The 62,411-nt window shown below is 34.5% G+C and overlaps 7 protein-coding genes, 1 non-coding gene and 1 pseudogene across 8 annotated transcripts; 3 read left to right on the top strand and 6 right to left on the bottom strand.

Moving 5' to 3' along the window:
• Positions 1-717: 717 nt before the first annotated feature.
• Positions 718-4,311, bottom strand: LOC116016074. The gene is made up of 2 exons (XM_031256237.1): positions 4,291-4,311; positions 718-1,260 (listed from the first exon to the last, which is right to left on the bottom strand). Exons 1-2 carry the CDS (start codon positions 4,309-4,311, stop codon positions 718-720), a joined length of 564 nt encoding a protein of 187 aa, XP_031112097.1.
• A 6,050-nt stretch (positions 4,312-10,361) lies between these two features.
• LOC116016073 lies at positions 10,362-12,637 on the bottom strand. The gene is made up of 5 exons (XM_031256236.1): positions 12,484-12,637; positions 12,260-12,401; positions 11,716-12,158; positions 11,389-11,530; positions 10,362-10,560 (listed from the first exon to the last, which is right to left on the bottom strand). The coding sequence occupies exons 1-5, from the start codon at positions 12,635-12,637 to the stop codon at positions 10,362-10,364; spliced, it is 1,080 nt and encodes a 359-aa protein (XP_031112096.1).
• An 850-nt stretch (positions 12,638-13,487) lies between these two features.
• On the top strand, positions 13,488-17,753 carry LOC116017794. Its single transcript, XM_031258431.1, has 4 exons — positions 13,488-14,124; positions 15,535-16,151; positions 16,260-16,775; positions 17,514-17,753. Exons 1-4 carry the CDS (start codon positions 13,875-13,877, stop codon positions 17,679-17,681), a joined length of 1,551 nt encoding a protein of 516 aa, XP_031114291.1. The 5' UTR covers positions 13,488-13,874; the 3' UTR covers positions 17,682-17,753.
• Positions 17,754-21,600: 3,847 nt separating this feature from the next.
• On the bottom strand, positions 21,601-24,439 carry LOC116017273 (elongation factor 1-gamma 2-like). The gene is made up of 7 exons (XM_031257820.1): positions 24,305-24,439; positions 23,376-23,525; positions 23,230-23,290; positions 23,088-23,140; positions 22,889-22,990; positions 22,270-22,774; positions 21,601-22,179 (listed from the first exon to the last, which is right to left on the bottom strand). Exons 1-7 carry the CDS (start codon positions 24,311-24,313, stop codon positions 21,800-21,802), a joined length of 1,260 nt encoding a protein of 419 aa, XP_031113680.1. The 5' UTR covers positions 24,314-24,439; the 3' UTR covers positions 21,601-21,799.
• Positions 24,440-24,714: 275 nt separating this feature from the next.
• On the bottom strand, positions 24,715-26,487 carry LOC116016071 (annotated as a pseudogene).
• A 54-nt stretch (positions 26,488-26,541) lies between these two features.
• On the bottom strand, positions 26,542-27,978 carry LOC116016070. The gene is made up of 3 exons (XM_031256235.1): positions 27,771-27,978; positions 27,330-27,684; positions 26,542-27,214 (listed from the first exon to the last, which is right to left on the bottom strand). Exons 1-3 carry the CDS (start codon positions 27,976-27,978, stop codon positions 26,542-26,544), a joined length of 1,236 nt encoding a protein of 411 aa, XP_031112095.1.
• A 3,497-nt stretch (positions 27,979-31,475) lies between these two features.
• LOC116016069 (zinc finger BED domain-containing protein DAYSLEEPER-like) lies at positions 31,476-32,452 on the top strand. The gene is made up of 3 exons (XM_031256234.1): positions 31,476-31,891; positions 31,965-32,400; positions 32,442-32,452. The coding sequence occupies exons 1-3, from the start codon at positions 31,529-31,531 to the stop codon at positions 32,450-32,452; spliced, it is 810 nt and encodes a 269-aa protein (XP_031112094.1). The 5' UTR covers positions 31,476-31,528.
• Positions 32,453-32,491: 39 nt separating this feature from the next.
• Positions 32,492-34,343, top strand: LOC116017667 (zinc finger BED domain-containing protein RICESLEEPER 2-like). The gene is made up of 5 exons (XM_031258293.1): positions 32,492-32,937; positions 33,019-33,360; positions 33,441-33,838; positions 33,929-34,042; positions 34,092-34,343. The coding sequence occupies exons 1-4, from the start codon at positions 32,514-32,516 to the stop codon at positions 33,974-33,976; spliced, it is 1,212 nt and encodes a 403-aa protein (XP_031114153.1). The 5' UTR covers positions 32,492-32,513; the 3' UTR covers positions 33,977-34,042; positions 34,092-34,343.
• A 16,454-nt stretch (positions 34,344-50,797) lies between these two features.
• Positions 50,798-50,871, bottom strand: TRNAI-UAU. The gene has a single exon. It is a non-coding gene; the product is annotated as a tRNA-Ile (tRNA).
• Positions 50,872-62,411: the final 11,540 nt, after the last annotated feature.

Genomic DNA, 62,411 nt, shown 5'->3' with positions numbered 1-62,411 from the left:
TATATATATATATATATATATATATATATATATATATATATATATATATATATATATATATATATATATATATATATATATATATAATAATTAAATAAATTTAAACTCTAATTTCGTTCAATCATCAACTTACACTCCCAACTCCACTCCATAAATTGCTCTCCAGACATAAGATTGTGCATCCTAGGTAAGCAGACATGTTTATAGTGGGGCAGAGCACAACCTAGTCACCAATGGCAGCTGATTCTTTCATGTGCAAACCAACTATTGATCTGATCTTGAATAGCCAATAGTCAACAAGCCTTTTTAAAACCACCTTTTCCCTCTTCCAATGGCCTTCACACATCCATACTTTGCCCTCCTTTTCACCTAGCTAGCTAGTAGTATATGTAATTTTATATTAGGGTTTCCATGTTCTTCTTTATGCCGGGCGTTCATGTTTCAAAAAGTACTCTTTTCATCTTTAATTTGGGGGTTTTAAAAAACATATCTCATCCTCGTATTGTCAAGTCAGAAGAAAGAATAAAGAATGGTGCGTGCCAATCAAGCTTTTCTTCAATCTCACCTCCAATTAGTATTATATTTTTTATCAATCAATATCAATATTAATATTAATACTATCAAGTATAATTATTTATATTATTTTTTTTATTTTTTTTTTGGAAAATACAAAAGGGAGGGGGGAACCCCAGGCTGATAGAAAAGAACCAACACAGCCTACTCCGTCTCCAACAAGAGACGTTCACTCACAACTCTCATTTGATCATTACAAACAAGAGTATCACAACCAGGGGGTGGGGAAACAAAGATAATGCAAGGTTCCCTCCTGTTCGCAGCAAGCGTAGCCAAAAAGTCAGCAACAAAGTTCTGTTCACGGAAGATATGAACAACTGCGGTGCACCCACTTCTACGAATTAATTCTCTGCAACGGGATTTCAGGGCTCCCCGCTGATAATTACTTTCGTTGGCATCATTAAGGGCCTTTACCATCTCTTTGCAATCTGTCTGAATCTCCATGTTGAAGATTCTTTTAGACTCCGTCCACCGCAGGGCCAACTCTAACGCTCTCAATTCAGTTTCCAGAGGGTTACTAGCTTGGAAAGAGAAAGAGCTACCCTCAATCCATCTGCCGTTTTTGTCTCTAAGGACAACGCCTCCTCCTGCAAGTGTGCCCTCCCCTCTAAAGGATCCATCGACATTAAGAATCAAAGGAGAGTCAGTTTGTCTCTTCCAACAAACTTGTCTTCTCTCGTAAACCCCCTGGGAATTTCCCGGCCAATTTATATTATTTTTGTATCAATTATATTAATACTATCAAGTATAATTGTTTATATTATTTTTTGTATCAAATAATATCAATACTGTTATTAATAGCATCCAATAGAATAAACTATGTTTCGTATTGTACATATATAAGTGTACTCAATACTATGAATATCAATGTCAATTGACACTATAGAAAAATCTTACATAATATATTTAATATTGTGACATGCTTACCTTGTTAATTAAGCTTTTTTCCCCAATTATTCATTATATCTATATTTTGTTTAGACTTTAATGATTCTATTTAGGATAAATATCTTTTAATTAAAAAAATCATTTATAAAATCCTCTCTTATATCATAATAGTATTTAATTATAATCAAACCAAAGATATATCAAAGAAAAATCATCCACTTGTATTTGTTGTTTAAACTTTAATTAAAAGAATATAACAAAGATTAATATAGAATAATAAGTATTATAATTAAGAATATAAAAAGTATATAAAAGTCGTAAAATGGAGTGGGTGGCGAAAGGGTTAGGGCCCCAACCATCCACTTCTTGCACGAAAAAGAGAGAGTACGACCAGGAAGGAGACATGGAGTTATAGGAAGAGTCCTTCGCAACGTAAAAAACAAGTCATCCACTAAGAAATAGATGATCCACAATAGGATTTATGTAATATTATTTGATCATGGTCCGTCAAGATTAATTTTTTAATCTAGAAATTAAAAAAAAAATGTCACTTTATTTTAATTCATAGTTGGCGCTCGGCCTCAACCAAGTTTCAAGTCTTATCAAATTAAAATGGTCGATGTCCTGCCTCGACCACTCTCATAAAAAAAAAAAAAAAGTTCATCATGCCCTAAGGATGTGGGAGGTCAGACCTCACCCACCTAACGGGTGTAGTGGTCCGTTAGCTACAAGAACCTGAATGTGTTGGCTAAGGGATCGCTATTGCCCACAACTCTAAAGGGACCACGGGGTATGACCCCTATGACACTCAACCAGTAGTAGATTCTATTGACAAATACTTGGTGATTTGCTCAATGGCATCCTTGACGCACCTATATATACCTGAGTTCAAACCATGATGATTCGAATTAGAATTTCGTGATTTACCCCGGTTACTACGTAGAAAAAAAAACAAAGTAATTAAATAAATAACTTTTAAAAACAATGGTGGGATCGGAGGCCGAGGTCAGCCCTCGACTAACAAGACCTCTCCTCGACCAAGGATGATTGAGGTGAGCCCTTGGCTAAGGATGGTCGAGCTGGATGGTTGAGTAAAGTATTTTGAAAACTTTGAAGTATTAGATGGTTTTGAATAGATTGTTTTGAGAACTTAGCTAGATTTGAAGTGTTAGTAACTTAGCTTTGAATTGTTGAGAAATATTTAGATTTGAAGTGTTGTTTATTGTTGAAGTTTTGAAAACTTTGGAGTAACTAGTCCATGGCATATGCGTCCGAAGTATTCCGGACGCAAATGCCCTTTTTTGTACTAGTGCATGCTTGTCTTCAGTAGCCGAGATCAGTCCTTGACCATCAACCTAAGTCGTGCTTTGGCTGGAAAAAATTAAATTAAATAATTAAAAATTATTTATTGTTAAAATAAAAATATAAGATAAAATTATTATTGCTCTATAGCCAACTCGTCTACATTTGTAGCCTGCAAGTAGGGTGGTGGTGGTGGTGGTGGCGGTGGCGGTGGCGGGATATTCGATAAGTCCAACACTGTTATTACTCCCTAACTGACTTTGCTGCACTCGCAACTCGTGAGTAAGGGATTGATGACAGGATAATTGGACAAGGTACTGGACCTAACCTGGAATGCTCTTGGTCGGAAGGAGTCAAAGTAATTAACGCGGTCAAATAGTAACGGTTAGAGTCATGTAGAGAGTTGGTGGAATATAATAGTGCACTAATGCGGAGCCCAATGTACTTATTAGAATACTGTCTCATTAAAGAGCATGAGTTATGGAGGAGGGGGTACAAATATTACTAAGGAGTCACGACATTCATTGATGGGATTCATTGCTTTTATTAGAAGGCAGTTGTGGGAATCATTGTATATTGTTATTATTGTAAGGTATAAATGTTGAGCCCATGTAACAACAAGGGGAACACGCTCTAAAATTTGTACTCGAGCTATAGCAATACAATTTGTCCGTGTTTACATATACACAAATATTCTACGATAAAATTATGGATTAATATTTGATGCACCGCCGATGTATATATGCTATACATCAGCGGTGAAGGAGAAGATGCCACATCATTAAAAAAAAAGTCAATATTGATCGAACCCTTTTTTACAAAATATTTAAGACTTATATTTTATAAGGAAACTCTTTATTTCTAGTTAACAAAATATATTTACTTTCCTAAACATATTTATTACTTAATTATTTTCTATCTAGTTTCTATTTTTATTAGATACTTTATTAATTAAATTGACAAATGGTGATTATTTAATTATATATATATATATATATATATATATATATGACAAGTAAATTGAAAACAATAGAGTATATAATTAGTATGACAACTGACAAGTATGACAAGTAAATTGAGAACATTGGAGTATATAATTTGTATACAACATATAGTGGTGAGGACTTCAACGGTCTGTAAATAAGCAATTCTCTAAATTTGAAAAATCAAAAACATAATTAATTGAGAACATTGGAGTATATAATTTGTATACAACATATAGTGGTGAGGACTTCAACGGTCTGTAAATAAGCAATTCTCTAAATTTGAAAAATTAAAAACATAATTAATTTAGAAGAAAAAAAAACTTCGTATTAGATTCAACGGTCTGACTTCTAACTATGAACTTTAACTCCACCCCTTTTTCATTCATGATGTAACTAAGCTACTACTAATTTGATTCTCTAATGAATCTAGTTTAGTTTTTGAGTAAATACCTAAAATGGTCCCTCGACTATAGCGAAATTCACAAATTAGTCCTCAACTATTTATTGAATCCAATTAAGTCCTTAACTTTTCAATTTTTACCCAATTAAGTCCTCCGTCCATTTGACCGTAATCTTTGAGGATATATATGTAATTTCATGCGCAAAGCTCCAAATCTTTGAGGATATATATGTAATTTCATGCGCAAAGCTCCAAAGTAAAGTATTATGAAAAAAAGAAAAATATTTATTCGATTACAGAGAGAGAGAGATGGCAGCAGAGAGTTGAAGCTTGATGGTGAAACCGTACGATCCTCCAAGAGTTGGAGCTTGATGGAGTCAACCACCGTGTTCTGCGCCGTCGAAACGGCGTTCCGCTGCCTGTCGTGCGCTGCCAAGATTCACGCCGCCAGCAAGCTCGCGTCATGCGACGCACGCGTCTGGGTCTGCAAGTGCGAGGTTTGCAAGCAGATCCAGGTTAGCTTCACCTGCAAGTGCGAGGTTTGCAAGCAGATCCAGGTTAGCTTCACCTGCAAGGACGAGGTTTGCAAGCAGATCCAGGTTAGCTTCACCTGCAAGGAGGACGTTTGCAAGCAGATCCAGGTTAGCTTCACCTGCAAGGAGGACATCGCCACCCTCTGCGTCACCTGGGATCGCAACATCCACTCCGCAAACCCAGTGGTGCGCCGCCACGAGCGACTTCCCGTGGTGCCGTTTTACGACTCGCGCCGCCACGAGCGACTTCCCGTGGTGCCGTTTTACGACTCCACCGTCGTCGCAACTAAATCCCACGGCTCCGACTTCGCCTCCACCGTCGTCGCAACTAAATCCCACGGCTCCGACTTCGCTTCCCCAGGCGTCGCAACTAAATCCCACGGCTCCGACTTCGCTTCCCCAGGCAATGAAAGTACTTTAGTAACGAGCCCGATAACTAGAACCCGAAAGAAGCAGAGGACGAAGCAAAGGCGGCGTCGTAGATGCTCCCTACTCCGGTCTCCAGCACTGTATTACAAACAGAAAACTGTAAATATCTTTCCTTATCCATAGAAACCCATACTATAAATCATCCTAGTTAGGATACTCATAAATGTTATTGAATGGGTTCCCAAATCTGACATATGTTATATGTAATTATCAGTTCTCTATTCACCCCGCCGATGGCCAAATTACTCCAAACTCCATCCTAGAGGATCCATTAGACTACAAGAACTCGTCATCTTGCACCAATAATGACATGAGCATTTTTGAGATTTCGCACGCCTCGGAGACGAAGAATAGGAAGAAAAAGGGCGGCGGTTTCCTCCTCGGTATCATGCTCTCCCTGAGCAACCGGCGAAAGGGAGCCCCTTCTAGGTCTCCGCTGTCTTGAATTAAAGCGTTGGTTCTTACCCAGAGCATGAAATTACATATATATCCTCAAAGATCACGGTCAACAAACAGTCAAATAGAAGGAGGACTTAATTGGGTAAAAATTGAAAAGTTGAGGACTTAATTGGATTCAATCAATAGTTGAGGACTAATTTGTGAATTTCGCTATAGTTGAGGGACCATTTTGGGTATTTACTCTTAGTTTTTTAACATATAAATTTTTTACTTAAAATGAATTATTTTTAAATTATAAATTGGAAAATAAAAGATATTACTGTGAACAAACCAAAAAATACTACTATTTTTCTACCCCGTTATGTACCTCTATACCCGGTTTAATTATGATAGACCCGATCTCAATAAAATCATTATATATATATATATATATATATATATATACACACACACATATAATGAAGGGTTATTTTTATGGGTACATACCAAACCCTATATATTTGAATTTTGAATTATGCCCTCTGACGTCATCAAAATATAACTCAGATTAATAATAATAAAAATAATTATATGTCTAAAGTATAAAGTATAATCGGATAGAATCTTGTCAAATCAATAGAAAACTCACAAGAGATCTTTGATTTCACATCTCAATATAATTGGCATCATAGAGAATGGATATAACATTGACACGTAGGTGGATAATATAATTTTTTTGCAATGATGCCAAGTGGATGAATCCGGTGTGATTTAAACTTTAAAGTAGTCTCTCATTTATTTTTTAATAATAATAACAATATATATTGACACGTTCGGTTAACACGACACAAAATTGGAGACAAAAATAGCATGTTACTGTTTAGCCCTAACATGCATGTCCCCGAGTTGTTAACAGGTTGACCTTTTAAGGACCTGTTATATTTCGTGTCTTAACTAGTGAATCCGTTAAAACTATTAAGAACACATTTAACCCATTAATATTATCATGTTAACCCGTTTGTAATATACCCTGCTAAGACCACATTCTTATTTAATATAAAAGGAACGTTAAAAACTAATGATGAATTTACAACATCAAGCCAAGACACTACACCAATTATTGTGTTCAATTTTATTCTAAAAAACTATTATATACTTTTTAATTATGATTTTTAGATGTAAATTGTATTGAATTGTAGGGGTTTTTATCATATAATTTTACTTCAAATTTTATTTTATTTTTAAAAATATATTAATAGGTTTAGCGGGTTTAAACGACATTACAAGAATGAAGACTTTAGCGGCAAATCTTTTGTGACACTTCGTAATTTAGTCACAAATAATACCCTTTTTGTGATCAAAAAAATAATTTGACACTATTGTGTGGGATAATTGTGATAATTTTTTTTGTCATGGATAATACGGTAATTGTGATAAGTAAGTATTTGTTACGAATAAGTTGTCACTATTAGTAGAATAATAGTGTCGTAACATACATTGTCACTATTTGTTGTCACTAAATGTATGTGCATTTTGACGACATTATAATTATAGCGGGAACGAGTGAAATTGTGACAAAATATAATGCGGACACAAATTTTTGTACTTTTTCTAACAAATTGTTGTTGGTCACTGTTGTTTATAATATTTGTAACAACCTTTTTTGTCAATAAAAATACAATTAGTTAGTACCAATAGAAATGAGAAACAATTGTGGGAAAAAAATACTATTGTCACTAATATTATCATTTTTTGTAAAAAAAATTGTTACAAATATTTGTGACGCTTTATAATTCTTAACAAAAATTACTAAATTGTGACAATATTTGTGTTGATTTAAAGTTTTGTCACTAATTTATGATAATTGTGACGAGTAATTAGTTGTTACAATGACTTTGTTCACTATCACTTATTTACTAATTTGCTACATCAATTTTTTGGAAATAATAATATATATGTAGTACCAACAATATATTTCAAAAAGATTTATTAAAATTAACCATTCAAACTCAAAATATGAAAAGTAAGGAATTAAAAAGTTATAAATAAAAAATGCATATAATACTCAATCATCATCATCATCATCACCAGCTTCATCATCATCATCATTAAGGAGATCATAGAAATCACGAGACTTTGTCTTGACAACAACTTGTCAATTAGACTCCTTAATATTATTTACATAGTAAACTTGCTCAGCTTGAGAAGCTAAAATATATGGTTCATCGATTTTCAGCTTTCGTGTAATAATAACCATAGGAAACTCAGATTTGCCAACTTTGAACTCAATGACTACCATAAGTTTGATTAAAAAGTGATCGAATTAATTTATCAAAAACATTTAATTTTGACAGGATTTTGAAATAAATAATTTTATATTGTGTGCATTTACATTATATTTTCCCTCCCTACTCGTTAGAAGATGGATTTAGAGATATTATATAATATTTACAATTGTAACTTATGGAATTTAGTTCTATTTTTATTGTATTTTTTTTATATTTAATTTGTATCTTTGTGATAACTTTTTGCCTTTGTATAATTATAGTGAGATTTATAATATAGATTGATTTGTGACTCGTATCAAATTTTGAATATAAATTCTATACTATTATTGCGGTATCTTAAAGAGCCAATACTGGCACCTCCCATATGAGAGTGCAACTTGGTGCCACTAGACCACAAGGTGAACTTTAATTTATAGTGAGTTATGTATATGTAATACATATTTTGTGATGATTTAGTTATGAAAAATGTTTTAAAAGATAGTTTTTTTTTTTTGAATTATCTAGTCAATTTAGTTTAGAAGTTCTATTGTGTGTCATCGTATTCAAATTAATCTAGAAAAAACTTGAAATTGATCTAACTAAAAGAAAAAATATTTATAAATTTGATATCAATAGAGAAGATGAGAGATGTAAAATGTGTTTTATATTCAAACTATTTTATCAAATTAATTATATTTCATATTTTGTTATAAACATATTTTATCATGTTTTAAACTGTTCTAATTTATTGCTTTCAATAATGAATATTTCATGCTATGCTGTTATTTATAAGTTTTGTTTTATAATTTTTTATTAATAATTACTTTATTATTTATTATAATAACAATGTGATTGTGTATAAGTTTGTATGTTTCAATTAATAGGAGAGAATTACGTCATCTAAAAGACTTGTACTTGCCAAGTCAAGGCATTATTAATTGTCCCACTCTATCGCAAACTATTTTGCGTACAATGGTCCACAATGCGTTGTGGACCATGGTCATGACTGATACTGTAGCTGTGTTGAATTGATACTGCAGTTGTGTTGAACTGATACTGCAGTTGTGTTGAAAGGGAACTGCAGTTGCGCTGAACAGAGGTCGTTTCATCAGTTCAACACAACTGCAGTCCAGATGGATGAAACGGCCTCTGTTCCGCGCAACTGTAGTTTTCTTTCAACACAACTGCAATATCAGTTCAACACAACTGCAGTATCAGTTCAACACAACTGTAGTATAGTATCAGCTACGATGCATGGTACACGGTATAACGACTGCCACTCTATATGATCTTTGTTGTGCTAAAAGTCAACACGTGCCTTAAGTAGCCGGGTTTTATTTGTTTCTTCATGGGTCTAGTTATCATTTTTGGGCTTCCTTAGCATAAGGGTTGTTATACGGTGGACCATGGTTCACAATGCATTGTGGACCATGGTCACAAAATTATAAGGGTCGTTATACGGTGGACCATGGTTCACAATGCATTGTGGACCATGGTCACAAAATGATGTTGTTTCAGTAAGTAGGGGAAACGGCTGTCGTAAGTCGTAACGGAGCTCTGTAACTGATACTACAGTTCACCTCAAAAGATACTGCTTCACATTTGTTTTTATATTATCGAATGAAACTGTAGTTATATCGAAATGAAATTGTAGTTGTGTTGAAATGAAACTGAATAACAGTTTCACATTTTTTAGTGTATATTGTCCAATGAAACTGTAGTTATATCGAAATGATATTGTAGTTGTGTTGAAAGGAAACTGAATAACAGTTTCACATATTTGAGTGTATAATGCCAAATGAAAGTGCAGTTATATAAAAAAGGAACTACAGTTGTGTTGAAATTTAACTGCAGTGTATATAAACTGAAAGTGAACAGTGTGGAACGGAGGCCGTTTCAGCCGTTTGTTTTCATTAATCAAAACGACGTCGTTTTGATGTGCGGTCCACGGTAAAATTTGCGCTTAGCATAACAAAACGGTTAATAATATATAGACTACTAGACTTATTACTCTATTATAATCCAATCTTTATACCATGGACCAAGGTTCATAGTACACTGTGGATCCTAATGTATATGTTTATGTGTCATTTAAAAAAAAAACATGTGTATGTGCCTTATGTTTTGATTTTTATGTTGTGTTATAAAATTTTCTACCGTATAAATTTTGTACTTGAAACAAATTAGTAATTGCCTTATGTATGATATGAATTTTTGTGTTTTGTGTTGTGAAATTATGTGTCAATGAACACAAATTATATACCTAAATCAGATTTGAAAAATAAGTAAATACGAGTATATAACATATGTATGTGTTTTGTGTTGTGATTTTTCGTATCTTATGTTATGAAATTATGTACCTTACGAATATGAATTTTGTACCTCGTCACTTCAATCCATGGTCCATAATGCTATATAGATCCTGATTCATAATATAAATTGCCATTATAATCGAAACACCTCAATTTCATTATATTTATGATTGAAATATAATATTTTTCTAAACTAAATTTAACACAATTTCCGATTACATTAATTAGGATCTGAAGTCATACATATTTCTTGAAGTTTACTTTTTTTTTTTTTTTTTTTTTAAGAAAACATATTAATTCATTAAATCAGCCGAAAGACAATCAACCAGAAAAGGGGGTGGACAATCAAACCATTCCCCGCAACCTGACTCAAAAACGGCCTCCCTAGCAACAGCATAGGCAACCCGATTCGCAGATCGCTTAGCAAAATATAAGTCAACATCACTAATCGTGAATGCTACCTCTTTCACATCGTCAATAATAAAACCAAAACTAGAAGTAAACGAGTCTCAACGTAAAGCAATGAAGTTTACTTTTAAAAATCTCATTAATTTCAGTGTTAAGATTAGTGTGAGATTTAAGACTACGTAACCTTAACCCATAATATGATTGAAATGTCCCATCTTTTGTACTATCAATTTTGAAAATATTTTAATTTGTTTGGAATATATAAATATCTTTGTGCACTATCAATTTTGAAAATATTTTTATCATAGATTATTTTCTTATCAACTATTAGATAGATAAGTATTAAATTTTAGTATTTTAAATTTATATTTAAATGGTATTTTGGGTAATAGAAATAATAAATATTGTTGTATTTATGAAAAATTGAATATTTTTAATATCTCAATATAGTAAGATGATAATTATTTGCCATTGACCTTGTGGTCTAGTGGCATCCGGTAGTGGCATTTGGTTGCACCCAATGTTGGAGGGGGCAGGTTTGAGCCTCAAAGCTTCAGTAGCTTGAGAAAGCAAAAAAAAAGATTGATAATTATTTACAAATAAAATAAATTTTTTTAAAAATTGATGTTGTCATGTGCCAATTTTTTTTTAAGAATATTAACAAGTATTTGCCTAGGGATCAGGCTTTGCCCTAAAACCCTTTTTTTTTTAAATTGAAAATTAAAAATGTATATATTTTGTGTATATATATGCACAAAATCATTAATATATGAAGAAGTGTGAATAAAAGATGTAGTGACATTTTTTAGAAGTGTAAAAAAATTTCGATCCAGACTTTTTTTGAGAAGAAAAGCTTAATTCATTGAATCGGAAACAAGACAATCAACAAGGAAAATATGAGAAGTGTCAAACCACTCCCCGCAACCTGACTCAAAAAATGCCTCCCTAGCAACAGTGTGGGCGGCACAATTCGCAGACCGCTTCACAAACGCAAATTCGAGATCATTTATCAAGGATGCCAAATCTTTAATATCATCCACAATCAAACCAAAAACTGAATGAAAAGAACTACAAGATTAAGCATTAAATAAAATCTGAGAGTCAGTTTCCACATCCACACTACCCATGCCGGTATCCTTCAACCAGCTAAGCGCCTCTCGCATGCTAACCGCCTCCCCCACTTTTACGTCAAACAAACCCGACAGCTGGATATTCAGTTCTTTGCCGCAAGGAACCTACCGTCCTCATCTCTCAACACCCAACCCAGCCCAATCACATTACTACTATGACTTAGGCTCGCGTCCGTGTTCAACTTTATTCTGCCACGCATGGGTTTATTCCATTTCGCGTCATGCTGCCGTCTACTCTCCCCATGAGTTTCCACTTGAGGTTGCTCATTCGCACTTCTCCAGTTAGCCAAGAATGATGCTGCACGATTAACAACCAACTCAAGGTCAAAAGGGATCCCATTCCAAATACATTCATTCCTACTATTCCACAACCCCCAGCAAGACATTACCAGTCTATCAAGTTTCTCATCACTCAAGCACCGTAAACACTCAAAAAACCAGCTGGAAATATTAGAACTTTGAGTAGCACCTACAATCACCCCCAATCTTGACCAAAACTTTCTCGCTTCTCCACAGGCAACAAACAAATGCATCGCATTCTCCTCCGTAGCCCTACACATGTGACAGATAATCGAGCAGTTAACATGCCTGGCCAACAAAGCATCACGTGTAGGGAGGTAAAGGGAGGCTAACTACCAACAGAAGAACTTGACCTTGGGAGGTACATGCAACGCCCATAGCCTATTCCAAGGGCGATTATCCACAATTTGACGTGAAAGACGGCGGTAACAAGACTTAACCGTATACACACCTTTGTGAACCCAATGCCAAACCCAACCATCAGAAGGTTTACGCCTGCTAATAGGAATATTATAAATTAAATTAGCATCGCGAGGTTCAAATATGTCATTAACACATTCCATGTCCCAACACGTACCGTGAGTATCCATGAGCGACGCAACCGGGGCATAGAAGATAGACTCATGCAGCACTGACTGAACATACGGATTATCGTCATCTGGTAACCAAGCATCACTACCAATAACCGTATTCCGTCCATCCCCGATACAACGACGACACCCATCCCGCATAACATCCTGGACTTTTATACACTACTAATGGCTGCCTTGTTCTCTGTCAATGTAAATTATTTATATAAAAAAAAAAAAACCAACAACAACAAAAACAAAAATTAAGGGGTGTATTCAATCATGACTTTTGTAAATTTTTAAAGGCTTTTTAAATGGTAGAATTTAGGTATGAAGAAAATATAGGATAATTATTAAAAAATAATTTATTGAATTTAGGTATAAGGTATATAAAGTTTAAATAGAGAGAAAACCAACATATAAAAAGAAAATTTTGAAATCTTGGGGTTGAAGGTTGGATTTCAACTATTTATATTTGAGAATGAAAAGTCTATAAAAGTCTTAAAATTAAAAAGTCTACACAAATTAACGTTTTGAATATCACATGACTTTTAAAGACTTTTTAAAAGTATTAATCGAATAGTGCGAATACCACTCAATTTTTATAGACTTTTTAAAAATCTTGATTGAATTCCGCCTAACTTAGACTTCTTAAAAATTTGAATTGAATATTTCCAAACTTTTAAAGTTTATAAAAGTTTTAAAAGTCTAAAAGTCATGATTGAATGTCCCTAAGCTAAAATTGAAAAATTTAATGACTCGATCTGAATCTCTTTGTGACAAATTTTACCACTAGCCTAAATTAAAAAATGAGACTCAATTTACTCTCGTATGACAAATTGTAATTATGTGACTAATTGAGCTACTCATGTTCGGTCTAAAATCCTCTCTTATATATACGCAGTACTGATTTCGTGCTTTTCTGGCGGGTGGTTGGATCTTTCATTCTTATGTTGTCGGTACTTGACTACTAAGTACTAGGTAGTGAGATGAATTGACTTCATAACTAATCAACCAATAACATTCATACCAGTTGATTACTCTTTGTCTCTGTCGTTCTTGCCCATTCTTGCACACTACCCTTTCCCCGTGTCGACTAGCCGGCAGAAATTTTTTGTTTTTCCCTTCTCCGGAAGCATCAAGAAAGCGATTTCTTCCCTTCAAAAAAAACCCCAAAGAGATGTTTTCTGATGTTTTTATATTTAAGACAAAAAAGTTGCTGATTTTGTTTTGCATGTTTAATATTTAAATGATTTTGTCTTGACAGTCGGCCCCAAAGATTCCTCCTTTATATACTTCATGCCAATTCTTCACCGCACCGTACTGGTTCTGGCGGTGATGTATAAATATGGCGGTGGTTCATGAGAGCTAGTGGGTTCTTTCTCTCTCTTCATTTGCCATGGAAGTTGTGCTTGTTATTCTGGTTTTGCAGCTTGTGTTTGTTGACCAAGGGGTCCATGGAAGGGGGTTTTCAAGTAAAGATTCGTATGTGTCTGCAATTGGGGACCCAGGAATGAATAACCCAAATTCCAGATTTGGATTGGAGGCTTGGAACTTTTGCAATGAAGTGGGAGAAGAAGCTCCAAACATGGGTAGCCCCAGGCTGGCTGACTGTGCTGATCTTTATTGCCCTGCTCATATGCATCTAGGTTCAGTTCAGTTCTACCCTCTTGTTCTTTGGCCATCAGTTTTTTAAATTTTTTATTTTAAATGCTACTGTTTGTTTATGGTGGAAGTAGAATTATATATATTTGCATTCTCCCCTCTGTTTTGGAATATATCATTTAGTGATTAATGCATCTGATAATTTGATGGACCTAATTGTTATGATTATTTGGTGTTTATATCACTTGGATTCATCTCAAGGAAAAAAAAAAACTGATTTGGAGGAATTGGAATGAGGATGTTAGGTGATTGCAGTGTTTTAGGGGTTTAATATGGTTGGTATATGAAGAATTATCTCACACACTTAGAAAGATTGCAGTGTTTTAGGGGTTTAATATGGTTGGTATATGAAGAATTATCTCACACGTTTAGAAAGATTGTTGTGTGGAGACCAGTAAAGGGCCAAGTCTAGCAATTGGTGGTTAGAGGATTGTTAGGCAGACGCCGGTGAAGGATCAAGTCTAGCATCTTGCCTTTTGAAAATGTGGTGGTATAAGGAAATAAAGTTGCGCCTTCGCTACGAGTTATAAATTTTGGCGTGAAGGCTTGATTCACTGTGCAGTTAAGACTAGCAGGGGCTAGAAGGGGGAATTGTTCGGCGGAGGCCTGCATGCACTTTACCGGGAAAAAAATGAACTGATGGGTCACTTATCTTTTAAGGAAATGTTGTTGAACTATTTGCGGGAATTAAACGATTTTCAAATGTAATTTACTCTTTTTTTGCTGAAAATGCTATTCTGTTTGATATCTTTGTAGTGTGAAATATGCTTGACTGATAATATTGTTTTGACTAAATTATCTTTGAGAAAAAATCATAAAGAATGAGCATTAAGCTAGCTAGAATTTACCTTTTGTCAGTGGAAAGTATTTTTCATTCCCCAAGTCAAGCATAATTTATTCAGGTATGAGAAATATTGTAGAAAATTTTCCTGTCCAGACTGGAATATTCATTCCAAGAAGAAAACACGATTCTCACTTTACGAAACAGTAACTTGTTATCTGGGATAAACCAAACTGTAACTGATATCGTAAGGAATAGACTCTTGGATTCAGGTGTTTTTGGATGGAATATAATGGTTTCTCTTGTGAATTCTAACAATGTGAAATTTGGAGTTCTCCTTTTGTCTGTTATTTGTTTATTAGTGCTGCAGATAAAGCTTAGTTTCCATATTCACAAGGCCAAAAGCCCAAAACCCTTAGGTATGTCTTGATAATACTAGCTAGGCTCTTTTCTAGTTCGATCATTTACTTCCATCAACATTTCAAGATGATCATGGCTTCTCTGTAGTGTCTACCAATCACGCACAATTCTGTTGAGTGTGATGTAGTGTGTAAAGTAAAATCTTATAAATCCATTTTGGTTTATGCTGCAATGAACAAGATAATTTCGACAGGTAAGTTTCTCAAGAACGAATGCAAATGTGGTGTATATCATAACGTGAATGAATTAGACAATTTGTTAAGCGTTGGGAATGACTTTCCGGGAGATGGTTTCATTTCATACATGGACCCTGATCTTTATGCGGTGGAAAAGGAGAAGTACCTTGGATCTCTTTGTGAAGTGAAAACTTCTGATGAACCCTGGCAATTTTGGATGATTATGCTGAAAAACGGAAACTTTGACAAGACCACAACTCTTTGCCCCGAAAATGGAAGGAAAGTGGAAAAAATCGTGACAGACAGAAATTTCCCGTGTTTTGGTAAGGGCTGCATGAATCAACCGCTTGTCTTCCATAACTACTCAAGGAAAGTTTGCTCTGAGCACCATGCATCATTGACGGGCGGGTTTTACGGAACATATGACCTCGATGCCAATTTAAGCGCAGGGATACAGGGAAACTCTTTCTTTGCAGTTTCGTGGAGTAAGAACGTAAGCACGGGTAGTTGGATTCTCTCGCACAAATTGACAACATCTTCCAAGTACCCTTGGCTTATGTTGTACCTAAGATCTGATGCAACAAAAGGTTTCAACGGAGGATATCACTATAGCAGCCGTGGAATCATGCGAAAGGTCTGTCTGTACATCAAATCTTAAATTCTTATGTTGTTTAAAGGCTAACCACAATAAGATTGCTGAACTGTATGATTGATTGTATTTACTATTTACTATTTACTGCAGTTGCCCGAGTCGCCAAACTTTAAGGTGAAATTGACACTTGACATTAAACAAGGAGGAGGGCCGAATAGCCAATTTTATCTTCTCGACATAGGCAGCTGCTGGAAAAATAATGGAGATCCATGTGATGGAGATGTCATAACAGACGTGACGCGATACAGTGAGATGATCATCAACCCAGCTACCACAAGTTGGTGCCGTGCAGACAACCTTAAATCGTGTCCGCCCTATCACACTAGTGCTACTGGGGAGATAATATACAGAAATGATACATCTCGGTTCCCTTACTCAGCATACCATCTCTATTGCGCTCCAGGAAACGCACAGTACTTGGAGAAGCCATACGATATTTGCGACCCATATAGCAACCCACAGGCGCAAGAACTGGTGCAAATTCTACCTCACCCGGAGTGGGCGGTCCATGGCTATCCTGAAAAACAAGGAGATGGGTGGGTTGGCGATACAAGAACTTGGGAGCTTGATGCAGGAGCCCTGTCTAGTCGGCTATACTTTTACCAGGTAACTTCCGCTGAACTTGGGGTTGTTTGGTTAGCATGAATTGTAATTCATTTGCAATGAAATTCAGTAGAGGTGAAAACTACATTGTTTGGTTGGAGGGAATTAGAATTCATATCCCCTATATGAACCAATTCAGCATAGAAAGGAAAGGAAAGGAAAAAAAAAAAAAATGACCTTTTTGCCCTTGATTATTATTGCAATGAAATTCAAAATGACCTTTTTGCCCTTGATTATTATTGCAATGAAATTCAGTAGAGGTGAAAACTACTTGATTATTATTGCAATGAAATTCAGTAGAGGTGAAAACTACATTGTTTGGTTGGAGGGAATTGCAATTCCCTCAATTCAATGAATTAGAATTCATACCCCCTATATGAACCAATTCAGCATAGAAAGGAAAGGAAAGGAAAAAAAAAAAAAACAAAATGACCTTTTTGCCCTTGATTATTATTGCAATGAAATTCAGTAGAGGTGAAAACTACATTGTTTGGTTGGAGGGAATTGCAATTCCCTCAATTCAATGAATTAGAATTCATTCCCCCCTATATGAACCAATTCAGCATAGAAAGGAAAGGAAAAAAAAGAAAAAGAAAATGACCTTTTTGCCCTTGATGATTATTATTATTATTACACAAAGGTATTTTAGTCTTTATATCACCCCTTCGTTTCACATTCTCAATAATTATATTCCTTCCTACCGAGTTTATGCTGAAAGGTTGAATTGTATACTTGAAACAGGATCCGGGAACGAAACCGGCAAGGCGCATATGGTTTTCCCTTAATGTTGGTACAGAAATATATGTTACTGGAAAAGGGGCTGCAGCTGCTACTGCTGAATGGTCTGTTAGTGATTTTGATGTGTTAATTCCTGATGAAAACAGCCATCACAGTATAGCCTCATTGTAAATTTGTAATGTCTTAATAAAATGCTTGTATTTATTATTGTTTGAAAAGAACTCTCTCTTACACTTTCATATTGATTAGTTGTGCCATGCACTTATTGGGATCACAATGGATCTCAATTCTCAACCCCCATCCAAGCCCCCACAAAAATGTTTAAAACTCAAACATCTTTCAATTCAACTACAAGTGGACTGATTTCATGAAAAAATATGCTAAGAAATGGAAAGGGGGGTTTCCAAAAGAATGATGATAACAAGATGCCAGAATATTTTAGTGTTTCATGGTAAGAATATCAAGGCTGAATTTTAATAAATGTACCATACTAGAGGTCGGTTACATGTAGATTCCTTATTAATCGGTTACATGTAGATTCTTTATTAATTTAAGTTGGCAGTTGAGAATTTTCACTATTAATCTATAAAAATAAATAATTTTTTAATAAGAAAGTGATAATTGTAGGGGCACATTAGAATAAGATTGTTACACCATAGATCATAGTTTACTTTGCAAATTGAATTGTAAGGTGAACCACGTTAAATTCTTGTTTTTATCAACTTAATTTTTTGCTGTACAAATAAAATTAATATATAAAAATTAAAAAAAAAAGTATATATATATATATATATATCATTAAATTTCAAATGACACCATATTGATATTTTTTTTTTAAAGTTAACATACGATTTTATATTAAGTCACTATGTCTAATGTCGCCAACTACTATACAGTGTGATGGCGCCTCTGTTATCATTCCAAATAGGTGGTCATAGGATTGAATCCCGATGGTAGGGACATGGGTTGAAAAAGTACCTAATTTTAATAAAGTATAGAATAGATATTACCTTCATTGTGTTGAAAAAAAGTACCTAACTTTCGAAAATTATTAAGTCACTACGTCAAGTTCATTTTCAAAATACAATTAATGGCATGTTTGGTTGGATGTAGTTTGGGGGGAATTGCAATTCATTGAATTGCAATTCAGTGAATTTCCAAATTACAGTGTTTGGTTGGAGGGAATTGCAATTCTGCAGAATTGCAATTCCCTCCAAATGAGGAATTGCAATTCATGGGGTACCCCCCATGAATTGCAATTCGGTGGAGAGGAGGGGCAATTTGTTGGTGTAAAGACAATTTTGCCCCTCCTCCCATACCCTTTGTTTTTTTTTTTAATTTGAAAGAATTATTATTATTATTATTATTATTTTGAAAGGATTATTATTATTATTATTATTATTATTATTATTATTATTTGAATGAATTATTATTATTACTCATTATTATTATTTGAAAGAATTATTATTATTATTATTGTTGTTGTTGTTGTTGTTGTTATTATTATTATTATTATTATTATTATTACTACTACTACTACAATTACTACAACATCTACCACAACATAAGGGCATTTTAATCATTTTGTCGTTTATTACTTTTCAATTCCTTGTACTCCTATTTCTGCATACCAAACACTGTAATTTCAATTCCTACTTTATTCATTGAATTGCAATTCCACCGAATTACAATTCTTTTCCCCCCTAATTCCCTCCTCCCAACCAAACGCCCTGATAATGGCTAAAGTGTCATTCCGCACCATGAACTATATTGGATTATTCATGCCGCACCTTGAACTTTCATAACATCCGTTTCGATACACAAACCATTAATTTTTTTTTTCATCTAGCATTTTTCACAGGTTACCAGGTTACTATGATGACATGGCACAGGTAATTAGCTTATGTGGATCTTCTTTTTAAGTCAACCCAAAATTTTTAAGTAAACCCCAAAAATCAACGCCTCACGCTGCCCCTCACCTATGCCTTCACCCGGACCCGTGCTCACTAGACCAAATTAACACAGCCCTTCCACAATCCAATGCTCCTCCCCTCCCTTGCAGCAGTGTGCGCCGAGCCCATCGACGACTTGCCTAGGGGTGACCGCTGTTCGGAACCGCTGGTTCACGGTTCCAAGGTTACACAAACCAGAACCGGAACCTTATATAAAGGTTCCGGTTCCGATTCAATCGGAATTTTTTTTTCTTTTAGTATATATAATTATATATAATATGTTTTGTTATTATAAAAACATATTATAAATTTTTTTAATTATTATTTTGGCTACTGCCTACTGGCAGTAGCTAAATATAATTTTTTTTATATATAATTTAGCTACTGCCAGTAGCTAAATGCTTAAATATAAGAAATTTTTTATTATTATTATTATTTTACGATTCTGGTACCGGTTATTGGCCTGGAAAAGGTTCAGAAGAAAACAAAAAAAGAAGAAAAAAAAAAGAAGAAAAAAAAAAGTCCAAGTCAGCATAGATTACCTATAACTTGTAGGTAACCTGTAAAAATTGCTAGATGAAAAAAAAATTAATGGTTTGTGTATCGAAATGGACGTTATGAAAGTTTAAGGTGCGCCATGAATAATCCAATATAGTTAATGGTGCGAGATGACACTTTAGCATTTTATAATTGTAATGCAACTACGTTATCTCAAATATATCCATTAATGTAGCATTGCAGGTTCATTTTTATAATATTGAAAGTTCATATTTACAATAAAAATACAACTACAATATAAACAAATGAACCTAAAATATGTTCGTTAAATACTAGAGATTCATTTTTAAAATACAAAAGGTTTATTTTTACAATATTGCAAATCCATCAATAAACATCTAAGATCAAAATATATTAATGAGTATCATTCAAAAGATATAAGTAGGATATTTTAATAATATATATTTTAACATTGATTAATACAAAAGAGAAAAAAAGAAATAATGTGTAAATTATGGTAAGTAAATTAATATCATTTTAATAAATCTACAGTATTATTATAATAAACCATTATCAGTGATACTTTATAATCAAATTACAATATTATAGTAATGAATCATGGTCCATAATACAAGATGAACCATGTTCAATGATATCATTTGACCTTAGAGTTAAACTAATCTTATAAAGCAAATACTCAATAATAAATACACTAGGTTAAAGTAGGACTCAAGTAAAATTGAATTCAAACTACTTCCATTCATATGAGATATACCCAGAAGACTGAAAAGAGTCATGCTACATTCTTTTATAAATCACTACATTACAAAGTGAATACAATATTATTTAGTAATTTTAGTTAAAAAGAGTAGCATTTTTCTACCCAAATATACTAACTCAAAGATAGTTAATGCTGAAATGCCCTTTAACAACTTCAATAATCTCTTTGAGAAGGCGAAGAGGGGAAATGCCCTTTAACAACTTCAATAATCTCTTTGAGAAGGCGAATAGGGGAAATGCCCTTTAACAACTTCTATAATCTCTTTGAGAAGACGAATAGGGAAAATGCCCTTTAACAACTTCTATAATCTCTTTGAGAAGGCGAATAGGAGAAAGTTATCCCATAAGTGTCCGGACTCCCCAGCAATCTCCTACTGATCAGGATTCATGGCCAAGCTGTTGCCCCAAAGACCGGGTATCCTTAACAGATTTCAACTTTCATGACTACCATCCTATTGTCTTAATTGACCAACACCCTTTGTGGGATCTAAATTAACACAATGTTAGACACTGTAACCCGTGACTACCATCCTATTGTCTTAATTGACCAACACCCTTTGTGGGATCTAAATTAACACAATGTTAGACACTGTAACCCGACTTCCGATTCATCCCGCATCGCCAATTCTGAATACCAAAAATGACCAACTTAGAGCCTTCATGCAAAAGAGAGCCACCACCATAAAGATTCTAAACATGATGCAAAACTTCTGAATTGACATTTTCTTGAAAATAAATCATTCTACCAATTCAAGAACTGCATCCTACTTTTATTTTCCACATAACATATATACCTCCTTCAGAAATCCAAGAATGCAGTGAATCAGAAAAGTAAAGTTAAAATGCAGTGAATCTAAGTGTTGAACACAAAAAAAAAAAATTGTTTACTATTTCAAGTGAATATTAACTGAACATTGTCTACCACAAGCACCTTCAAAAATACTTTTAGATATAGGAAACCATGGTTCTGAACACAGGTATACAATTGCATGACGAAATTCAAGGAAGCAACTGACTTAGAGCTATGGGAACCCTCAGTTCATAGGCAATTCAACGTGTTCACTTGAAGCATTTTGCATCCAAAAGCTCCTCCCCCTCAAAAGGCTCATGATCCTCAATCATCTGGTTAACCCGCTCCTTCTGAGCTTCATCACTGATGTCAGCTTCCTTCCAGTCATAGAGCTCCATGTCATAGACTTCATCCATAACGAACTTGGGAATTTCTTTCCCTCGGAAAAGCCACAGCCCCTTCACTTTGAATGGGGGTTGTGAACCAATCACCAACATCTTACCAAAAGCATACTTGCGTGCTAAATCCATTCTCTGCAGAAAACCACCGACCTTGTTCAAAGTCACAAAGGAAACAGTGTTCTCATCATTGTACTTGTAATCACAAAACCAGAGAGAGTATCCCTCAGGATCATACATATCCCAAAAACCTGTTTACCAATCAGAAAGGTAAAGTTAAGTAAACAAAATTGTGTTGTAACAAATTACACTCATTTGCAAAGATGATGATGAAAGCACACCTTTAATAGCAACCTCACGGAAGTTGGTTTTAGTGTTAGAGTAGAGTCTCTTCCACTCATCCAGAATCATTTTGCTTGGAGGCAAAAGATCAAGAGGATTCTTTGGCTTTGGTTTGGGTGCCTCCTCTTCCTCCACTTCTTCCTTAGGTTTTGCCTCTTCCTTCTTAGCCTCTTTCTTTGGTTCCTCTTTCTTGGGTTTTGCAGATTCTTTTGGCTGTGCAGGCTTCTTTGACGGAGGAGGTGGAACCGATTCTGCTTGTTTAACCTCACCCAATATTTTGCAGAAATTTGGCTGCTTCACCATAGTCCAGAAATATCTCTCCACATGGGGGAATTCCTTGGTAAAGGCCTTAGTCATGATCATCTTAAATCCAATACTAAGGTTGCAAGTCATAACGATGTCAGCAAGTGTGACAGAGTGTCCAACCAAATAAGTGTTAGAGGCAAGGTGGGTGTTCAAGGCCTCTAGTGCTCTCTTCAGTGCAGCAACTGCAGCCTCCTCAGCCTATATAGACAATAACAAATAGAAGATTTTTGAGATTACTGCAATTGCAGAAAGTTCCTGTGAATTGGCAATTGCTGAAGGGCATAAGGAATGGAGAGAAGCAGCCTTTCATACCAGAGGCAAATGTACACTATAACCAAGTCGGGGGTACAGCCACCGGCCAATACTTCCATCAATCTCAGTAGCTGAAAAATCACTCCATTGCTCAATATGGGCCTATCCAAGAATGATCAATAAACAAAGCAAGTCATGGAAAGGCCCATTTATTAGAGTGATCAAACAACCAATGCACTGCAGTCAACTAAGAACTTACATATTCGATCAATGAAGATCCAAAAAGAGGATTGTCAGGCTTCAACTTAGCAACTACAAGTAGGTGGTGACAGAACATCAGAATATGGATTCGATGGTAACTCCAGGATATCAAAACAAATCACTAAGAAAACAACACTCACCATAACGTGCAATGGCATTGCTCTCAAATACTGGTCCTTCAGGTGTTTCAAGCACAGGAACCTTAAAATGGAAAACAAAGAAAAATATTAAACAAATGATACAAAATAGATGTAAATTTGGTTTTCCTTATAGATTAATATACTACCTTTCCAATTGGATTCATCTTAAGAAACTCAGGAGTCTTGTTTGATACACCCATCTGGAAGTCCTTCACCAATTCTACTTTAACACCAGTGTATTCTGCAGCGATGAGTGCCTTGAATGCATTTTTGTTTGTATTGGATGAATGCAGAATCTATAAAATAGAACAATGAAAAAGTTACTTAGCAATATGTAAAAATAACATACTATCAACACTTTCAAAATAGGGGACGAAGTATAATCACAAAATAATCAGCAAATAGCAGATCATTGCAACTAGACTTAAAAGTATGTGCCAACACAGAAATACATAGAGTACTCAAAAATCATGTATTTCCATTTGGTAATCTAAAATTCAAAAATTGGTACCAAAGGGCAATACTCTGTGTCCCAGTTAAAATCAATGTGCACAGATTTCAACCTAATGAGTTTATAAAGAACCATAAATGATAAAGGACATTAGATAACTTCCAAGTTTAAAGATGGTAATAGCAACTTCAACCAAACAGAGCAATCTCAATCGAAGGAATTTAACATGAAAATCTATGCAGGTAACTTATGATACAGGCCTTATAATCTTATGTAGCTCTTTCTCAGTTCCCCAGTAAGTATAGTTAATGAAAGGTGCTACTTTTACCCTAGAATAAATAGTAAATACCACAAACACAGCATTTCTTGCAGCATTCCATGAAATGGTATAAATTCAAGGCATCATACCAAAAAATAAACATAAAGCACCACCAACTTAAGCTTATTAACAGAAAGAGAAATCAGTACAGTATTGCATTTATCAACTATATGCAAAATTTAGGGGGAAAAAGCGACAATTTTGAATGGAAGAATCTAAGTAAAAAAGAATTAACTATCAGATCACGCCCCAGATCTAAGTAAAAACAATAACCCAGCACAAAAACAGAGAAATAAGCAACTCACCAGAGCCATGGCTTCAGATTAGAGAGAGGCCGCTGTGGATTCAGAAGGCCTCTACCGTTATAAGGGGCGGAGTGTTAGGGTTTCTTTAGAGGGACTTGTGATGGTGTTGCTATCACAGTTATAAAGTGTGTGCTTGGGAGAGTATTTTTTGGGTACCGAAAATGTAGGGGAATATGCCGGGCAGGGGCTTTGTGAGGAAGGGCGATTTCGGAATAGTCAAGTTACTTAGGTTTTTTTTATATAGGCTCATTTAGGAGCTTATAGTTTACTAGTATTGTACCCGTGCGATGCACGGATGATATTAATACAACTATATAATAAAAGCCTGAAACACCTTAATATAATTTGAGGATGCATCAAAGTTGATAGAATAATGATTCATCAGCACCTTGATTAACATAAAAAATATGTTACAAATTATTGAATACTTCATGATACACCACATTGGTAGTGTAATTACAATTCTCTCCGTCTTCATTGCCTATTAAAATTTTTAAACCTTTTGGGTTACTAACTCTTGATGCAGCAACATAAAGCTGGCCGTGGACAAACACTAGCTTCTTTAAAAGCAACCCCACATGTGACAATGTTTGACCTTGACTTTTGTTTATAGTCATTGCATATGACAACATCAAAGGGAATTGTCTTCTTTGAAATTTGAACGGCAATCGTATATCAGTAGGTGTCATGGACATTCTTGGAATGAGTACTATTTCACCAGCATTGTTCCCAGAAACGATCTTTGCTTCAACTACATGATCTGATAACCTTGTAATGACCAGCCTTGTTCCATTACATAGTCCAAGTGAATGATCTATGTTCCTCAAAAGCATTACAGGAGATCCCACCTTTAAAGTCAACGTATGGTTAGGTATTCCTGAAGCTTTAAGACCATTGAGAAATTCCGAAGTGTGCATGTCAGCTAACATCCCATTACCTGAATCAGAGCTACAAACTGTGTCGCAACTTAGGTAAGTCTTGCTCTCGGCAATATGCAGGTCACTCATATATTCATTAATTGAATGGACTACATCAAGCGTGGGCTCCAGAATTGCTCGACTTTTCATGTATTCATTGTGACACGATAATTCCTTAAACATGGGAAAGATATTGTCAACAATTGTTGCTATATTGTCACCACGGGATGACAATAACATCTCCGAAGGGATTTCGACGTCTGAATACCCATCATTGGGTCTTCCCAATTGACCATCACCAATTTTCGCTAACCAAGTTGCGAACTCTTGAACTTGTTGCATATTCACTCCAGGTTCCCGTGTATTAAGACGGAGATTCTTTGTTAACCTCAATACTTTGCATGATTCCCACAAGTAAGAAGAGTTTATTGTTGCTTGAACAATATCTTGCCTTGACCCTTTTGGGATCACTGAAGAATCTGTCTGAAATCACCCCCAAATACAACTGTCTTACCTCCAAATGTTTTACTGTGACTGAGCGCATCTTTAAACCTCATGATATCGCGCATTGTTCTATCAAGAGCTTCGAAGCAGTGTTTGTGCATCATGGGTGCTTCATCCCATATAATTAGCTTTGCCATGGTAATAAGTTCAGCAAGATGGCTTCCTTGAGTAATGTTGCACGTAGAATCTTCATTCAAAACAATGGGAATTGCAAACCGCGAGTGGGCTGTTCTTCCACCTGGTAATAGCAATGAGGCGATACCACTTGATGCAACATTTAATACAATGTCTCCCTTTGATCTGATCTTTGCCGAAATTGCCTTCCACACAAATGTTTTCCCTGTACCGCCATATCCATACACAAAATACATACCACCATGTTGTTGCAAGACATCTTTTATGATTGTATCATAAACAACTTTTTGTTCATCAGTTAATTGCTTTTCCATTTGTTGGCTTTCATGGTGTAATGCATTGCGATCATACGACAGTTCATCGAATAGCAGGCGATTGTCAGCCAGAAATGCGTCTTGAAAGTTTGGAAGTGGCATCTGAGGAAAGTCTTTTAAAGACTTATTGTAGGTTTGTAACAATCGCTCTATTTCAATCAATGCGAAATTCTTCTTTTCTTCCTCAGATAAGCACAAACCTGTGTGTGAACATTTTTAAAATCAGCGGTCAGCAAATGTTGTCATACATAGGAAGAAATTTTAAGTTCCAAATAAAAAAGAAAGTATTTTTATCCGTACCTTCATCCTGCATTGCTAACCACTTGTTATACTGTGCATCCTCAGCTAAGTAGTGCCATACTTCATTCTACACATTTTCCGGCTTATTGACCATTTTGGATGTAAGTAAAATGACAAAGAGTTTACGCATTGATTTGGCAGTGGACCAGTGACTTGCTTCAGTAATTGCGTCAATGTATTCTTTATCATCGTCTAACAACCCCCTTGCATAACATGCATCTCGAAAACTTGTGTATGTGACACCCTGAAAGGACTTGATGTCTTCAAAATTGGTTGGACCTCGAACAACATTGAGCAGACATCTCAAGTAATATATCTCACCGCTTCCTGGAGGCACGTAAAATATCCGACCAATTGAGAATCCCCTTTTCCTTGGATGCCACTGTCTGAGGTCTTTCTTCCACACAAACTTCGTTGGCATGTCAATGTAAGCTAACTGTTTAGCAGCCTCATATGTCTTGTTAGCGTCAAACCAAGCAGTGAACATGCTATGACTTATTGTCGGCCTATTAAGCACGTTTTGTATCTTGTCATCATCCTCGAATATAACAGACTGGCATTCCGGCAGGTGAAAGCTTAGTCTTTCAACAGAAGGGTGTCTGAAATGCACATCGAAGCTAAGTAGTCGCCATGCAGCTTCGCATGCTGATATGTAGCGATAATCGTAATACATACCGATCTCGTCCACAGCATCGGTTGACCCATCAGCAGTTGTACTCCTATAAAACTCTGCTGTTACCCTATCATTCCCTTTGTTGACATATTTGAAGAGGTATTTGATCGACCGTGGACCATTCAACATTATTGTGCGCCTTGTACTTGAGAAGTAGATATCTATTGTGTGGTACGACATACCTACTATCTAATTGGACACCATTCTTCAGGACAGTCCTACCATTGTCACGACGACGGTAGATTGGGTAGCCATCATCGTCCCAAGAAGATACACCCACAAATCTCTTCGGGAAGTGTTTTGAACATTTCTTGTTCACCATACATGGCGAGTTAGGTTTGTAAAGTCCACATGGTCCATGAATCATAAACTCTTCCACAGCATTGTAATACTCTTTGTCCACTTCTTTGTCTGGGATTTCAGCAGAAATGAAACTGTCCATACATGATGCTGTAGACAATGTAGTGGTTCTTTCTAGGAAGATAAGAATGTGTGCATGTGGTAAACCACGCTTCTGGAATTCAATAGTATAAACAACTGCAAAGAAAGAAATTAAAGTACAAAATGTTTTAAGGAATTGAATATACCATAATGAACAATGGTTACTAAGTAATATGGCATACCTGTAGTTACGACACCAAAGAGATTTCCCGTGCGTATCTCCTTAACCAATGAATCCAACTTCATTTGAAAGACCCGACAAACAATGTCAGGCCTATCCTCTGCATTTAAGTTGCACTTCTTCATGTATCTCTGTATTTCAGGCCACTTCGGGTTACATGTGAATGTGATGAAAAGATTTGGATAACCCTTGTGTCTACAAATGGCCATGGCATCTTGGTAATTTTGGATCATGTATCTAGCTCCGCAAGTGAAACTTGAAGGTAGTATGATTCGCTTCCCTTGATTGGATGTATCAACTTATCCTCTAGTCAATGCATCAGACATGCCTTTATAAGCTTCGCATCTTAAAGCCTTCTGATTGTTACGAATGTATAATAGTCTGCTCGATTCCACCATGGTGTAAGCATCAACCAGGAACTGTTGAAAAAGCCTCTTGGCATATAGCATTGTTGATACTTCGTTAAACCTATCATGTATCTTGTATGTGAAGAACTCACATTGTGATACACGAACTCTGCCACCACTGCCTTCATTCTTCGTTATATTAAATTGAATATCCTCCCTATAGCCATCTTCTCCGTAGGGGAACAAAATAGGATATTGCAGTGGCAAATATGCTGGGTTAAGCTCGTTTATTCTCTTAAGAGCACCTGCTTTAGTTTCGACCAAAATATCCCGGTGTCCTAAACTGGGATCTAGATCACCAACAACTAAAGCTGCAACCTCTGATGCAGTGGGCAGGTTGTATGTTCGTGCATCCCCGGCCCTCTTACCAATCAATCTCATCTTATACTCAATGTTAGGATTGGTTTGCATTTGTGCTTTGGCCAAACGAAAAGACTTAACCAAGACATTGTGATCATCTAGGTCTTGCTTAATAGCTTCAACTATGTCGACATGTAATTTTGCATTAAATTTGCTGCTCCTATTATACAAAAGATGTTAACTTATATATAAACTGTGGTATACATTAAACAAATAGGCAAAAATAAATAGAGTAGTACGAAATAACAAATAGTAGTAATAGTATTACCCGAATGAGTTAATGCGATTCTCCACCTCATTTTCAGTGTCATGTATGTATAGTTGGGCAAATTTAGGTGGATTACCCTCCTCCAGGGTTAGGCCTCCCATTAAATGAAAATTTCTGGCCATTTATCCTAAACATTGGCGGGCAAGTACCGTTGTTTATGGATTTGTCAACCTTTGCTCCTAATGAGGTGAAGGAAAAGATGTTATTGTACTTCCGAATGTTCTTCAAGAATTCATTCCTTTTATCCCCACCAAAAAAGAATAAATCCAATATTCTTTTTGGAGGAAGAAGAGCTTTTGGTAGCTTAATCTTCCCGTGGCCACAACAAGTTGAATATTTGATTACAACAATTCGAAGCTTCTTGTTGATTCGTTCTTCGTACCAAAACATTGCATTGCAGTGTTCACAAATGTTCGCAGGGTCACCAATATCATTGTATTTGACTGTAGAAAAAATAACATTTAGGTGTAATATGACATTGAACAATATTCTACGTTTCAATTTAATACACACAATGTCGCAAATCAAAACATGATATTAAAATGAATTATCTTACCTTGTAATTGTTGTGGAACTTGATCATGTAGTTGAGAAACATCTACGAACTCATGTAATAGATTACGATTGATTTCGTTGTTATGACCTTGCGTGTTTTCCATACTATGAAGTGGACTCGCTCTTACAAAACTACAATTACTCAATATTTGACCTGTACCACGATTCCACATATTTTCGCAAGTTGTCATGTTCAAAACTTGTCTATAGTCTCTTTTAGCTTTTTGAACTGCCATAATAAAGGAAAAATAATTAGTAAAATTTATTGATATCAGGGAATATAACATATAAGATTCATTCCGAATATATTACTAACCGTTAGTAACATCACTCAAAGGTAATCTCACAAATTCCCTGTCTTGTGTATCTATATCTACAATCAAAATCATATTCAATGTGGGTATAACAACACAACAAATCATTAAAACCACGTGAGATTGACGAGTTAAACTTCAAATGGGTTTAGAAAAAAAATACAGAATGGTATATCAAATGCCATACTTAATTTAAATATTGAAGCGTATATGCACCTAGTATACATGTGAGTTACTGTATTTCTATACATGTGATACATAAAGCATTTTTAATTAGTCACAATTGTCACCCTCTAAAATTGAATCACACGGGTATAAAAATAAGTTCACTAACCTTTAGTGAAAGCACTGCTCCTTTTTGCAGTTGGTGTTATAAATGTCTGTCCCTACAATGTTGAGGTCACTCCAGAAAATGATGAATCATACAATCTTTGACTATAGTTCCCTTTGGATTGTTGAACTGCCATAAGTTGGAAATAATTTATGCAAAATTAGTTGGTAGCAGTAAGTCGAGCCCGCCAAATTCATTCAGAATATATTACTAACCGTTAGTAACATCACTCAACGGGAAATTCTCAAATTCCACTGGTTGTGAACATTTATCTGCAATCACAATTATATTCCATGTGGGTTATAATATATTACGAAATCATTATGACCACTTAGAGATTGATGTGAATCAAATATTCATGTGTCTTAAAAAAAATCTCAATACCATACTTAATTTAAATATTTGAAGCCTACTTGCACCTAGGGGTGTAAACGAGTCGAGCCACTCGCGAGCCGCTCGCGAGCTACTCGGTCAAAGCTCGGCTCGAACTCGGTCAACTTCGAGCTCGAGCCGAGCTCGAGCCGGCTCGTTAAATAATCGAGTCGAGCTCGAGCCTAAATATTTTAGGCTCGTGGCTCGTCGAGCTGCTCGCGAGCCACACATATTTTTATATAATAATAATAATAATAATAATAATAATAATAATAAAAAAGAGTAAAGACATAGGTACAGTTAACCCTAAATCAAAAGCTTAAGCTTAAGCCGCCACTCACCATCAGCATACCTCTCCTCTCACCTCTCACCTCTCAAGTCTCACCTCTCCAGTTCCGGTCTCCACCTCCATTCCTCCCACTTCCCGTTTATCCCTCACGGCAGCAGACGACGCGATAGAACGGCAGCAGACGAAGCAGCAGCACGAGCCACCTCTCGCTTCCGTCGCTGATGCAGCCGAGATCGACCAGCCTTTGGCCGCCGCCGCAGCAGAGATCGACCGGCCTCTCGCCCACCGCCGTTTCCCGCAGCTGCAACAGGTTACATTCTTGTATTCTTGGAACAGAAATATACTACTGTTTTTTTATAGAAGAAATATACTGTTTTTTTTTTTTTTTATAGAAGAAATATACTACTGTTTTTTTTTATAGAAGAAATATACTACTGTTTTTTTATAGAAGAAATATACTGTTGTGTTTGTTTTTGGATAGAAGAAATATACTACTGTTTTTTTTTTTTGGGAGAAAAATATACTACTGTTAACTGTTAAGTGCTGCTATCTTGCATTCTTGGAACATAAATTGATTAGTGTTTGGAAACATAAATATACTACTTTAATTACATATTTACATTTAATTCAAATATTCAATTAAATTTAAACATTAATACTTTATTATTGACTAGGTTTGCTTTGGTTCATAAACCTTGAGATGAGTACATCTAAATTATGGTCAAATTCAGAGTCTTGAGATTCAGTAGCCAATTTACATTCTTGTGCTTGCTGCTTTGTAGTAATTACTAATTAGTGTTTGGACTTTGGCTTATGTTTTGGTGTTGTGAACTTAATTAGTTTTATTATTATTTTCAGTAGTCATGTCCACTGAAAATTCATCTATTCCTCAAAATACATACACCTCAAGTAATGCAGTTGGTGAAAATATTGAAACAAATATTGAGGTGAATGAACAAGCTGGAGCATTTGAAAAAATAGGATTACATTCCAATGACCATGATACACAACAAAATGAAGAAACAGTTAGCCAACAAGATTTTCAAACAAACAAGAGAAAAAAGACATCATGTGTGTGGGATGATTTTACAGTTATTGAGCCAGATGGAATAAAGAAGGCAAAATGTAACCATTGTCATCAACAATTCACATTAACTAAATCGGGCACCACAAGTAGCTTGAAGAGGCATCAAGCTAAATGTGTTACAAGAAAGACAAATTTGAAGGTAACTACATAAATTTTCTTTAGCTTAAATTTTCTATGCATCAATAATAGTAATTGTATTATTGATTTTGTAGATGATTGATCAACAAATGAAGTTAAATTTTTTGCCAAGTGAGGGAGTTTCATCTTCCATTCCTCCATTACATCCTGGAAAGTTTGACATGGAATTAATGAGGGAGTCTGCTACTCATTGGATCATGATGCATGAACATCCATTTACCATTTTAGAAGAAGTGGGATTCAACATTATGATGAAACGAGGTATGCCCGAGTGGAAAAAAATTAATAGAAACACAAGCAAGGCAGATTGTTTGAAAGTTTATGAGCTTGAAAAGAAGAAGTTGAAGAACAGTCTTGAATGCATTAGTAAAGTAAGTTTGACAACAGATTGTTGGAAATCAAAAAATCAAAAGATTGAGTACATGGTTGTCACTGGCCATTGGATTGATTCTTCGTGGAGATTGCAAAAGAGAGTTTTAAGCTTCATCAACATTCCACCACCGAGGGGAGGTCTTCATATTTCTGATGCCATATTCAAATGCATGAAAGAGTGGGGCATTGAAAAGAAAGTTTTTACAATTATAGTTGATAATGCTTCAAGTAATGATTCTGCTATTCGGTATATGAAGGATACACTCCAAAGATCAAGAAGTTTGGTATGTGGAGGACGTTTATTTCATGTTCGTTGTTGTGCGCACATTTTGAACTTGTGTGTACAAGATGGATTAGAAGAGATCCGACACATCATTAGTGATGTTAGAGATAGTGTGGAATATGTGAACCGATCAGAGGCTAGGCGTATACAATTTGCAGATTGTGTGCAACAATTGCAATTGAAAGATAGAAAATTGATTCGTGATTGTAAGACTAGATGGAACTCGACTTTTGAGATGTTAAGTTGTGCACTTAAGTTCAAAGAAGCTTTTAAGATGCTACAAGATCGTGATCCATTCTTTGACAGTTGTCCATCGGAAGCTGATTGGGATAATGTTAGCAAAGTTTGCTCAATATTAGAGGCTTTTTGGATAGCAACTCACGTAATTTCAGGTTTGTTTCTTTTAATTTGATTCTTCTTTAAGTACAAAACTTTGTTTCTTCTAACTGGTTTTATGTTGTTACTTGTTTCAGGTTGTGAGTACCCAACTTCAAATTTATTTCTTCAGGAAGTTCAAAAAATCAAATCAGCATTGGATGGTCGTGTAGATGATGAAGATTCCTTTATTCGAAATTTGGTTCTGATAATGAAGATGAAGTTTGATAAATATTGGGGTGAGTGTAATTTGTTGATGGCTATAGGTGCTGTATTTGATCCAACAAAAAAAATGCTTGCAGTTGAATTTTGTTTTCCTAGACTTTATTCTAGTAAGGAAGCTGCAGAAAATATTTCAAAAGTGAAGGAGATCATTAATACTCTTTATGAAGAGTATGTTGCTAAATCAATCAACCAAGGAATTTTTACAAGTCCGGCAGGTACTTTGCAGTTTGCACAATCAACCAAATAATTATTTTTATTTTATTATTTTATATTAACAATTTAACTTTTACACTAGGTTCTTCAATGGCTTTTGAGAGCCAAGTCAGCCACCAAAGTTCTACACATACTTGGGATGATTTTGATGCATATTGTGCACAAGTTGAGACTGCAGAACCTAAAAGATCAGAGTTAGTGGACTATTTAGAAAAAGGGCGTCTTAAAAAGAATGAGCTTCCTAGTGACTTTTCTTGTTTGGACTGGTGGAAGATGAATAGAATGCAGTATCCAATACTGTCAAGAATGGCGGCAGATATTTTAGCTATACCTGTTACTAGTGTGGCTTCAGAAGCAACGTTTAGTGCTGGAACAAGGGTAATTGATTCTTATCGTGCATCATTGTTACCGGAAACAGTACAAGCTTTACTTTGTGGGGGTGATTGGCTTCGACATATACACGGAGTTACCAAAAATAAAGTAAGTTTATTTTTAATCTATAACTTTTCTACATTGTCTTTTAAAAATATCTAGTTAACTACAAGCTTGTTTACCTTTTATTTTTTTCAGAAAGATAAATCGTACCAAGAAATTTATCTACCTTTATCCAACTCATGAAAGTACGATGAAGACTTGTAGTTGATGTGGAATTGTCAGCTTGTATGGACTATTGAGTACTTTGAACTATGCAGTTTGGAATTGTCAGCTTGTATGGACTATTGAGTACTTTGAACTATGCAGTTTGGACTTATGATGTATTATTAGTAATGTATGAGTACAAAAATTATTATTATTATTTGATGCATCATGCATGTAGTTAATTAAGTCAAATTCGAGCTCCAACACGAGCTCGAACTCGAGCCATGACGAGTCGATATTCGGCTCGAGCTCGAGCTCGAGTTCGAACAGTCGAGCCAATCGAGCCGAGCTCGAGCTGCTCGAAAATAAGACGAGCCGAGCTCGAGCTTCATTTTTTGAGCTCGATCGAACTCGAGCTCTCATGTTTCGAGTCGAGCTCGAACTCGAGCACCTCTAAGTTCGGGCTCGGCTCGGCTCGTTTACACCCCTACTTGCACCTAGAAGACCACGTGATTTACTAATTATTAAAAGTACATAAAATTATTTAAAACATCTGCAAGACTAAATCCGTACCTTTGTTGACACTTAAAATGTGCTTTGAGCTATTGGCATCCCTGATACTCGATTTGATTATGTTGCCACCTATAAAAACAATAGGTCTTGAGAACATTAAGTATACACCATTTATTAAACTTACTGAGTAGACTATACGTTCATTAGTAAAAATATGACACGAATATGAAGCATCTTAAATAGTAGTGGTCATACTTACTTTTTGATATAATTGTTAATGGTGAATTCAAAGAATTCCCAAAAACACCAAACACCAAAGGATTTGAAGTTTGTGAGCCCTTTGTATTTTGAGGAGTATGGACATCACTTGTATTGATAGCTGGTTGGACTGCGTTTTCTAATAAGATACATAACAATTTTGACATAAAACGCAAATTAAGTCTTGAACTCAATTTATAACATGTAATTGAACTAATGTTAATAGTATGAAAACTGTACCTGATTAGTTATACAAAAAAGAGACCATGAAAATATTATTATACCCGTGTGTTGCACGAATGAGAATAACGCTTTGGATTAAATCAATAGAATATTTAAGAATAGAATATTTAAGATTACAAATTATTAAAAATTTCATGGTACACAACATTGGTAATATAATTACTACTCTCCACACCTTCAGTTGCTATTAAAATTCTTAGACCTTTAGGGTTACTAATCCTTAAAACAGCCACGTAAAGTTTACCATGAACAAATATAGGTTTCTTTAATAGTAAGCCTACATGCGTCAAAGTTTGACCTTAGCTTGACTTTTGTTGATGGTCATTACCTATGACAGCATAAAAGGAAATTGTCTTAAGACATATTGTGAATTTAGTAAGCTATATTCAAATAATTTACTAATTATTAAATAAGCTACTAAATATTATTTACCATTATTCTACATACTACATTCACAAAATGTACAAAATTACATACACGTATAACATTAAATAGTATTATGTACCCTATACATCAAATCCTTAATATATATATATATATATATACATATATATATATATATACATATATATATATATACATATATATATATATATATATATATAAAAGAAAAATGAAAAATGGAAAACCTACTCTGCGTATTGCATCTTCCAGAACTCCCAACCTCCATCTCTCTACTTCTAGAAAGCCTAACATTTACACTATCTTTCTTGCTATTCTTCATTTTCATTTCATCGCTCCTTCAATCCACCATGGAATTATTAAGGTGGATTGACGGAGTGGTAACTGTCCTCATCGATGCACCGGCCAATTTTCTACACTACAGCGTCCTGACCGTCGAAGGCTCCCGACCGCAAAAGCAGGACATATAGATGGCTACCGATGTTAGACACAAATTGATAGTTGGGTTTGCAGCGTTGTGATTTCGCGGTGCCGAGCGACAGTGATTTCGACGGAAAACAGCCGGTCTGGATATCATTCAGACCCTGATTCTATGTTCTAAGAAGAGATACACTACTGTATTTGACAGATCTGGACGGTATAACATCAATTCATGGTAAATCACTATAATCTTTCTAACCCTAGCTACGTTTTTGTTTTGATTGCTCGCAGAATTGCTAAGATCTGTAGATTCGTCGACTAAACATGCTTGAGCTCATGGATCTTAACTGCTATTCTCAATTAGGTACAAATTGTAACTATATATGTACTTGCATGTATAATTACTCCAAAGCATTAACACATTTTTTCTGAACTTGTAAAGTAATTGTACAGCTCATAGATAGATGGTTGACAAATTTAAAATACATACCTTTATTATGAGAAGGGTGCTTCCTTTTGCAACCTATAAGAGTAGACCCTGTAAGCTGCTTCATTGTTTATCCTACTGTGCTTTGATCTCAGAATTGGGGGTCAATGTTGCACTCATCTGCAAAAGAATATTAGTAGAAATACACTTGGTGTGTCTAAAACATAAGATCAACACTGTCCTAAAGCTTTAGTAGAAATAAAGAGCACACTACACCTTGGAATCCCAACAGTTGGATTCCAATTAATGCTCCCAAAAAAGTTGGGATTAAGAGGACAGTACATGCTGCATTGAAATTGTTGTTTACACCTATTAAAATTTTGTTATTTAATCTAAATATAAGTGGACTAACTTTTGTTTTCCAGTTAGTTGCAAATGATGATAATTCCATCTGATGATACAGAGTATTCTGCAGAATATATGTGATGTAATGTGAATTCATTTAGCACGATTATCAGCTTTTTTTGGGAGCATTATAATATAAGTGGACTAACTTTTTTTTTCCAGTTAGTTGCAAATGATGATAATTCCATATGATGCTACAGAGTATTTTGCAGAATATATGTGATGTAATGTGAATTCATTTAAGTAAGATTGGGTTCTTGATTCTTTCATGAATGTCATGTGAATTCATTTAAGTAGTATCCTATCTTTTTTTCTTATTATTTGAGAGTAACTCCTATCTTTTTAAGTAATATGCTATCTTTAAGTTTGATCCTATCTTTTTAAGTAATATGCTATCTTTAAGTAATACCTTATCTTTGGAAATGCATGAAAGAATCAAGTCATTTATAAAGAGATTTGACAGTTAGTCATTTCCAGTGGCTTTTTAAAACAGTAAGAGTGTATTTGAATCATATCCAGATATAAGTTATCAAGGATATACTTTATAATTCCTAAACTAAGTAGGAATTATAAGTTGTGATGTATTTATTGGGAATGTGATGTATACACTTAAACAACTTTGGAAATACATGAAAGAAAATAACAAATTTGTAGACCTTTCTTTAAGTTAGTTAAAGCACTAATAGGTAATAGGTTTTGTTACAGTAGTGTAAGAACTAACAATTAGCACTTTATGTAACAACATTCATTTCATCAATTACATTTTCTGAGCCTATAGTACTAAAGTAATGCAACATTCATTTCATCAATTACATTTCCTGAGCCTGCAAAGCTAAAGTATTTACATGTAATCCTTTTGTGCTTCATTATTGGCTGTGATTCCTTGTGTGCACCGTTATAGTAGGCCTTCTCCTTTTGTGCTCCGCTGTTGAAAGTGCTGCCGGTCATTGGACCACCCTTAGCTTCTAATATAATGCAACCTGAAAGAAAGGAACAAAACAAAAGGCCTACATTGCACAGATTTAAAATTTTTTGCACATATGACAATTTGAAACAATTCGAAAACAGTAGCACAGTGCAAACTGCACTGTGTACTGTAAAATGACCATATCATCCATCATTCAAAAGTCCATCAAAAAAACCAATAGTCAAAAACAAAACAGTCTACAATCCATAGGCTGTACATTTTTTGTTTCATAATGATTAAGGATTAGTCAAATCAGTCCATCTTCTCTACTTTCACCCTATGCTGCTTAACCTTCTTGCACCCTTGAGTTGAGGAGAACTCATCGATCAAAGACCTCTTCACAGACCCATCAGCTGCTTCACCACTTAAAGGTGGAAGAGTTGCAATGGGGCTATCTGCCTCATCACTCAGAAATCCCTATTTGTGAATAGTGTTAGAAATATTAGCTAGCTATTTTAGAGGCAAAATTTAGTTTAGAATTTATATAGAGCAATGTAACTTTACCTCAAGGATTTCATCATCTTCTAGACTTAGCATTTCTGTGTTCACCTCTTCTTCTGGAATGCCAAGAATTTCAGGACAGTGGTGTTTCAGCAGTTGTTGGTCAGTGTTAATTTTGAAAACAGGAAATGCACTATCAAGTTTTGAAAGATGCTCCGTCTTTGCTGAAATTCTGAAAAACATACACCTATTCACTAAGTCTTGTAACTGCTTCGGAGGCTTAGTTCTCTGCAAAGGAAGAGTATACTAAGAGGTAAGTATATTACTTTTTTTTCAAGATATAAGAAGGAAGATGTGTACATCGATAATAATACTTACATCCTTATGCAACTCATGTAGGTCACTTGCTGCAATACCTATAAGCTCAAAGCATTCCCGATCCCAAAGCATGAAAGAAGCATTACCCTTCATGTCAACAACTCTTAACTTAACTTTAAACCTTAAAACCCCATCCTCCCATGTAGTATTACATTTGAAACATTTTAACACACCTTCAGACACCTTTAATTTTTTATTACAACCCTTACGCGGACATGAGAGATATAACCAATCATTGGGAGTCTCGATCCCACTAATCTTAGCAGCCACCCAAAATTCACCAATCTGCATTTACGAAATATATTATTTCACAATCAGTATGTCTAGAAGGAAAACATACAGTTGTACTTATTGTTATTTACTTACCTTATCCATGCCATATAGTTTAGTTATCGTCACCAGATCCATGCCATGACTTGTGGACTCATCAAAAGTGTTGTTGTAACTGAGACTTGAGAATGAAGCTATGCTTCGCATGGGTGTTTGATACTCAAGGTCTCTAAGACTGCATCTCAAGTTGGTAGCAGTGTCATATTACATATTCAAACTGTATTGTAATATTATTAATAGTAATTGTACTTTATAAAATAAGATATACCTTTCTCTAAATGTTTTAAATTCCTGACTATCCAGGTCAAACAGAGCTTGTGTAACATCATATGCGGAGCAAATCTTGACATCACCGTCTGCAGACCAAAACACAGTCATTACAGTATGCATTTCTTTTGATGTTTGTAATACACTTTCTAAGTTTAAAATGCAACTAACCTCTAACACCATACTTTATCCTACAGAACTGGATCAGCACTACAACAGGATCAGTCAATTCACATTGATAGTATGCCTCAATTTTAGGCACATAATCATCCCAAAAGGTACAACTTATCCTATTTCCCCTACAACAGATTTAAATATGCAATGTAAAAATGGATATAAAATTGTGAGTGCATAATTACAGTCTAGGCTTAGGATAGTTTTATACTTACAGTGAATCCTCCAAAACAAAGTCAATCAGTTTGGCATTATGACCACCAAAGGTCTTTTGTTGCGGTGCATGAATTTCAACCACTCGACCAATAATGTCTATTTTAGTTTATAGTTAAATCACAAAAAAAAAAATGTTAATACAGTTCAAATGCGTACAGTAGTTGACCTATTTTTAAATACTAATAGAATAACCAAGTAATTTAAACAGTTTAAAAAGCTTACCAATAAGCTCTTTCTCATTTAAAGATGGGTTACCTCTCAGAGAAGGAAAGGACTTTAGTCTGTACATGTGCCACGGAAAATTGTCTGACCTAATTTCTTTCTAAATTGTGTCATGGTTGAACTGCATCATATATTCATGCAAACTGGTCTTGTAGACCAAACAATTAGAGACCACAAAGAAATTTTTCACAACATACACTTTGCATTCCTCAAAACTGTTAATGAATTTGTCTAGAAGAGATTTTGGTACAGTAGCATGTATGACCGTGCCCTGTTGATATAAAAACAAAAGTAGATTGTAGTGCACTGTGTACCCTAAACTTCAAATATTATAGTACTGAAAAGTTAGGAATTAAACAGACTTACCTCTGAGTCGTGAAATACAATCTCCTTGCTTTTTATTTCACTGGATCCTTTCCGTAATGGAACCAAATACGTACGTATCACCCTTACCTTGATTGCACTTGTCTTTTTGAAGGTAGACAACTCGGTGGCCAAAGAGTACATACCCATAGTAGAATGCAAGCTTTGAGACTGTTTCAATATCAATGCGTTCAATATGTCAAATGTAATCCAGATCAAAAAGCTTGTGTTGTATATATACCTATAATTTATTTTCATTCCCGGAAGTTGTGTATCGATTCACGAATCGTTTGAGCCGATTCGATTCCCTAAACATATTTCGGCTGTTTAATTCACGCATGACTCCTCTTAACAATAAATATTTATAGTAATTATTGTGCGCCGTTTTCTATTTAACCTACATATAAGAAGCGGACTAAGGCGCCTAAACTACTAATCCTAACCTATCCCTAAACGGCGACGTTTTGCACTGGGCGGGAAATCAGCTATACTGCATTTACTGCACTTGCTACGGCTTTTTTATATTAGAAGATTTTAAGCTACTAATAAGCTATAAGCTCTGTTTGTATGTGTCTGTTTGGCAGAGCTTATAGCTTATTTTAAGCTACTAATAAGCTATAAGCTCTGTTTGGTAATGTTTCTAAAATAAGCTAGTAGCTTAAAATAAGAGCTTATTTTTGAATGCTACCTAAGTTAGCGTTTCAAAATAAGCTAGTAGCTTCCTAACTTTTTTTTTTCATCTTTAACCTTATTATTTTAAAGAAATGACATCATTTACCCTTCCCAATTAAAATCTTTTTGGCTAAACTTTTTTGACTTTTTCTCTTCAATATGTTTGGTTGTAATTTCAATTTGACATTTGTTTTTTAACATTGATTTTTGTATGAACTAATCTTATGAATTATGAACATTTTATTTTACTTTATATGTTTTCAAATATATGTAATTACTTTATATTTTATTAAAATATATTGATTTCACTATTTTATATTTTAATATATAAACAAACCTATTTAAATTTAAATTGTATGAAAAATGTTCTTTTTAGTCTTTTTACATTTATCAGCTTATCAAAAAGCTAATTTTACCAAACACTTTTAAGCATAACAACTAGCTTAACAGCTATTCAGATTTCAGTTTTGAGCTTATAGCTTTTTAGTTTTCAGCTACTTTTCAGCTTTCAGCTACCTTTTCAGCTAGGTTTGCCAAACATAGCCATAAATGTTCTTAAAATAAGCTAGTAGCTTAAAATAAGATCTTATTTTGAAAAGCTACTTTAGGTAGCTTTTCTTAACTTTTTTTCCATCTTTATTTTTATTATTTTAAATAAATGACATCCTTTACCCTTCCAATTAAAACCATTTTGGCATTTTATCATTAATATGTTTGATTAATATGTTTGATTGTAACTTCAATTTGACATTGTGTTTGAACTTTAATTTTTGTATGAACTAATTTTATGAATTATAAACATTTTGTTTTACTTTATATATTTTCAAATATATGTTCTTACTTTATATTTTATTAAAATATATTGATTTCATTATTTTATATTTTAATATGTAAACAAACCTATTTAATTTAAAACCATTTAAAATTTATGAAGAAGTCATTTTTAGTCTTTTTACATTTATCAGCTTATCAAAAAGCTAATTTTACCAAACACTTTTAAGCATAACAGTTAATTTAACAACTTTTCAGCTTACAGCTACTTTTTCAGCTAAGTTTGCCAAACATAGCTATAATAAAACATTTTTTAAGAACATTATAGGGATGCATCCTTATTGGTTAAACCTACTAAGGGTAGGTTTGGAAATGTGAAATTTTTTAAAAAATATTTTTAGAAAATGACTTATTTTTTGAAAAATATCTTAATTTTTTAATATTTGGTTGAAGATCATAAATTTCTTTTCTGTTTGGTTGAAAGCTAAAAAAATTGAATTTTTTCGATTTGGTTCATTTTCCTGAAAATGAACATATTATTTGGTATATAATAATAATAATAATAATAATAATAATAATAATAATAATAAGTGTGGTGGTGGTCATGGTGCGTTGGTAGGTGTTGTGGTAATAGTGTGGTGGTGGTGGTCATGGTAGTGCCGTAGTGGTGTTAGTGTGGTGCTGGTGGTTGTGATGTTGGTGGTGGTGTCGTGTAGTGGTGGTAATGATAATCCAAAAATTAGCTTGAAAAGATGTGAAAAAGAAGATAAAGACAGGAAAATAAAGAATCAAGAAAATGTTTTCTAACTAAAAATCTATGAAGACATTTTTTGCCAAATTAGACATTTTTTCGTTGACCAAGCTTATTTACTATGTATGAGATAAAATTTCTTTCTATTTTAAGAATTTAAATGCAAAACTTTCATTATCTAATAAATATTTTTAAAAAATAAAATAAAATGTCAAGATATCAATGAGAGTACAATATCAATAGTTCACATATAACAACAATTGATGCCTCAATCGTATACACAGAAAACATATGAATCCATATGTTATAACGTAATTGCATAATTTTTTAATTACTATTCGACAACATCAGTAAGCCTATTATAATCATGTTACTTTTAATAAAAAATAAAAATAAAAATAAAAAATTGCTAATTCATGCCAAGGACCTTGTGGTCCAGTGACACCAAGTTGCTCTCTTATAGGGGAGATTGTGGGTTCGAGCCTTCATAGTTACGAACAGATACTGCACTCTAATAGAGTCACTAGTACCCAAAAAAGTATTGCTAACTCATCAATATTGCATTATGAAGATATAGATATAATTTATTTTAATATGAAAATAGTTAGGACATCATTTTTGTTATTGATTCTAACTACTACTTTTGTTAGAAGTTGAAAACACATATTTTGATTATATTGAAAATATTCATTTTAATTTAATATTATTATTTAATATTTAAAAATTGTATTAAGTATTTACTTATTTTAATTTTCATGTTGAACATTAATTTGCGCATAATAACTAGTTAAACTATACAAATTCTAAACTTTTATTGGCACCATGGTGCCATTCACTTTTAATATATATATATATATATATATATATATATATATATATATATATAGAAAATTATAATATTCTACATTATTTTAGCTAGACCTGGCAATTCGTGTATACGGGTTCGTTAATGGGTCGACACAATAACGACACGAACACGATAAGGCTAAACACGAACATGACACGTTAAGGTTAACGGGTTCAAAATCGTAACACGAACAAGAACACGATTTGTTAACGTGTTCAAAATCGTAAAACTAAAATTTAAAGTTAAGTTATATAAAAAAAGAAATAAAACATACAATCCAATCCATCAAACAAACTAAAAAAAAAATTCAATTTATAACATTCATAAAATTATAAAATAACATCCAAATATCATAATTAAAGAAGTCCATACTAGTTTTTAGAATAAAATTGAACACAATAAACATTCAAATTTCATATTGTTGAAGCAAGTTCTTAATGGATCTCAGCGCTGGACTATGCTTACTTCCCAGGGGGTCACCCGTCCCGTGACTGCCGGAAGTCAAGCACGCCCCTAATCCTACTTAAAACCAATTGTTGATTGGTGATAGGGGGCCACGTCTCGAATCGAATCGAGCAGGGGCTGAACTCGGCAGTCAAGCACGCTTAACCATAGAGTTTTTTGGCTATCTGGTTGACATATCCTACTTAAAACCAATTGGTGATAGGTAGGTGGACATTAACCATTTAACCACATCCCTCCATGATAAGCCACAACACCACGTCTCGAATCGAGCAGGGGCTAAACTCGGCCAACTATGCCGACGCCCAACAGTTCTAAATAGGTCTGTGTAAACGGGTTCGTGTAAACGGGTTAACACGATAATATTAACGGGTTAAACGGGTTGACCTGTTAAGACACGAAAACATAACGGGTTCTTAACGAGTCAACCCGTTAACGACCCGGTACATGTTAAGGCTAAACACTAACCCGTTATTTTCGTGTTCGATTTCGTGTCGTGTTAACGGGTCGTGTCGATAATTGCCAGGTCTAATTGTAGCTTAATATTATAATATGTCAACTACCATATTAGTAACTGAAACTTTTTATCCTGAATTTAGTATTTATATATAGCATCTAAATTAATATTTGTAAATTAAATAATTCTTTCAATCTCTTCTCTATCTGTATTAAAGCAAAATGAAGTTGGCAAAAATTTTTCCCGCCCAAGTGTGAACACATTTGATAGATAGAGAAGAGATTTGTTTATTATTTATTTATTTATTACATCTGGGATATCTTGAAAGTTTAATATATATTAATATAATGCAACACAAAGCTCAATGCACTGAGCTTTGTGCTGCATTATATATATTAATATAAAAGGTAATAAATTTGTATCATTTACCAATGTGATGTTTAACTTTACAAGTTATGTGCATTAAAAGCATGCGGTGCTAAAAATAATGATTTCATCTTTTTGAATTTGAATTTTGGGAGAAAACCACTTATAAATACTACATGCTTACTTATGAAATCTCACATTTACATTGAAGAACAAACAGAGATAAACAACAGGAACAAGAGGTGATTTATAGTAAGCACTTCCTCCATTTTTCTTTTTTTACATTTATCAACTTTTTATTTATGTTAAAAATAGCAAAAGAAAGAGATAATAAAGGACCTCTTGGAGCTTCACCGGAGAGGGGAGAGTCAACGTGAAAAAGTAAGCTGCTTTGTAGGGGAGATGGTCACGCCAGTTACAGCCTCGCCGGCCGCTGTATCCCCGCCAACTTGACGGCCGAGAGAGGGAAGAAAGGATGCCGGAGTTTCGCCCGGAATACTTTGCCGTTGACAGAGGGATGTGGCGTCCGGGTGAGTGTGTTCGCCAAGAGTGAGGAAGAAGAGGGAGAATGAGTGAGGAAAAGTCTAAGTATTGTGAGATGTATTGATGAGTGCAATTTTTATACTTTATTTAATAATGTTTGACTTAATACGTAGTAATTTTTATTAATTAGTCATATTTTTTTTTGAAGGCTAACGAGATTAATTCATTAAAACACAAAGCGAAACGATACAACAAGATTCGATAGAATGGTAAATCATTCCCTTACAATCTGACATAGAAACAATTTTCCTAGCTATGCTACGGAGAACTTGGTTCGCAGATTGTTCAATAAATTGAAAGCTGATAATGACCTGACCAAACATAAGTATGATTAACTTTGATTGACAAGTCTTGCACTTCATCTGGATCTTCATATCGACTCTCTTGCACATTGACAATATTCCATTCTGACAAAACAATTCCGATCTTGCATAAAGTTTGACCGGTTCATCAGATGAAGACCTCCCAACCAAGTAAAGAGGCATTTCTTCATTGTCATCTTCGTCGTCCAGTATGACGGTAACATTTGTTGTGACCATAGTAATCGATTTACGCTTGTCAAATACAAAACTCGTTAAAACACGAGAGGGAAACTCGTTAACACACGAGAGGGAATAACTCGTTAACACACGAGAGGGAAAACTCGTCAAAACAAACGAGGTAACTACACGTACAATATTATTTAGAAATACAAAGCATAAAAAACGATAAAAAGTAGGGTGGATAAATCCAAAATAGGTTAGTGACTCAATAATCACGGATTCCAAGCTACTAACACAAACCCCAAAAATATATATATATATATATATATATATATATATATATATATATATATATATATATATATATATATATTATTTTATTAAAAGAAAGGTGGAACGGTGGAAGAGGAGGCAAGGAGAAGTTCGTTGCCGGCGGTGGGCGGAGGTGAGAGGCGAATGTTTGGCAGAGGCGGTGGGAGGCGAAGGAGAAGGGAAGATGGAGGATGGCATGCAACTGCGGTGGCCGGCGGAGGATGGGTGGACGGCTGGACGGGGAGAAGAAGAGAAGGAGGAGATGGCGGCCATGGTGAGGGAGGGAGAAGAATGAGAGAAGAGTAAGAGTAGGTGCCGCCTCCGCTAACCCGCTAAGCAAGCGAAGGCAGCGACCGCCGGAAAAAATGGAAGAAGACCGGAAAGTCATATTTTTACTTTAGCTTATTAAATTATTGCAATTTTTACATTATATTTTGTAATAATTCTTATAATAATACTAATAATAGTAGTTTAGTTGTATTTGGTCAGTATGGAGTTTTAATAAGTGTAAGATTTTATATGTGCTCTAATTTATTTTATTTAAGTAAAACAATAATTTTGATTCTCGTTGGTCGAAGCCCTTTGTGCGGCAAACTAAAGCTAGTCAGTCAATAACAACCAAACGAGAGAAGCAATCTACAAAGCTTCCATCGGCTATGGCAAGTGGGTTTTGGGAGGAAGTTGTTGGGCCTTGACAGTATAAATAGAGACAATTCTGAAGAGAAAAGAGGATCAATTTCGGAGGCAATAAAAGAAGGTCGGCGATAAACCTAGTTCAGCGGTGACCAGATTTCTTCCGCAACATATTCCATTCGGTTGGCAGTGTCTTCTCAATTCTTGACGGCGATTTCTTTGTTCAATTAATTCCAGCGGCAGACCTCCAATTTGGCAACTTCAAATTTTGGACATTTGCAAATTCTCTTTGGCAACAACAAATTATACACGTCAATTGCTTCTCTTCACTAATTATTGTTAATTGCAATTTATTTAGTGCTTAATTGCTAATTAGATTGTGATTAGTCTTTTTGCCAGTTGATGTTATTCTCTTAATTATGGGTTGCTAAGTTTTAATTCAATTAGGAATATGATGATATTATCATGAAGTGTTCGCAGTGACATACGTTTAATTTGCCAATCAGTTATGTTTTATTCTATGCTTTGTGTTTAGATTAGTTGTGCTTAAATTAAATCTGGCCAATTCTAGCATAAGTAATCTATTGAGGGATTTAATTGAGTAAATACCATACCTTTTAATGCCAAGCTCTATAGAATAGGGCTGAGCATCGGACGGATCGGATCGGCGGATTGACAGTTGCCTTCTTCAATCGGATATTGGATTGACCTTGTTAAGATCCCATCCGATTATATTTTGAACTATACCCTATCGTTTTTTTTTTAAATTTCGATTTGGTCCAGTTCGGTCGGATATCCGACCTTTATTCGGTTATATATATGCAAAAAAAAAAAAAGTGAAAAACAATTAAAAACTTAACCAAAACTACTGGAAATCTGGAAAAGTGATTATATACATTAATATCATACTAATTACTATACTTGTAAACACTAAACAAATACAAAATAGTAAATACTAAGTATCAAGGTCTTACGATTAAGCATTAAGACAATAAGACCTAAGTACTAAGTGCGTTACTAAGTATTAACGGATTCTAAGTTTATAAGTTATAACTACAAGTTATTACTTATTACAGACCAAAAGAGAAATTGGCAAAAGGGTTACATAGTTACAACTTACAAAATATTTAAATACAGAACACTAGAACAGATTGCCAGATTCACACAGAATCACAGAGATGAATAGATCATAGATGATAAGAATGTTTGATGAATACAGAATACTTGATTGCACAGCCCTAAATATCCACAGTTACTGCACAAGACCACAAGTGCACAACCCTAAATTATATCCACAAAGCCCTACTCTTCTTCCTGTAAGTAACGTTAGTGAAAACAGATACAAATAGAACACAATTGTATAATTAATACTTGAAATTTTGGCTCAATAAGCATTGTTTTCTATCAATTTTGAATTAAGGGCAAATTGCTTCAATAAATATAGAGCTGCCAACTTAATCCTTCTTTTCAGATTATAGGTGGAAGTTTCATCATTACCACATAAATTGATAAAATAGACAAACAGAATAAAGTAACAGAGTTAATAAGGCAGCAACTTACAAAAAGTTACCAAGCCTTACACTCTTACAGTTACAGAGTTACATACAGTGGACCAGTGCAATCAAGGATTCAAGCCAACAACTAATAACACATAGTTACCATGGCCTCAAAAAATACCAGTGCAATCAAGGATTCAAGCCAACAACTAATAACACATAGTTACCATGGCCTCAAAAAATACCAACTGAGATTAGATTTTAGAATGCAATTGAGTAAATTGACAATTAATTAGAATGGTGACACAAGTAATGATAAAGAATAACATTACAGGAATTGTAGCCAGTATCCACTTCCACCATCAACTAACTCTGCAAAATAAGAAATGTAAATTATTAAGTGCAAAATAAGGATATAAAACTGTAAAACAACTAAATGAAATGAAGTGTAAAACAGTTACCTTTTTCAAACCTCTCCAATTCTTCCAGATTTTCCTCAATACATAGAGGAGTATTGGGCAGTCTAAGCCAATCCTGGGTACACGCCAAAGCTTCCACAATTTTTGGAGTTAATGAACTTCTAAAAGGATTCCACAATTTTTGGAGTTAATGAACTCCTAAAAGGATCCAATACTCTCCCAGATGTACTGAAGGCAGACTCAGAGGCGACATTTGAGATTGGAATAGCTAGAACATCCCTAGCAAGCTTAGAAAGGATGGGAAACCTTTCAGCATTTATCTTCCACCATCTCAGAATATCAAAGGAGTTTTCCTCCTCAACTATTGCCTCACTCAAGTAGATATCCAGTTCAGTTTTTTTCTTACCCCCAGATTCCAATCTTTGTTTTTTAATTTGGGACTTGAGTAAATGCTGTGGCCTTCCAACAGAGATAGAACTGACAGAACTCACAGAAGAAACACTACCAATAGCAGACACAGAATAAGTAGAAACAAAAGAAGAAGCAGGAACAGAATAATCATCAAATAACTCATTCAAACTAGCAATCACTTTATCATAGTATGGTTTACCTTTCTCCTCACCATACATATGATTAATTTGAGCAGGCATATACTCTAAACACACTTCCCTTGTATAGTAACATCATTACTGTCTTTTATTCTCACAAAATGATCCCATACTCTAGATCTGGAATCAACCTGTTTCTTCTTCTTCCCAGAATCTACAGCAGGAGTTTGCTCATTCTGTTGATTATTATACTCTAACAGTTTCGGCTTCCACCACTGTAGGTTCCTCAATTGAAGAATTGGGTGGTTGACTAGCAGGAGTACCAGGCATACTGATATTATCCATCTAAAATATGGCTAAGTATCAGTATAGAAAGTATTGGGATACAATCACCAAGAATAATGGACAGAGTGACAGACAGTCACTCAGTCAGCCACTCAGCCATACAATTACACAAAGTTCTAGAATCAGACATATTTTGTGTCATCATTTTCCAAGAACACATAATCATTTTATTAGGAAATTTATTGAGAATACATTTAAGGGCATACATCCATAAACTTGATTAGAGTCTAGACTCTAGAGTACTAGACAAAGAAATCCAAATTCAGGGTTTCAATTTCAGATTGGGAGAGTGTAATATTAATATACAGCTATTGTTTCCCAATTCCCAGTCCATCATTATCAGGATCTCTATAAAATGGGCTTCCACTAGACCACCAGTATATGATAACTAATTAAGTTATCAAACTAGGGTTTGCAAATTGTTAAATTTTCAAAAAAAAAAAAGGCAAATAGTCGGTGCTTCCACCATAATGTCACAAAATCGCTAAGAAATTTATTTTATTAAACTAGGGTTCGAAATAAACGTGAAACGAGTTAGTACTCCCACCAGAATATCACAGATTCACAGAATATCACAAAATCGCTAACAAATCAATTATATTAAACTATGGTTTGAAATAAACATGCAACGAGTCAGTGCTCCCACCAGAATATCACAAAATATCACATAATTGCTAACAAATCAAAGTTATTAAACTAGGGTTTGAAGACCTACTTCATTTCTCACAAATACCCCGGAGAACAAGGGCTTCTAGCACAGATATCACCACTCCAACAGTCGAACAACCACTCCACCAGGCACCAATAGGGCGTCGGGCTTCCACCAGTCGAATAGAACCAAGTCACCAACGGCCACCGGGTGGAAGTCGAGAACTTAGAGTCTCATATTATCTTAGAAATCAGAATCGGAGAACGAGAGAACTCAGACTCTCAGAGAAGTCGAGAACGAGAAGAGAGTAAGACTGTAAGAGACTGAAAAAATGAGAATGAGGATCGCGAATCGCGACTGAGAGAAGTAGGGAACTCAGAGAAGTCTCAGAGAATTGAGAAAACCCTAGGAATACTGAGAGAGAATGAGGGATCGCGACTGCGCAAATGAGGGATCAATTGTTATCTGCATATATATATATATATATATATATATATATATATAGCACATAGCAAACCTAACCCTAATTTTAATCGGATATTCGGACGGGTCGGTTGCGAATTTGGACCATCCTACCCGAAACCGCTTATCCGACGTCGTTTATTTGGACCATCCTACCCGAAACCGCTTATCCGACGTCGTTTTTTTGGACCATCCTACCCGAAACCGCTTATCCGACGTCGTTTTAGGCATCGGATCCGACGTCGTTTTAGGCAATCCTACCCGAAACCGCTTATCCGACATCGTATTTGGACCATCCTACCCGAAACCGCTTATCCGACGTCGTTTTAGGCATCGGATCCGACGTCGTTTTAGGCAATCCTACCCGAAACCGCTTATCCGACATCGTATTTGGACCATCCTACCCGAAACCGCTTATCCGACGTCGTTTTAGGCATCGGATCCGACGTCGTTTTAGGCAATCCTACCCGAAACCGCTTATCCGACGTCGTTTTATCCGACGTCATGAAACCGCTTATCCGACGTCGTTTTATCCGACGTCATGAAACCGCTTATCCGACGTCGTTTTTCCGACGTCGTTTTAGGCATCCGGTTGTTCGGATCATGCGGCAAAAAGTTTTGGTCCTAGCGGGGCTCGAACCCGCGACCTTTGGCTCATAAGACCAACGCTCTAACCAACTGAGCTACAAGACCATTAATATTGTATAACTTATGTTTAAAAGTACAAGTGCCTTTTGCATAAAACAGTAATTTTAGCTAATATAACAACTCTGCATTTTATTTCTGCCCTTGAACCATTTAATCATTTTCATCAGTACTCGCATAGTCATATCAACTTTGACTAATAAGGATAGTCATTGATATAGGAAATTTATTTAAGTAGAAACAAACAGAACAGTCAATTCAAAGAATAAAATTTAAGTTGTGTCACACACATTTTCATAAAATTTATTCGCTACTTTCGAAGAGTGCAGGAGCGTTATAGCGTTAGTCTCCCAAGATAAAATGAATATAAACAAAGGTGCTAGGCGTGTTGTAAAGTCTGCCCTCCAAGATGAAAAAAGGTGTTAGGCGCGTTGTAGCGTCAGTCTCAAGGATAAAATGGAGATAAACAAAGGTGCTAGGAGCAACAATCTCCCATGATAAAAAAAACAAAAAAAAGGTGTTAGAAACGTTGTAGCATCAATGTCATAGGATAAAATGGAGTTGAACAAAAGAGCACTAAGAATTTTATGACATATATGATATTACAAAGTTGAAGTGCACACGAGTCAGCCTTTTAATGATGATGAAGAAGAATTTATTATATATTAATAAAAATAAAAATTTTAAGTATATGGAAAGCTTGCATCTATGCTCTCCTTGTATTTGTCCCACATCGATAGGGAAGAAAAGATGAGTTTTGAGAGTCGTGAGACTCAAAATTTTGGAATTGTATATTGTCTATAAATATTTGTGAGATGGGCATCGAATGACTAACCAAGCTACTTGAAGAGCGATTGGTTGTTCCTACCCTATGCCTCTATTTACCCGTACATGAAAATTGATATCACATTCCGCATCACTACTTGAGTGCAAGAAATTAAGTGTAAACTTGAAAATCATAGTAAAAAGAATGAAATATTACAACTCCCAAATTTCAAAAGCAACATGTAAAAAACAGAAAGGAAAAATCTATTTTGGTTTTTGTCTGTTTATTTAAATTAGAACCACAATATGTAACCAAAAAATGGGAGAAATGTCATGCATTATGTGTTGCGGACTTTAAGGATTTGTTACAAGTTTAATACATTCTTGATTAGCTATATATATTTGCACACACATACACATACATACACACACTCAGCTGGATAGCTTGTATAATAATACACACTTTCTCACCTATCTATTCGATCTTCAAATAAAAAAAAATGATCTCTACAACTGCAACTATAGTTAACTCAGACAAGAATAATGAATATGGAAAATGATTTCTTACAATATCAAGGATCAAGGTTGAATAGGATCTCTATTTACACACAATAAAATATAAATTACTAGCAATCCAACACTTAAATTGGTCACGAAACACAATATAAATATATTACAATTGTTGTATTAGATTGATATAATGGAAGCAATAGGAAACCATATAGGCGTAGAATATGCCGAACTATCATGAGAATGAGCAACCATATTCACATATTTGTTAACCAAAATTATTCGTGCATTATCCAAAACACTTATCGAAATCAGAATTCATGAATAAGACAATTCCAAATAACTCATGCTTAAGCTTTATATTTTTTTATGATGTTATGGGAGTGGCTTTACTAGAGGTGAGTGTCACTACTACAGAAAGTTCCAGACCCAGCAGAAATCATTTAAATATCAAAGATAGTTACTAAGTTACAAAAGCAATTTAATGAAACAAAAGGGATATTATTAACACAACAAGAAAATACTTCTATAGTACACCAAATTCAGAAATCCAGCAATTTGATAGAGTGAGAGATTCTCAATGGAATATTTTAAATATTAATTAATTTGTTGATAAAAATCTCTCTAATATTGAATTATCGAAGCAACACCTCAAGTAAATGCTTATATAGTATCTAAATAATTATATTTTATGATGTCTACAACACAGGAATAAATGATTTAAAGCCAAACCAATGAGAATTTTTTTCATCTACTATTATAGTGTTATGGAGGAATTGGAAAGACATTTGTTTGGAGAACTCTATTAGCAACATTGAGGTCAAAGTGAAAAATAGTTATTAACTTTGCTTTAAGTGGTATAGTTTTTCTATTATTGCCCGAAGGTTGCAAATCTGATTCTAAATGTTTATCTATTAGTTGATGTGCACACGTTTGAATTGCTAAATGGAATCAGGTTTTTGGTGTGCCTAATCATGAACTAAGGTTGAAAGTAGGTACTCTGGTTATGCTATTGAGAAATATTGGTCACTCAATTGGTTTGTGTAATGACACAATGATGATTATTACTAAACTTGAAAATCATGTTTTAGAAGCAAATGTATTATCTAGAAGTAGATCATATCATAAAATCTTGATTCTAAGAATGTCATTAACACCGTCACACTTGAGATTGCCTTTTAAATTTCAAAGAATACAATTCCCTCTAATCATCTCTTATGCACTTATGACTGACGATTAACAAGAGTCAGGGTCAATCACTTTTCAGGTAGGTTTCTTTTTGACAACTAAAATTGAGATGGAGATAAGCCTTATATACATAAAGTGATGTGGAAAGTGTGATGACTAAAAGGGAAAGGTATTCAAGTTTAAGGTAGCAAAAATAATTTTGGTCCCGACAAGGCTCTAAGAGTTGTAAAACAAGAGTTTTCAAAGGGTTGGCTTAACACGTTATGATAGCTAAATTGAGATTGAGATAAGCCCTATAAATAAAGTGTTATGAGAAGTATGATGACTAAACAGAGAGGCACCTGGTTGCACCTCTACGTGAGAGAGGGTGGGTTTGAGCTTTAGTGGAGGCGATATTCGCTCTTTGTGCTTCATTTGATTGAGAAAGTAGCTATAAACAGATACTACATTGTAACAGAGTCAATAGTACTCAAAAAAAAGAAAATACGTATGGTTCTAGCGGGGCTTGAACCCATAACCTTTGACTCATAAGACCAACGCTCTAACCAACTAAGCTACAAGACCATTTATATTATATAATTTATGTTTCAAATTACAAGTCCCTCTTGCATAAAAATAGTAAATTTAGCTAATATAACAAATCGACAACTAATTTATGCCCGTGAACCATTTAATCATTTTCATTAGTCTTCTCAAATTCAATGACCTTATAAACTTCGACTAATAAGGATAGTCCTTGATGTTGGAAATTTATTAAGTAGAAGAAAATAGAACGGTCAATTCAAAGAATAAAATTTAAGCTGAGTCACACACATTTTCATAAAATTTATTTGCTACCTCCGAAGAGTGCAAGAGCATTGTAGCGTAAGTCTTCCAAGATAAAATTAATATAAACAAAGGTGCTAGGTGCTAGGAGTATTGTAACGTTAGTATTCCAAGGTGAACAATGGTGTCCCCAATAGAATACAAAGTCATCCCGTATTAAGTAGAATATTATTTGAGTTAAGTGGTGCAAGTTGATTAGACTTATTAAGTAGTTTGGTTGGACGGAATAACTAGAAGTTGTTTTTCAACTCGACTCTATGCCTAATATAAAACTTGTATTGATGGGATACATGATATACTTTATATAGTACCTTCGTACTCATGTTGCCCAGAAAATACCAATACACCTTCTAGGGTTTAACTTTGAGTTGAGCCAAAACGGTTACATTACTCTGGAGATTTATCATTCAAGAGGCAACGATAAGCACTATTTTTATATTTAATTTAGATTAATTTTTATAATAAAGTAGTTTTATTTATTTTACATTATATTTATTTTAAGTTTTATATTATATTTTATACTAATATAATAGTTAGTTGAATAATTAATCTTAATGAACCTATTAATAAGAATTGAGCTTAATTGATTATTTGAGCTAATTATATATTTTACTTTGTATTATTTAATTAGTTGGCCCATTTAAATACTTTTAATTATTTTATATTTTATATTAAGAGAGTTAGTAACTTTTATTTACTAACATATAATTGCACTTTCTTTCCTTTCTTTTTCCATTAAGGGTGTGTTTGGAAGCCCGAAAAATGATTTCAGAAAATTATTTTCCGGGCTTTAGGTGTTTGGTAATCACTGACAACCCAGTCAACGGAAAATGATTTTCGTTGACTGGGGGAGATAAGCCCCATATGGCGAAAAATGACTTCCGCCAAATTTGGGCGGAAGTCATTTTCCGCCGATGACACAACACACACACATCAACTCTGCCAGAAACTAAAGTGCTTTGGTTTCCGGCGAGAAACCAAAGCACAGTGCTCTGGTTCCTCGTTGCGGAAACCAGAGCACTGTGCTCTGGTTTCCGCAGCGAAGAACCAGAACACTGCTCTGGTTTCTCGCTGCGGAAACCAGAGCGGGAAACCTCTGGTTTCCGCCGGAAACGCGGGGGGGAGTTTAAATTTTATTTATTTATTTATTTATTATTATTATTATAAATTATAAATATTATTTTTAATATTATTATAAATATTTTAACCAAACACACAAAGGCAGTTTTCCAGAATGAATCCAAACACGGGAAATGAAATCATTTTTCGGAAAATGACTCATTTTCTAGAAAACATTTCCAGAAGTCATTTTCCTGCTTTCCAAACACACCCTAAACTCTGTACGTAATAGACAGTAGAGTCCACAACTACCTCTTCTACGAAACATCTGCGAATTGCCGCGCGCGAGTGATTCGGACAGAGTGCTGCGACGAGGATTCCGCGATATGCTACGTGCAATGAGCGACCGTGAATTGCGTCCATGAACGGACGAAAATAAATTGAAGCAGAGGAAAATTAGTGTTATTTTTGAGGTGATTAGGGAATTTGAATTAGTATAAATAAGGAAGAATTTTTAGTAGCAATCAATCAGTTTTTACGAAAGAATTTCATTTATTTTGTAAACGCTCCCTAAGATGTAGTTCTGAGTTCTTATTTTTCCAATTCAAGGATTATTGAAGTATGATTCTACAAGACCAGTGAGATTTATTTAGCTTAAATTATTCTTTTCACTTTATTATCTATATATCTTCTGTTATATTTATATGAATTATTGCTTGGTTAATTGTTGCAAAATGACTCATTGTTCAATTGTCAAGTTATTAATTTGCTAGTTAATTAGAACCTTGAATCCGTAATTGTTTAAGTGTTCTGATGTTAGTAACAAATAGCACAATTTGATTATATATTGATTTTCAGTTTGTGTTATGAAGAGATATAGTCTAGGTTAAATGAACCGAGCTTGTGAGTTTGTTGGCTAGGATTGGTAGTCTTTCTAATTCTTTTAATGCTGCTAGTAAATTAAATCCTAAGAGTTTGTTTATGATTGTTTATTAGCTAGGAAAGTAATTAAAGAACTTTTTTTGATTACCGACAAAGTAAGGAAAGACAAGTTGTTAGAACTTGTTAATAACTATAACCAATCTAGTAAAGAGTTAAGTTAGTTTGACTTGCAAATCAATATCTGTCTTGTTAGAATTAAACTGATGTTATGCCTTGGGTTGGATACTAGTTGCCATTGACATTTATTTGCTATTTGATATTATTTTCTATTTTATTGTTGTTATTTAAGTTTTGATTCTCATCTCATTATTTATTAAGTCATTTGCTAAAAATAAGTCTAACCAATCTCTGGGTACGACCTTTATTTGTTGGTTTCGACACCCATCAGGCAACACACCACAAGAGGATAATATTGAGTATATATAGTAATAGGCAAAGTATTTGCTCATAACTACTTTCTCAACCTAGTGAAGCAACAAAGATAGAGGTATTATCATACTATAATACCTATAGTAATGTCTATATATATTTATTCTGTTATTCACAACAATGTCAAATATTTTGAAGCCACAAGTAGTACTTTTTTAGATTGATTTTTTCCCTTTTTTCCCATTTGCTTTAAGGAAGCACATCAATTTATGGAAAGCCTGAATTTCTAAAGCCTTGGATTGTTTTCTGAAATATCATGACTAAACTTTTGTAAATAAATTTTAAATAAAAATTTCTTCTATTTTGCTCACATCTATTACCTAGTTCATGAGTCAAATCTATTCCCCAATTCATAACATGGAACTTATATTCTTAACCAATGTTGAAAAAATTATGCCTAGGCGCTAGGCGTGGCCGGTATTTCGGCGAAATCGCCATTCTAGGCGCCCTAAGTGCCGACTAGGTTACGGCGGACTAAGCGGCCGTCTAGGCGGCTTAGGCATTTGTCTAGGCGTCTTAGGCGGGCGTTTAGGTTGCCGGTTAGCTATTTTTCCGTATTTTTTAAAATGGGCTATTTCGCTAAAATCGATGCCATTTTTAGTGAAATAACTCTAAATTGTTCAAATTGGTTGCAAACCCAAAAAAATATAATAAAAGAATTCGAAATTAGGTACTCTAATATTAACTTTGTGAGTTGTGACTTTATGTTGTGTTTTGATTCTTTAAATTTTTATACAATTTACAGTTCTAAATGTTTTTAGGTTAATATTTAATATTTTAATACTAACTATTAAAGCATTACATAGTTTATAATTACTTAGTCTTAAATAATTTTTTTTTTAAATATTAAAAAAAAAATTTTAAAAAGGGGTGCCTAGGTGCCTCCCGGACGTCCGAGAAGCGCCTAACGGTTCTTGCTACTTATTCTTAATAAACATAAAAGTTGGTATCACATTCCGAGTCACTACTCACTTGAGTGCAAGGAATTAAATGTAAACTTGAAATCATAATTAAAAGAAAGAAATATTACATGTCCCAAATTTCAAAATAACTTGTATAAAAACAAATTGAAAAATCTGTTATGGGTTTCTGTTGTTGTGAAAAAGTATGTATCCTCGTGTGAATCTAGTGTAATCGTACGCTATAATAATACAAAGAGAAAGAGAGAAAAGAAAAACAAGTTGATCTCCAGAACTCAAAACACAATTCTCATTAGATTAGCGTAAAGAATACAAATACAACGGCTGTGTTTGGTAGAGCTTATTTAGGAGCTTATAGCTTATTTTAAACTACTAATAAGCTATAAGCTTTGTTTGGTAATGCTGTCAAAATAAGCTAGTAACTTAAAATAAGAGCTTATTTTGAAACGCTACTTCAGGTAGCTTTTCAAAAATAAGCTAGTAGCTTCTTAACTTTTTTCCATTTTTATCCTTATTATTTTAAATAAATGACATCATTTATCCCTCCCAATTAAAACTCTTTTGACATTTTTTCTTCAATATGTTTCGTTGTAATTTTAATTTGATATTTGTGTTTGAACAATAATTTTTGTATGAACTAATTTTATGAATTATAAACGTTTTGTTTTACTTTATATATTTTTAAATATATGTTCTTACTTTATATTTTATTAAATTATATTGATTTCATTATTTTATATTTTAATATGTAAACAAACATATTTAAATTTAAAATTATTTAACTTTTATGTAGATGTCCTTTTTAGTCTTTTTACATTTATCAACTTATTAAAAAACTAATTTTACCAAACACTTTTAAACATAACAGCTATTCAGATTTTAGCTTCGAGCTTGTAGCTTTTCAGCTTTCAGCTACTTTTAAGCTTTCAGCTATCATTTCAGCTAGGTTTGCCAAACATAGCCAACATGGGCAAAATAGAATATCATACGTGATCCTAGAAAATAGGATAATGGCTATAAAACTATATTTACAACACTCCCACACTTGGCCATTATCTTACTATACTCATGCTTATTAAAAACCTTGCTAGAAAAATCTTGTGGAAAAAACATAGTCAACGAAAAGAATACATGATGTATTTCAAAACATGTGTTATACGAGGTTGCCTCATTAAAAAAATTTTAGGCTAAGAAAAACCAGTGAGAAAAAACTTAGCTAAAAGAAAAGATTACAACCATAAAGAAATCATAAACCTTCAGGGTATAATCTTCAAGATTTTGGGGTTTGTCTATTTAAATATTTATTTGCTACTTTCCCCTTTTGATATTACTATGTCACACTCATGCCTTGTTAAAACCTCACTAGAAAAATCTAGTAGGAAAAAACTTGGTGAAGAAAAGAGTACATGATGTGTGTTCATGTATTGCACTGGCTGCCTCGTTAAAAACCTTTAATCAAGAAAAATTATATCAGAAATCCAATCAAAGGGAAAAAATATAGTTGTTGGTCTTCAGGACCCAAATTTCAGGATTAATTCAAGTAAATGTCACTCCTCCTGAAGACAACAATCTTCAAAATATATATGTTTTAATATCATAAAACATTGTCCCAAGATAAGTGTAGAAAATGAATATGATACAATCTTCAAGATTTTGTCACTAGAGTAAACATTCTGTATAACATCCTCGTGACTCTTCTGGAGCTCAGGTGTTGCATCATGAAAATATATATGCTCTGTCAAATACTTTAAAACATACCCATTTATCATTTGTGCAATACAAGCTTATTGTTCTCGTATAGAACTGTGGAGGGTAAAATAAAACATAATCAGTTTTGGGACTTAGCACCATGAAAGATCAAATAAAATAGTCAGTACCCATTACCCAAGTTGCCCACTAAAAATATATTGGTTTCATGCATAAAACTCAAAATCTTATGTAACTCGAAGATACATGAGGATGAGTTAAACACTATCCTAATTAAGAGAAGCACTAAATGTTGCTAGTAATTTCATCGCAAACACAATAGCAGGCATGATGTGATTATAGAACTTCTAGTCCTAAATTAGTGCTCCAACGACAATGAATTGAAGTAATAGACTTTTGGTTCCAAAATATCCTCATTATCTTCTTCGAGTCTAAATGGTTGTTTATCTACTTCAAGTGATTGAACAACCATTAGTGCAATAAGTAAAGGATACTTATCAATCTAAAATATCTTCAAGACATTTCTCAATTTAAGCTAACTGGTGCATAAAACTCCTTCAGGAAGAAACTCGATCTTCAGGTCGAGATAATACTTGGGTTTCCCCAATCTTCATTTCAAACTCTGTCTTTAGGCATGATCTATTATTAATAAATTCACTATACATTTCAATCGTACTTATACAATTGACATAGACTGAGATGATAAATTGTTAGGAATATAGCGGAATAATGCGGAAGCGAATAATCGAAAATTGAGAATTATAGAGAAGTTAAATAATAGGGACAATATATAGAAATAACAAATGAATGAACTAAATGAGAAAGAGAAGGAATAAAGAATTCAATTAAAGAATTGATGTTGTGATGAGTGTTTAGAATTGAACACAAAGCTAGCTATTTATACAATGCATTAAATAGTGGTGGTAGGGTGACAATTTCAATCCGCCCAGCAGATATCCGCCCAAATCCACCCCACATGGATAAAGGTTTTTTGGGTGATAGTGGGTGGTGGATCGTGGGTGGTCTTAAAGATTAAACCTTTGGTAGGTCGGGTTGAATTCAAGTTTTATGTATAAAACCGCCTAAAACCCTACCTAACCCACCATGTGTGTGTGTGCGTGTGTATGTATGTATATATGTATATGTATGTATGTATGTATGTATATATATATATATATATACATATATATATATATATGTGTGTGTGTGTGTGTGTGTGTGTGTATGTGTGTGTGTATATGAATGTATGTATATATGTATATATGTATGTATGTATATATATATATATATATACATACATACATACTAGAGGTGGCCACGGGCCAGTTTAAGGTCGAACCAACCTTGAATCAGCCTCGAAAAAAGTGGGCCTAGGCCAGACTTATGTAAAGCGCGGGGCATTTTCCTACAAATTTTCTAGACGCGTGGAACATTTTGTTGAGGTTTGCTACATCCTTCCAGACTTTTCTAGGAGTTGTACATAGCTTTCCCTAGTTGGTAGAATGATCTAGAATCATATACATAACTCTAGGGATAGTAGAGAAATATAGAACATTATAGAATATTATGGAACCCTCAAGTGTGTAAAGAGAGTTATGGAGGATTCTAGAGAATAAATATTAGCCGTAAGGTTAAGTAGATCTCCACCGTCCATTGAGAAGGTGGAATAGCTATAAATACCCCCATAGGGGCTCATTTGTAAACCAACCAAGAGAGGAATCCAACAAACTATCCAAGAGAGGGATCCCAGAGCGGATGTAATATAAGTACCCCCATAGGGGCTCATTTGTAAACCAACCAAGAGAGGAATCCAACAAACCATCCAAGAGAGGATCCAAGAGCGGAAGTAATATAAGTTCCCAATAAAGCTGAAGTGTTTGCTTTAGCTTCTTGCCTAATTTATTTCCGTAGCCATCTCATCGCTTACTTTGCATACTTTCCGAGGGAGGAACGAGGCTGACTTAGCTATTTGAGGGGAAAAATAGCAAAGCTCGAGTGTTTCCTTAAGCTTCTTGCCTAATTTATTTCCGTAGCCATCTCATCGCTTACTTTGCATACTTTCCGTGGGAGGAACAAGGCTGACTTAGCTTTTTGAGGGGAAAAATAGCTAAGGCTGCACGAGATGTTGTTAGGGGAAAACGAGTCTGTGACAGGTATCAAAGCCAAGTTCGAGATTAGGTTGCTAGTCTGTTGCGATGGCTAACGTGGAGGATATTCGTGTGTTGGACACGACTGAGGAACGAGGAGTTGAACCCATTCTATGGGGGACCAGCAAGAAGCGCGATTAAAGCAAAGCAAGGGAAGTTGTTGATTTGGAACATCTCGTAGGGAACTTTGGGGAGAAACTCGAGATGGTCGAGGAAAATAGCTGAGGCCGCAAGACGTCGTTAGGCGAAATGAGTCCGTGACACTTAGCCCGGATTGGGACCGGATTGTAAAGGGCCAATTCATGTCCTTTAAAAAAAAAAAACTCGGGGTCCAACACCAGACTAGCCTTGGTTCCTAACCGTCCCAGACATGGCCCAGGCCCGGGTTTAGGTCGAGGCAAACTTTGCATGCACTAGGCATGCAGCCATTACAACAAAGCATGCCATTGCAAAAAATAAAAAAATAAAAAAATAAAAAAATAAAAACATTTATTAATTTTGGTCAGTTGCCACAACAGCCTTAGGCTTGCAACGTGCAACAACTTAATTAATTTGGCCGTTGCATTGGGTGAAGACGAAAATGTTTTATATTTTTTTTATTAATTTTTATCTACTTTATAAATACCCTTTACCCACTTCATTTTTTGCAAAAAAAATTCTCAATCCAAACACTCTCTTACTCTTACTCACAACAATTCTCTATACATCATCTTACTCTTTACAAATTTTAGAAAAATGTGTCAAATTGGCCACCTAAGTCAACTAGATAGTGCAATTGGGCCCTTTAAGTATATATATATTTAAGTATATATATATACATATATATATATATATATATACATATATATATATATATATATATAAAGCAGCTTCATTCAAGTCCCCTAAACCGGTAAAATTGTTTAATTAAGTCTAAATTGACTTGTTTAGCATGTTAAATCCATGCGGCAATGACAAGTGTCCTTTTCATTTTATTTTTTTTTATTCAAAATTAAAAGTATCGTTTATAAATAAATAAAAAAACAAACAAACAAACAAATACGTCAGGGTAATCGCTAGCCGCCCCCCCCCCCCCCCCCCCCCCCCCCCCCCCCCC

The sequence above is a fragment of the Ipomoea triloba genome, chromosome 4, assembly GCF_003576645.1.
Source record: "Ipomoea triloba cultivar NCNSP0323 chromosome 4, ASM357664v1".
NCBI classification, from domain to species: domain Eukaryota; kingdom Viridiplantae; phylum Streptophyta; class Magnoliopsida; order Solanales; family Convolvulaceae; genus Ipomoea; species Ipomoea triloba.
This window is presented reverse-complemented; position numbering and strand designations above follow the sequence as displayed.

What these genes read in the sequence shown, in the direction of transcription:
- LOC116016074 (XM_031256237.1), bottom strand. Translation starts at nt 4,311, where the DNA reads ATGGACGGAGGACTTAATTGG. An exon ending in TGGACGGAGGACTTAATTGG is followed by an intron (nt 1,261 to 4,290) that starts GTAAAAATTGAA and finishes GGAAATTCCCAG; the next exon opens with GGGGTTTACGAGAGAAGACA.
- LOC116016073 (XM_031256236.1), bottom strand. Translation starts at nt 12,637, where the DNA reads ATGCGGGATGGGTGTCGTCGTTGTATCGGGGATGGACGGAATACGGTT. An exon ending in CGTTGCATGTACCTCCCAAG is followed by an intron (nt 12,159 to 12,259) that starts GTCAAGTTCTTC and finishes TCACATGTGTAG; the next exon opens with GGCTACGGAGGAGAATGCGA. An exon ending in GGTGTTGAGAGATGAGGACG is followed by an intron (nt 11,531 to 11,715) that starts GTAGGTTCCTTG and finishes CTTTTCATTCAG; the next exon opens with TTTTTGGTTTGATTGTGGAT.
- LOC116017794 (XM_031258431.1), top strand. Translation starts at nt 13,875, where the DNA reads ATGGAAGTTGTGCTTGTTATTCTGGTTTTGCAGCTTGTGTTTGTTGAC. An exon ending in GCCGTGGAATCATGCGAAAG is followed by an intron (nt 16,152 to 16,259) that starts GTCTGTCTGTAC and finishes TATTTACTGCAG; the next exon opens with TTGCCCGAGTCGCCAAACTT. An exon ending in GTCGGCTATACTTTTACCAG is followed by an intron (nt 16,776 to 17,513) that starts GTAACTTCCGCT and finishes TACTTGAAACAG; the next exon opens with GATCCGGGAACGAAACCGGC.
- LOC116017273 (XM_031257820.1), bottom strand. An exon ending in GATCTTCATTGATCGAATAT is followed by an intron (nt 22,991 to 23,087) that starts GTAAGTTCTTAG and finishes ATTCTTGGATAG; the next exon opens with GCCCATATTGAGCAATGGAG. An exon ending in CCGTGAGGTTGCTATTAAAG is followed by an intron (nt 22,180 to 22,269) that starts GTGTGCTTTCAT and finishes ATTGGTAAACAG; the next exon opens with GTTTTTGGGATATGTATGAT.
- LOC116016070 (XM_031256235.1), bottom strand. Translation starts at nt 27,978, where the DNA reads ATGGCCATTTGTAGACACAAGGGTTATCCAAATCTTTTCATCACATTC. An exon ending in CTTTGGTGTCGTAACTACAG is followed by an intron (nt 27,685 to 27,770) that starts GTATGCCATATT and finishes CTTTCTTTGCAG; the next exon opens with TTGTTTATACTATTGAATTC. An exon ending in GGTGTCCAATTAGATAGTAG is followed by an intron (nt 27,215 to 27,329) that starts GTATGTCGTACC and finishes AGGGAATGATAG; the next exon opens with GGTAACAGCAGAGTTTTATA.
- LOC116016069 (XM_031256234.1), top strand. Translation starts at nt 31,529, where the DNA reads ATGTCCACTGAAAATTCATCTATTCCTCAAAATACATACACCTCAAGT. An exon ending in CAAGAAAGACAAATTTGAAG is followed by an intron (nt 31,892 to 31,964) that starts GTAACTACATAA and finishes TTGATTTTGTAG; the next exon opens with ATGATTGATCAACAAATGAA.
- LOC116017667 (XM_031258293.1), top strand. Translation starts at nt 32,514, where the DNA reads ATGAAGGATACACTCCAAAGATCAAGAAGTTTGGTATGTGGAGGACGT. An exon ending in AGCAACTCACGTAATTTCAG is followed by an intron (nt 32,938 to 33,018) that starts GTTTGTTTCTTT and finishes TACTTGTTTCAG; the next exon opens with GTTGTGAGTACCCAACTTCA. An exon ending in ACGGAGTTACCAAAAATAAA is followed by an intron (nt 33,839 to 33,928) that starts GTAAGTTTATTT and finishes TATTTTTTTCAG; the next exon opens with AAAGATAAATCGTACCAAGA.